This window comes from Mustelus asterias, chromosome 1 (genome assembly GCF_964213995.1).
Source record: "Mustelus asterias chromosome 1, sMusAst1.hap1.1, whole genome shotgun sequence".
Taxonomy (NCBI): Eukaryota; Metazoa; Chordata; class Chondrichthyes; order Carcharhiniformes; family Triakidae; genus Mustelus; species Mustelus asterias.
The window spans coordinates 98,736,928-98,809,016 of NC_135801.1; positions in this window are offsets into that span (position 1 = coordinate 98,736,928).

Here is a 72,089-nt window from a genome sequence, read left to right on the forward strand (position 1 = left end):
TTTGTCCTCAGTACAGCTGGTGAGATCACTTCTCTCTGAGTACCTGATTGCTGTGAAGCTGAGCAGAGATGCCTGCAGTTGTGCCTGGATACCTGGTTGAGTTTATAGACAGGAGTATGTCCACCACTACGCTTCCTGAAGTCGATGACTATCTCGTTCATTTTGTTGACATTGAATGAAAGATAATTGTCATTGCATCAGGGTTGAAGGGCAAGATTTCAACTGGGCTTGGAGGGTTTAAGGTGTGAGGGGCAAGGTTTAAAGGAGATGTACGAGGCAGATTTTTTACACAGGGAGTAGTGGGTGCCTGGAACTCGTTGCCGGTGGAGGTAGTGGAAGCGGATATGGTAGTGACTTTTAAGGGGCGTCTTGACAAATACATGAATAGGATGGGAATAGAGGGATATGGTCCCCGGAAGAGTAGAGGGTTTTAGTTAAGTCAGGCAGCATGGTCGGTGCAGGCTTGGAGGGCTGAAGGGCCTGTTCCTGTGCTGTAATTTTCTTTGTTCTTTGTATAGGCCCAGTTGAAATCTTGCCCTTCAACCCTGATGCAATGACAATTATCTTTCATTCAATGTCAACAAAATGAATGAGATAGTCATCGACTTCAGGAAGCGTAGTGGTGGACATACTCCTGTCTATATCAATGGGGGAAAAGTAGAAATGGTCGAGAGCTTCAAGTTTTTAGGTGTCCAGATCACCAACAACCTTTCCTGGTCCCTCAATGCCAACACTATAGTTAAGAAAGCCCACCAATGTCTCTACTTTCACAGAAACTTGGCATATTTGCTATGACTCTCACCAGTTTTTACAGATGCACCATAGAAAACATTCTTTCTGGTTATATCACAGGTTGGTATGGCTCCTGCTCTGTCCAAGACTGCAAGAAACTATAAAGGGTCATGAACAAAGCCCAGTCCATCACTCAAACCAGCCTCCCACCCACTGACACTGTCTACACTTTCTGCTGCCTCAGAAAAGCAGCCAGCATAATTGAGAACCCCATGCACCCTGGACATACTCTCTTCCACCTTCTTCCGTCAGGAAAAAGACACAAAAGTCTGAGGACACGTACCAACCGACTCAAGAACAGCTTCTTCCCTGCTGCCATCAGACTTTTGAATGGACCTACCTTGCATTAAGTTGATCTTTCCCCACACCCTAGCTATGACTGTAACACTACATTCTGCAATCTCTCATTTCCTTCTCTATGAATGATATGCTTTGTCTGTTAAACGCGCAAGAAACAATACTTTTCACTGTCTGCTAATACATGTGACAATAATAAATCAAATCAAATCAAATCTTCCAGTTCAACTCTGATGTGAATAATTTCCATCTTGTGGTTTATTGGAATATTGTCTCCCTCTCTCTGGAGTCTTTTGTTGCCCTTTCCCTGTTGGCTTGTTCAGGGTTACCAGGCCAAGCTATTGACTTTTTCCAGCTGAGATGAGTGGCCGATGCATCCCATCTATAATCTGGAACTCGATATCTTCCTTCTTGCCATTGGATTGGGCTGTCAGACTAATTTGCCCTCTCAGTATGAGTGTTTGCTAGCATATAGCCTCAATCTTACTTCTGAGGGCTTTATTTTTGGATCATCACATTGAGCCACTTCATACAGATCTGTGATGCACCAGTGTCTATCAGACACTTTTTATTGGCTCAATATTTTCCTCTGCAGTCCCCATTGTAACAGTCACAAACCACTTGTTACCTATAGACTGAACCAATCTGTGGTATCATGTATAATTCTTCATCAGACTCGTCTGCTGATATTTTTCCAGTGGTCATCTATATAAGTTTGTTTTGCTTTTCACTAGCCAAGCACTTGTGTGTGAAATGATTTTGCTTCTTGCAGTTAAAACACTGCTTTCCCCATGCTGCACAGTCTTTCTTTTCTGTCCATACTGTCCTCTGTAGTATTTGAATCCAGCCCTTTGTCAGCAATTGCTCAGCCCTTTTGTCTTGAACTGTCTCTCAGGATAATATATCTCCTGGTCTGACCTGCCATAAATATGTTGTTGTTTCACAACGTCTGCATTTCACCACATATCTGTCAATTTCTTTAGCATCAGTTTCACGTCTTTCAGTAGACTTGCTCTCACCGAGGGATCTCTCACACCTGAGATCAATCCTTCTTTAATCAGATTTTCTTTTAGCTTTCTAAATTTGCATGATTCTACCAGATCTTGTCTTCACGCTACACTCCAGAATTGAAACATATCATTCATGTGTAACATCCTCGCGGGGTTCAAAATGTGCATTGAAGACTTTCAAAATATCATCATTCTTATTTGCTCATCTGTTACTTTTAAAGTGATATATATTTTGCAGCAGTGTTAACAGTGTGGCTACTCTTAACACTTCAGGTTTATTCATTAAGTCTGTTGCAGTTTTGCCATTATAAGTGGACAACATGCTAGTTTTGCCACACATCATTTTTCATTTGGGAAAAGGAATGTTCCACATAACCTCCCCCCCCCCAAAAAAGGTGTAACTAGGATCCATGTGGATATCAATGGCCACATATTTTTTCTGAATGAGGTGATACCAGTTCAAGGAGAAATTATTCAGTGAGAGAACAAGTTCAGCCAGGTAAAGGAGGGCGGTATTCAGTGGAGATTGTCCTGGCCTCCACTCTAATTGTCGTATGTGAGTAGCATCTGGCCCTTTACGTCCAAGGAACCAAAGATTCCTTCCAGGTGAAGCAGCAATTTACTTCTTTCAATTTAATCTACTGCTTTCACTGCTCACAATACAGTCTCTTCTACTCTGAAGAGACCAAATGCAGATTGGGTGACCACTTTGTGGAACAGCTTTGCCAAGTCCAGAAGCATCACCTTCTGGTCAATTCACCAGCTTGCTCTTATGCTCACATTTCTGTTCAACTTGCTTTAATGTTGCAGTGAAGCCCAATGCAAGCTGGACGAACAGCACCTCATCTTCCAATAAGGCATTTTACAGCCCTTAGACTCAATGTTGAGTTCAACAATTTCAGACCATGAGCTCCATTTTGAATTTTCCCCATGATACAAGATACAGGAATTGTTCCAAAATAGCCTCTTCCTGAGTTTTGCACTGAAAGGAGAAATAGTGTGAGCGATACACCCGAAGACAAACTAAGAAATCCAAGAAAATGGAAAGTGAAAGGAGAGGTTAAAAAATCCAAGAGCGACAGCTAAGTAATTCAGGGTTGAAGAGCTGAGATATCGGTTTCAAATAGCATTTACACAAAATAGAAAGGGTAAGAAAAACTAAAAATGATTCCATAACCTTTAAATTGATTTAAATGGTTAATTACTTTACTAACGAAGTTTCAATTATCATTATAACTAATCATTGTACTTCAGAACTGATTTTCTGTAAATCTGAATTACTGTTGCCTGAAAGCCATTAATTTATTTAACTTGCATTTTATAGGAATTGGAAAATCATGTTGCAGCTGTATAAGACTTTGGTTAGGCTGCATTTGGAGGATCCTGTTTCATGTTTTTTTTTCAGATAACTGACCTTTATTCAGCTATTAACACATTCTGTTACTTTGCTTTCAGACAGTGCTGACCTTTAATCTGCTATTGACACCTACTCTGGACAAATACATTGTGTCTTTAATACCACCCTTTAATTTTTATTCTGTGGCATCTTTGTAATTTAACCTCCCCTCCATGTAACCTATCCCTGGCCTTTTCTTTTGCTACAACTGCCCCTGCACCCCTTTCTCAACAGGATAAAATCCTCACATCCCTACCTCTCGTCAATTCTGAAAAGTCATATTGGACTCAAAACATTACCATTTCTCTCTACACCGAAGAACATAGAACAAAAGAAGTACAGCACAGGAACAGGCCCTTTGGTCCACCAAGTCTGTGCTGACACAGATGTCTCTCTAATCTAATATTTTCTTGTCTCTGCATGGTCCTAATCCCTCTATTCCCTGCCTATTTGTGTATCTATCCAGATGTCTCTTGAACGTTGTTATGGAATCTGCTTCCACCACCTTCTCCGGCAGCGCCTTACATCTCTTTTAAACTTTCCCCCTCTCACTTTCAATCTATGTCCCCAAGTAATTGACCCTTCGACCCTGGGAAAAAGACTCTGACTATCCACTTTCTCTAACAGAAATCTTTGTCTCTTCACTGGACACAGGTGAGGTCCCAGAGGATTGGAGGATAGCAAATGTGGTCCCGTTATTTAAGAAGGGTAGCAAGGATAACCCGGGTAATTATAGGCCAGTGAGCTTGACGTCCGTGGTAGGGAAATTGTTGGAGAAGATTCTTAGAGATAGGATATATGCGCATTTAGAACTGAATAATTTCATTAGCGATAGACAGCATGGTCTTGTACGAGGGAGGTCATGCCTCACAAATTTGGTTGAGTTTTTTGAGGAGGTGACAAAAACGATTGACAAAGGAAGGGCCGTGGATGTCGTCTATATGGATTTTAGTAAAGCGTTTGATAAGGTCCCTCATGGCAGGCTGGTGCAAAAGGTTAAATCTCACGGGATAAAAGGTGAGCTAGCTAGATGGAGAACTGGCTTAGCCATAGAAGACAGAGGGTAGCAGTGGAAGGGTCTTTTTCCGGTTGGAGGTCTGTGACTAGTGGTGTTCCGCAGGGCTCAGTACTGGGACCTCTGCTGTTTGTGATATGTATAAATGATTTGGAGGAAGATGTAGCTGGTGTGATCAGTAAGTTTGCGGACGACACGAAGATTCCTGGAGTTGCAGATAGTGGTGAACATTGTCAGAGAATACAGCAGGATATAGATAGGCTGGAACATTGGTCTAGTGGGCACATGGCAGATGGAATTTAATCCAGATAAATGCGAAGTGATGCATTTCGGTAGATCTAATGTAAGGGGCAGCTATACAATAAATGGCAGAACCATCAGGAGTATAGACACACAGAGGGACCTGGGTGTACAAGTTCACAGATCCTTAAAGGTGGCAGCCCAGGTGGAGAGGGTGGTGAAGAAGGCATATGGCATGCTTGCCTTTGTTGGACGGGGCATAGAATATAAAAGTTGGCATATGATGTTGCAGCTGTATAGAACGATGGTTCGGCCACATTTGGAATACTGTGTCCAGTTCTGGTCGCCACACTACCAGAAGGACGTGGAGGCTTTGGAGAGAGTAGAGAGAAGGTTTACCAGGATGTTGCCTGGTATGGAGAGTCTTAGCTATGAGGAGAGATTAGGTAAACTGGGGTTGTTCTACCTGGAAAGATGAAGGATGAGGGGTGACCTAATAGAGGTGTATAAAATTATGAAGGGCAAAGATAGAGTGAACAGTGGGAAGCTTTTTCCCAGGTCGGAGGTGACGAACACAAGGGGTCACAGGTTCAAGGTGAGGGGGGAAAGTTCAACACAGATGTCAGGGGGACGTATTTTACACAGAGAGTGGTGGAGGCCTGGAATGCACTGCCAAGCAAGGTGATTGAGGCAGACACGCTGGGATCGTTTAAGACTTATCTAGATAACCACATGAACAGACTGGGAATAGAGGGATACAAAAGAATGGTCTAGTGGGCACATGAGCGGCGCAGGCTTGGAGGGCCGAAGGGCCTGTTCCTGTGCTGTATTGTTCTTTGTTCTATCCAAGCCTGTCATAATCTTGTAAACCTCTATCAGATCCCCCCTCATCCTCCGACACTCCAATGAAAACAATCCAAGTTTTTTCAACCTTTTTTCATCCTCTAAACCAAGCAACATCCTGGTAAATCTCTTCTGCACTTTTTCCAATGCATCAACATCCTTCCGGTAGTGTGGTGACCAGAACTGTACACAATACTCCAAATGCAGCCTAACCAAAGTCTTATACAGCTGCAACATGATTTTCCAATTCCTATAAAATGCAAGTTAAGTAAGTTAATGGCTATCAGGTAACAGTAATTCAGATGTACAGAAAATCAGTTCTAAAGTACAATGATTAGTTATAATTGATAATTGAAACTTTGTTAGTAATTAACCATTTAAATCAATTTAAAGGATATGGAATCATTTTTAGTTTTTCTTTCCCTTTCTACTTTGTGTAAATGCTATTTGAAACCGATATCTCAGCTCTTCAACCCTGAATTACTTAGTTGTCGCTCTTGGATTTTTTAACATCGCCTTCCATTTTCTTGGATTTCTTAGTTTGTCTTCTGGTGTATCGCTCACACTATTTCTCCTTTCAGTGCAAAACTCAGGAAGAGGTTATTTTGGAAAAACATTGACAGGATTGAATACAACATAAGTGCCAGGATCATTGTCCATGGAATATTTCAATTTCTTGTGGAATTTAAGAAAAATTGTACGGAATAAGACTATTGGAAAACAAGCTAAAAACAGCGCTTCACATACGGCCTTCATCTCCATATGAAGACAAACAACTCATTGGAAATTTATTGCTTAATTGATTCAGTGCTATCTACTATTGCCTTCATGACCTGGTCAATTAGTCAAGCCCAGAAAATCTGGCGTTCAGCCATAAAGATGAAGTTGCGGTCCATCCTGTGCACTTCGCAGATGGCTGAATAGAATTTTTAGACTTTATACCAATTAGTTGGCAATTTATGTGATTGTGAAGTGTGAAATTACTATTATTAATTAGATTGTGGCATTATTTGCTATTAATTATTGTGAAGTCTATGAATGTATTTAATATTCCTCTTGTTTGATATATGGGAGCAAGAAACAAAGTAGAATTATACTAAGGTGAAAAAAATACTTTTTGCAAACTTCATGGGTTTATTGGCATGTTTCTGATGAGTTTATAATTATTATAGCTATCTTATGATTAGTTAATTTTCTGCAGCTTCTATGATTGAGTTCACATTCCATAAATTCTCAGCGTAGAGAAATAGCATGAGAAAATTTCACATAGTAAAACAGCAAATAAATTGTGACAAAGTCTCATAGTTTTTCTATGCGGTAAATGTGACATTTCATGCCAATTTAAGGTTTAATTTAGGGACCCAAAACTTATCTCCAAACTCCGTGGCCTAGGACTCTGCTCCTCCCTCTGCAGCTGGACCTTCGACTTCCTAAGCAATAAATTACAATGAGTAAAGATAGGTAACGATGTCTCTTCTATGATTATCCTCAACACCGTGTCCTCAGCCCCCTTACTATACTTCTTTTACACTTATAATTGCGTGGCCAAATTCCACTCCAACTCCATTTTCAAGTTTGCTGCTGACACCACTGTAGTGAGTCAGATCTCAAACAATTACGAGATGGAGTACTGGAAAGAGATAGAGAATCTAGTGAACTGGTGCGCTGATAATAATTTCTCCCTCAATGTCAATAAAATGAAAGAGCTAGTCATCAACTTCAGGAAACATCATGGAGGACATGTCTACACCCTGATGAAGTAGAGATGGTTGAGAGCTTCAAGTTTCTAGGTTTTCAGATCACCAACAATCTTTCCTGGTCCCTCCACGCCGATGCTATAGTTAAGAAAGCCCGGCAATGCCTCTACTTTCTCAGAAGGCTAAAGAATTTTGGCATGTCCACAATGACTCTCACCAATTTTTACAGATGCAGTTTAGAAAACATCCTTTCCAGATGTATCACAGCTTGGTATGGCTCCTGCTCTGACCAAGACCACAAGAAACTACAAAGGGTTGTGAACGTAGCCCAGTCCATAACACAAACCAGTCTCCCATCCGTTGACTCCGTCTAGACTTCCTGCTACCTTGGGAAAGCAGCCAGTATAATCAAGGACCCCATGCACCCTGGACATTCTCTCCTCCACCTCCTTCTATCGGAAAAAGGATACAAGGGTCTGAAAACACGTACCAACCGACCCAAGAACAGCTTCTTCCCTGCTGCCGTCAAATTTTTGAATGGCCCTATCATATATTAAGCTGATCTTTCTCTTCACTCTGCAACCCTATATCCTGCACCCTATCCTTTCCTTCGACCCTATGTACTCTATGAACGGTATGCTTTGACTGTATAGTGTGCAAGAAACAATACTTTTCACAGTATACTAATACATGTGACAATAATAAATCAAATCAAATAAATCAAATCATATAAATGAGTGTGGCCAGAGGATGGCAACTGTAACATTTGCTGTTTTTCCACTGGACCTGATTCCTATATTGGACCCAATATTGGTTTCGGGGAGGGGATGGGATATTGCAGATATCAGCAACCAATGGAATACATACCTAAAAGTGAAGAGGCTGCAAATAGAGGGTGAACATTGTTACAGCTTTTACAAAAGCCATAAGTATTTATTAAAAATTCCAAAGATTATATGTGGCAAAATGTGGCTGGCTGGAAAACAAATGTATAAATATACAAATAAAATAAATACAAATAAAATAAATATAAATGGAAGTGTAACACATCAGGGCAATGTGGAGGTTCTACTGTAAGTGCTGGACACTGAGTGATTTGTCTTGTTTGTTATTCCAAAGCAGCAGTTTGAAAGGATAGCAGTGCAACATATTTAATAGGCATTTGTGACCATGAGGCTGTAGTAACACTGTATATTGGCTGTGGAGCGCAATCAGAGGATTCATAAGGAGAAAGAATTTATATAATTCCGTTCACATCCTCAGGACATCCTAAAGTGCTTCACATCAAAGATTGTTATTTTCTGAGCTGCCATCTGCCCACAGTATGCTGAATTTCAGGAGTGGGATAGAAGAGGGGGTGAGGGGACTGATTAATTGGCAGGGGACGTAATGGGCTGGAATGCAACATTGTGATCTCAGCTCAGTATTCAACCAGCAGTGGGAAAGCACCAAGGCAGCTTTGTCTCTATAACATGGCAGGAGGACAATTGAGCTGATTGAGTAGGTTCTTATCAGTCATTATCAGCGATAGGAATCATGAATCATGAGGGTTCCGGCATGCTGCAGTGAAAGACTCTCTTCTGTTATTGTAGCTATTGGAAACCCAGGGGTTATTGACAGAGGGGCTGAGGAACCATTGTCGGTACTCAACACACCCTTGCTGAGAGAAGCCATGGATGCAGAAAACAGCTGTTCCTCCTCTCTTGTGAAGTACACTTACATCCCTGCTGACCTAAATAGGATGAGAACTTGGTGGGGACTGCAAGTACATTGCTCTCTCTTGACTTGCCATTGCTGTATTGAGTTAATGGATGAGGCGATGGTATGTAAGTCTGTGCACATTTCTGGCATCCACCAAGTGTTCTGTTCGATCTCAATCACAACCCCTACTACCATCCATGCCTTCACTGGATTCCCATGTGTCCATTGGAGTATACATGAGATCATTGCCTCCTCACTTTCTTGGGGTGACACTCCAGTCTCGATATCTGTAATCGTACAGGTACCCGTAAAAGATCCAGGGCCTATTTGTCTGCCGGTGCCAGTGCTCTGATGTCAAGGACTCCGACACTGTTTTTTAAATTCCTTTTTGGATTTAAAAAATTTATTTCATGAAACGTGAGAATCGCTGGCAAGGCCAACATTTGTTGCCCATCCATATTTGCTACAGGGAAGTGGGAGGTGTGCCTCCTTCATGAACCACTGCAGGTCATCTGGTAGGTACCTCTCTATTGCTGGCCTGTTTCTCCTCCATGTAAGAGGAAGAACACTGAATTTCCACAAAAGGATCAGCATGATACATATGCTGATGCTATCCCATTGTCCCATAATGTGGACTGCCGAAAGCCCCCTCCATATGTCTGCTCTCAAGGGATGTGGTGAGGGTGAGCAAAGAGAGATGTCTGGCTGTTGTTGAGATGCTGCTATGCATTATAAGGCAGGTGGTGTTGCTGTACCTCCTTAGTGACTTCCAACCCATCTGATAGGTGTCTATAAGATTATGAGGGGCATGGACAGAGTGGTTAGTCAGAAGCTTTTTCCCAGGATGGAAGAGTCAATTACTAATAGGCATAGGTTTAAGGTGCGAGGGGCAAGGTTTAAAGGGGACGTATAAGGCAAGTTTTTTACACAGAGGATGGTGGGTGCCTGGAACTCACTGTCGGGGAATGTAGTGGAAGCGGATACGATAGTGAGTTTTAAGGGGCATCTGGACAAATGCATGAATAGGATGGGTGTGGTAAATCACTGTTAGCTTATTACGTGTACATGTGACATGCCTGGACACATCCCTGCTGGCCCTACCCGAGACTCCTCCCCTCCCCCTGGTCCAGGTATAAAGGCGACTGCTCCCCACCCCCCTGCCTCAGTCTGGACCAGTTCATCGGCATGGGTGTGCTCCAAGTCTTTTGCTAATAAAAGCCTATTTGTTCTTGCATACAAACTAGTCTTTGCTTGATTGATGGTTCATCAATGGGAATAGAGGGATACGGTTCCTGGAAGAGTAGGGGGTTTTATTTCAGCCAGGCAGCATGGTCGGTGCAGGTTTGGAGGGCTGAAGGGCCTGTTCCTGTGCTGTAATGTTCTTTGTATGTTCTTTGTGTTTCCACATGCAAGTCCCAATGAAGAGAGTGATATGGAATTCACCCTGGTGGAGTGGAGAAGGTCATCGACCTGTTTGTGGCATTGCATCCAGGGTTTGGGGGTTGATTCCATGGCTGCTGTCCTCTGCAACTATTTCCATCCGGGTTTGCTTGTTCAGATGGGAAGGTGTCCTTCCCCTGTCCCTTAGGAAGATAAGCTCCTGTCTTTCCCTAGCCTTCTCCCTGGAGGAGAACCTGCAGGGAGGTATTGCTAAATCATGCGCCCACCCAGTGTCTTCCCTCTGGCATGTCTCCTGCACCTTGTGGGTGTCACCATGACTCCCCAGTTGAGCTGCAATTTATCGGTTGGTTTCAGCACTGCTGAGCCTTTAGGCTGGAGATGCCCATTCTGGGGCTCTCTGGAAATGCTCTCTCACGGTTTGGTGTTTCAGTGCAAAACTGGCAAACCTTTAAAAAATGTTGTTAGCACAAAGAATATGAGAATTTAGAACAGAAAGAGGCCATTTGACTCTTTGAGCTTTCTCTTCTATTCCATAAGGATCAGACCCCATTCTCCATTTTCCTACCTGCTCTCAATAACCCTTGACTCCTGTGTAGATTAAGAAACTATTAAATCCAATCTTGAATGTATTCAATGATTCAACCTTCACTCTCTGGAGTAGAAAATTCCTGATTAATTATCCCCTTATCACCAAACTCACCAACAGGAGGGGTACAAAATTCTGCACAAGCAGGAGTCTGTTCAAGTACAGGCATGGAGTTAAAGCCCCCAAAAATAGTCTTGGGTTGGGAAACAAACACCATCCTGCCCACTTCTGGGTTTAACCAAGGTGGGTTTGCAGGGAAGTTAGAAACCCCCCGCCCCCCCCCCCACCCGCCCCCTCCACTGCCAGAGCTATCAGGCAGCTCTTTGAAATATTCAAAGAAGTAACTAACCCAGCATTCTGGTGTTAGCAGCCATGGGTTTACCCAGCTGTGTGGAATTCACCAGGGATTCACTAACATATGGGTTCCACCCATTAGTAACTCAGAATTTGCAGCAGTAAGTGACATTGGACAAGAAGCAATTGCTATTGGGTATGAAATGGCATTTTGAACTATCCATCAGTAACTTACTTGCTACACGTATGGGCAACTAACTGTCTTGAACTGCAGATGATCCCTGTGCTATGAGGGAGGTAGAAGTGAAACACTACGGAAGAACATGACCTTGCCTATCACTAGCTGTGCTGGCTCTATAGTACAGTTTGGCTGCAAGTACCGTCGCAACAGATGGTGCAAATCTGTAACTGGCTCCATGCTAACCTCAAGCCTGTGAAGTGATATTTCCACGTTCATTTCCAGTTGGATGTGCCAAAGCTACCGGAAATACAGAGCAGAATAATAACAATTTCAGCTCGTCAGTATCTCATACCTGCTGAGCAAGCTGGCATTTGTTTTTTTGTTGTGCATCACGTCAATGTATTTGTGGTACTTTGAAACCAACCCCATCATGAATTTTTGACCAGACTTACCAGTTATCATGGGACTCTTCATTTAGCTATCTCCTCTTTCTCTCTAAGGTGCTATGAAAGCATCATAAGGACTCCTCTTTCATTTCAATCATTTTCTTTTCTTCTATTATTGGAAATACTTCAAATGCCATTGCCTATCCTGTCAACTGATAGACAATCTGTAGCTATTTTATATTCCAGGTATATAATATTAATTGTGAGAAGAAAGATTAAACTTTCTTTCTAAGCAATGCAGAAAATGATTGTTTTTTCCAGAAAAAATTACAGTCACTGTAAATAGCAGAAGCCACTACTAAAATTTGCCATTACACTGGAAAATAGAATAAAAATGCCTCAGTTTTTTTATAAATTGGAATACCCTGGGGTTGATTCCAGATGGGTAAAAGAAAAAGCTCAATTCTTTCTAAGTGGCTAGAAAGTCATGTGTCTTAATTGCAGTATATTGTATGAATATCTAAATTATTTTTTTTGTGAGACCCAGCCGGAAGGCTAGCTGGGAAATCACACTTGCACTATTGAATGAAATCTGGTGATAGGGGTCTCAGTGAAATTTCTCAAGTTCCTTTGCAACCAGACTTAGCAGCAAGAAAATAAACCCTTTAATGAACACGGTGACCTTGCAATATGCATTGGGAACCAAATTAACATGAATACTGACATGACTGTGAAAACAGGAGTAATTACTGTGTTGTTTCACAAATGTAAATGATTCTCTTATAATTTAAATTGTAATGTACGCGCTCATTTTGAACTGTAATTTGTTGCTTTTCTTTGATAATCTTCTCATCCTTTCAGCCTTTTCCTTTAAGCTTTCATATTCACTGTCTCCTCTATTTTCTGTTTGTCTGTCTGTATACTTGCCTTTAGTTTACAGTAGTCAGCACAGCTGCCTCACAGAGTCAGGGAACTGGGTTCAGTTCCTGGCTTGAGTCACGGTCAGTGCAGAGTCTGCATGTTCTCCCCGTGTCTGCGTGGGTTTCCTCCGGGTGCTGTAGTTTTCTCCCACAGTCCGAAAGATGCGCTGGTTAGCTGCATTGGCCATGCTAAAATTCTCCCTTAGTGTACCTGAACAGGCGCCGGAGTGTGGCGACTAGGGGATTTTCACAGTAACTTCATTGCAGTGTTAATGTAAGCCTACTTGTGACACTAATAAATAAACTTAAACTTCTCTCAATGTTTCTTATTTGATGTCTCTTCAGTCAGTTCCTTTTTCTCTTGCCTATTATTGAGCCCTGAAGCCAGAATTAAAGCTCTGATTGTATCACAGATCCAGAAATGATTTCTCATTGAGTACAAAGAGAGAGAGGGCTGGAGTTTTTTGCTACAGGAAAAGAGAAATTGGGATACCCAGCAACTAACTCAAATACAGACTAACACTCAAAAACACGATCACAGAAATTCATACACACAAACAACTGGGTACCGGTTAGCTCAGATGGATAGAGCATGGTGCTAATAATGCCAAGGTCATGGGTTTGATCCCCATACCAGCCAAATACAATTGCCTATCCCTGTGTCATTCTGATTGATGTTATCGGGTGGCACGGTGGCACGGTTAGCATTGCTACCTCACAGTGCCAGGGACCCAAGTTCAATTCCCAGCTTGGGTCACTGTCTGTGTGTAGTCTGCACGTTCCTCATGTGTCTGTGTGGGTTTCCTCCGGGCGCTCTGGTTTCCTCCCAAGGTCCAAAAGACATGCTGGTTAGGTGCATTGACCATGCTAAATTCTCCCTCAGTGACCCGAACAGGCACTGGAGTGTGGCAATGAGGGAATTTTCACAGTAACTTCATTGCAGTGTTAGTGTAAGCCTACTTCATAGAATCATAGAATCCTACACTGCAGAAAGAGGCCATTCGGCCCATCAAGTCTGCACCAACCACTATCCCACTCAGGCCCTATCCACATATCCCTACATATTTACCCACTAGCCTCTTTAACCTATGCATCACGGGACACTAAGGGGCAATTTAGAATGGCCAATCAACCTAGCCCGCACATCTTTGGACTGTGGGAGGAAACCGAAGCACCCGGAGGAAACCCACGCAGACACAGGGAGAATGTGCAAACTCCACACAGACAGCGACCCGAGCCGGGATTTGAACTTTGTGATGAATAAATAAACTTTAAACAAATTTCCATTGTTCATGCTCACTCACAACTGTAAGTTAAAAACTCACACATGCCTTTGCACACTTACGCTTACATCCTTTCTAAATTTCTTTTCAATAGCAACTCTTCAGTGATTTGAAAGATTAATCCCTATAGTTAAAACTTTATTTTTCATGCTTAATTGACCATGCCCACATGCGTATGAATACAATTGTTTAAGAAAAATCAGTAACAAATCTCTCAATGGCTACCAGGCCTCACGCTTCCTGGCACTAGAAATACGAGCTATATAACTGAAATCAGGCAGAAGGTCATCAGCCAGATAGTGACAGCACGGAATGTGTCAACTGAGAAATGAAATATAGGAAGTTGGCTGCTAGTGGACATCATCTAAGGTGCTGTTGCCAGGAAGGTGTCATTCAGGTTTGGGTGGCCAGGAATGTATCAGATTGGCCCTGATTGGATTGGACAGGAAGATTTGATTAGAGTTGGTTTTGGAACACAAGTGACGGCAGATCAGACATAATAGCTGAACACATATCAGAACTTAATGGTACCAGCGTGATCAGAATGCAGGAGAGACTCAGGTCAAGCAGAACAAAATAATTGAGTGAACCAGGAATTGTAGAATCATGGAATTTTACAGCACAGAAGCATGCCATTCAGCCCATCATGTCTGCACTGGCTCCCGAAAGAGCTACCCAACTTGTCCCATTCTCCAACCCTATCTGCATAGCCTTCTAAATTCATCACTTTCTATTATGTTTCCAGCTCTCTTTTGAAACCTTCTATGCATTTTGCTTCTACCACTCTTAGCTCCCTTGCTAACCATCTTGAAATTGTGACACTGAGTTACTGGCATACCAACTAGTTAAAACTGAATATCCTTCCTTACCCTGTAAAAATTGTTCATAATTTTGAATACCTCAATAAGGAAACCTCTTAATCTTCTCTGTTCCAAGGAGAATAACTCAATTTCTCTAATCTTTTCTTGTATCTAAAATTCCGCATTTCTGGTATCATTCTAGTAAATCTCCTTTGAACTCTCTCTAGCATTTTAATTCTAATCTTCCTTAAATAAGGTGCCCAAAACTGAACACAACACTCCAAATGTGGTCTGAACAATGATTCGTAAAAGTGTAGTATCACTTCCTTGTTTTTACACTCTATGCCTATATTTATAAAGTAAGAAGTCTCACAACACCAGGTTAAAGTCCAACAGGTTTATTTGGTAGCAAATAATCTATAATAATAATTTTGGTAGCAAATAATCTATAATAATCAATAATTTTGGTAGCAACTAATCTATAATAATCAATAATTTTTGCTACCAAATAAACCTGTTGGACTTTAACCTGGTGTTGTGAGACTTCTTACTGTGTTTGCCCCAGTCCAACGCTGGCATCTCCACATTATATTTATAAACACAAGGATCCTATCTATGATCCTTCTTACCAACTGTTTCAACTTGCCTGGCCACCTTCAGAGAATTATACACTTGAACCAAAGAACTAAGAAAATTACAGCACAGGAACAGGCCCTTCGGCCCTCCAAGCCTGCACCAACCATGCTTCCTGACTTAACTAAAACCCTCTACCCTTCTGGGGACCATATCCCTCTATTCCTATCCTATTCATGTACTTGTCAAGATGCCTCTTAAAAATCACTACTGCATCCGCTTCCACTACCACCCCCGGCAACGAGATCCAAGCAACCAATACTCTCTGTGTAAAAACTCTGCCTCGTACATCTCCTTTAAACCTTGCCCCTCACACGTAAACCTATGCCCCGTAGTCATTGACTCTTCCACCCTGGAAAAAAGCTTCTGACTATCCACTCTGTCCATGCCTCTCATAACCTTGTAGACTTCTATCAGGTCTCCCCTCAACCTCCGTCGCTCCCTGAGGTCTCTCTCTCTGCTCCTGTATTCACTCAAAGTTGTACCATTGAGCCTGTATTGTCTCTTCATGTTTCTTCAACCAAAATGCATTACCTCACATTTCAATGCATTGAAATTCGTCTGCCAGGTGTCTGCCCATTTGGCCAACTTGTCAATGTCCCTTTGAAGTCGCTCGGCATCATCCTCACAATTCATTATACTCCTGAGCTTAAGTATCATCTGCAAATTTAGAGATTTTGCCCTCAACACCTAAATCATTTATATAAATCAGAAAAAGCAGGGATTCCAACACTGAACCCTGGGGAACACTATTTGAAACTTGTCTCCAGCCTGAGAAATGCCCATCTATACCTACCCTGTGTTTCCTATCTCTTTGCCAACTTCTAACCCATGCTGCCATGGATCCATCAATCCCAAACACTTTTAATTTGCTAACCAACCTGCCATGTGGCACTGTATTGAATGCTTTCTGAAAATCCAAATATACAACATCCATGGCACTACCCTCATCCACTGCCTGTGTCACCCCGTCAAAGAACTCAATTGAATTAATCACTGATAAGGCCATGTTGACTGTCTAGTATTAACATATTTTTCTCTAAGTGTATATTTAACTTATCCTGTATTATGGCATCCATCAGTTTTCCCACTATTGATGGCAAACTGACAGGTCTGTAGTTTCCTGGGTTATCCTTTGCACTTTTCTTTAAACAACGACATCACATTTGCAACCCTCCAGTCCCCCAGGACTGATCTTGTGTTCAGAGAGGCCTGGAAGGTTTCTGTCAATGGCTCCACAATTTCCTCCCTTCCCTCTATCAGTAATCTAGGATGCATTCCATCTGGGCCTGGCGACTTCTCTACCTGGAGTGCTGCCAGCCTTTTTAACACCTCTTCTTTATCTATCACTAGACTGCTCAGTTGTTCAACACCCACATTTTCAGCTGGGCCATTGTCACAATCTTCTAATTTAGTAAAGACAGAAGCAAAATACTCATTTAGTACCTCTGCCATATTCCCCCACTTCAGTAAGCAATTTACCCTCTTGTCCCTTATGGGCATCACTCAATCCTTCACTAACATTTTACCATTAATATATTTGAAGAACATTTTACTATTTGGTTTAATGTAGCTTGCCATCCTTTCCTCATGCTTCCTCTTAGCCTTCCTTATTCCAGCCTTAGACTCTCTCCTGCATTTGAGATACTCTTCCTGATTTCTATTGCTATTATTATTGTGGTATACATCACATGCCTCCTTTTTCTTCCTTATTTTCTCATCAATATCCTAAGTCATTCAGGGTACTCTAACTTGCACCCTATTCATCTCTCCTTTGAAAGTCTCTCATTTTTTACCCACTGTTTTATCCACTAAAAATGGGTTTCTAATCAACCTGCTCCAGTTCAACCTTTAGACCCCTAACATTTGACTTTTTCCAGTCTGGGAGCTTGATCTGTGGCTGATTTTTATCCTTTTCTAATTTAACATTGAACTTTATTACATTATGATCACTATTTCCCAACTGCTCCCCCACTTGAACGTTCCCCACCAGGCCTGCCCCATTTCCTAGGACCAGATCCCCCACAGCTTCCTCCATGATAGGACGGGAAATGCACTGTTCCAGAAAGTTCTCCTGCACATATTGCAGGAACTTCTCCCCTTCCGTGGCCCATACTTTGCCCTTTTCCTAGTCTATCTTAGAGTAATTGAAATCCCCATCTACCACAACCCTACTTGTCCTGCAGATTTCCACAATATGCCTATGAATGCTTTATTTTACTTCCTCGCTACTATTTGGAGGTCTATAGTAAATACCAAACAAGGTTACTGCTCCCTTCCTGTTTCTCACCTCCAGCCATATAGATTCTAATCCAGAACTGCATCTCATTCAAGGGCTATAATACTATCTTTGACCAAGACTCCTCCTCCCTTTTTATCCACCTTGTTTCTACTAAAAACCTTATAACCTAGGATGTTAAGTATCCAGTCTTCTTCTGCTATATTTCTGTCAATGCTACTATGTCATATCCCACTAGAGCAATTTCTGCTTCCAGTTCCTCAGTGTTGTTCTCTATACTCTGTGCATTTACATACATACAATTTAACCCTGTCCTGATTTCTTTCTTGACATTTGGGAGGCAACCATTTCTTTGTTCACTGTCAAAACTCAAGCCTTCCCTCACTTCCTTTTCCCTCTTCCCCATCTTTTCTCTTTTGCCCTCATTGGTACTTCTAAAACTTGGCCCATTAGTCCACTCACCCCTGTCTTATAAGTTTAAATCCATCCCTACTATACTATTTATTCTCTCAGCCAGGAGATTGGTTCCATTTTGGTTTAGGCAAAGCCCATCTCTTCTGAACAGATTTCTCCTTTCCTAAAAGTGATCCCTATGTCACAAAAATCTAAACCCTTCCCTTCTACACCATCCCTCAAACCACACATTTACCTCCCTGATCTGTCTTTGCCTAAATGGTGAAGCTCATGGCACAGGTAGTATTTCTGAGATTATGACCCTGGAGGTCCTGCATTTCAAGCTTCCTACTCCCAACTCCTGAAACTGGTCCTGCAAGACCTCCAAGCTATCACTCCCTACGTTGTTGGTTCCTACAAGCACCAGAACCTTTGGTTATTCACCCTCCCTTTCCAGAAGTTTGTCCAGGCGATCCATTATGTCCCAAACCCTTGCACCCGGGAGGCAACAGACCATACAGGACTTGCAATCTCGGCTGCAAAGTAGACTGTCTATCCCTCAAACAATTGAGGGCTCCCACTATTACCACCTTTCTAATCTGCCTACTAGCTTCCCTCTCTTTTCCTAGTGTAGCCTTGGGCATCATGGTTTTCCTCGAGTCATCTATCACCGACTCAGTCACGTTGCTCACTTCATAGGCATCTAAAATTTCACACCTGTTAGACAGCTCCCAGGAGTCTTGGGTTTCCTGGATCTGCTGTCTCTTTCCCTTTAAGCAAATGGTCATGCACTCTCCTGCCATCCCTACTTTCCATTTTGCCTGCCTATCACAATGTAGAGTGACCACCCTCTGGTACAACAATTCCAGAAAACCCTTTCCCTCTTCTGCGGTGCACGGTGAAGAGAGCTGCTGGTTGTCGACCATTTGTAAAAAAAAATGATCATTGCAAAAAATGAGAAGCTTTAAATTAAATAAAAAGTAGATAAAAATAAACATTGAAAAATTGGATGTTTTTATGTTCTTTTGGGGAAATGAATTGTTTATGTTGTGATAAGGTTAAAATGCACAAATCTATAATCCTTTTGGTCTATTATGTTAAATATAGACCAATCAACAAGACTGGAGGTTCAGTTCAATATTCCAATATTTTGAACATGCATTCACAATTTTTTCGAACAGGATATTAAATAGGCTGGTAGGAGAGGAAATGCTGAACAATAATGATCTGTTTTTAATTTAACATTTTAAGTAGTGTGGAAACAACAGTTTGGAACAGCAAAAAATACATGATGAGTAGACGCAGGCTAAAATTGGTATCCCACAAATGGACTAATCTAATAAAGTCATGAGATGTAATCAATAATGTAAGATGGATATAGATTGGTTCTGCATTATGCATTCTGTTCATATTACACATCAGCAAGTAATCAAAATGCACTAAATCAAAAATAAGATGACAATTTATAATTTAAATGAGAGCTAAACTGGTCTCAGAATTACAGAGGTTTTGGTGACGTTGCAATGACTGAAATTCACCTGTCTTGACCGCCATGGGCATTATACCAGACAAGACAGAAAATTCGGTGGACCATTTAAAGGTCTGTGAGCTCGGGCGGGAATTTCCGGTCTTGGGGCGCATGCAGTCAGAGAATCCCACCCCTGAGATTGTGTTTTTACCTTAAAGGTCCTACCTCATAGAATCATAGAATCCCTATAGTGCAGAAGGAGGCCATTTGGCCCATCGAGTCTGCACTGACAACAATCCCACCCAGACCCTATCCCCGCAACCCCACATATTTACCCCCATTAATCCCTCTAACCGACGCATCCTGGGATACTAAGGGGCAATTTAGCATGGCCATTGAACCTAACCTGCACATTTTCGGACTGTGGGAGGAAACCGAAGTACCCGGAAGAAACCCACGCAGTCATGGGGAGAAGTGCAAACTCCACACAGACAGTGACCCAAGCCAGGAATTGAACCCAGGTCCCTGGAGCTATGAGGCAGCGGTGCTAACCACTGTGCGACCGTGCCACACTTTCCATACCTGTTCTCTAATTTAAAATTTCTCCATAATATTTCATATAAATTGCATAGCTGGCTTAGTGGTACAACAGATAATCAAACTACATATGACAGATTATTACAAAAAGCAAAACTGATTGATGGGGTGATTTCTAATGGGTTTGTGCCTGCGTAATATACATAACAATACATCCCAAACTTTTTCCTGTAGTGACCCCATTTCCAGAGAGAACGTTTGGGGTACAAGTGCTGTTGAACAGAGGGTGGGTGGGCGAGGGGTGCAGGAGGTTTCAGCTGTTGAGTGGGGACAATGAGCGCTTCAGTCATTAGGCAGGGGAGAAGTGGGAGACCATCTGTTGAGTGCTGGAGGAAACGAAAAGGCAGGGATTTTATTTAAAAAATAAACACCTACCTTTTCTTATCTTTTTTGCAGCAGCAGTAATTGGGCCTCAGGCTGTGTCCATAAATGGGAAAAAACCCAATGAATTAAAGGCCTCACAGCTGTCAGAAATCAGCTCCACTGCAATAATTGCTGCCTTGGAGCTTGCAACCCCAACATTTTATCTCACGACCCCACTCGGAGTCATGACTACAGTTTGGGAAGCCCTGATCTATAATGTAGGGGTTGAGATTGGGATATATTCTAGTGTCTCTGGATTGTGTTGCCATTCTAGCAGGCAACACCTCTTTCTGAAGTAGAAAGTGCCCTTAAAGTGTGGGAGTCCAGAAATGTTTCCTGCCCTTTCCACCCAACACTGCCAATTACAAGCTTGAGAAGCACTGACAGCTTACCATAACTATACCTGAAAATGGTACGAACTTCATGTCAGCAAGCTTGGGAAGGTATAGCAGTTATGCTTTCCACCCACTTCCAAAGTTCCTTGAAAAACACCCCATAAGTTCCAATTAGCTCTCATGGGGGCTTTTATACTTTATAACTGTAATCTATTTCATTCTCTGGATGACTTATTGAAAAGCCTTGCTCGTACATTGCAGAAAGCAACAGTTTCTTTAGGCTATTGATTTCAATTATTTTGCAAGACTATATTAATGAAGTAATCACACCTCAGAGTAGTCCCACTAGCAAAACAAATAACAATGAGGGAGCGCAGTGCGATCACAATGAAAGCCCTTTAAGCATTTACTCAGGGAGAGGAGGAACAGAGATGCATGAAATATAAGCATCCATCCAGAGAAGAAAAGATAATCTATCTGAAAGCCAAAATACAAGGAAACCAGTAACATCAATCCAGAAGCCAACTATATTCAGCTGGGAAATACAAAAGCATTGATCAAGGAGCCAGCAGAACCACTTCAATGAAATCAGGAAAATTGATCTAATGCCCATCAACATCTTATGAGTGACGCCTGGCTACATTGGTCTCAGGAGTTGCATTGTCCATCTGGAAGGAATCATGCAATTCAGGGAGTCAGCAGTGCACCACTGAGTGACTATTAATATCAATTCTGAAATCTGCACCTCCATCTGTTGAAACCAAAGTATCAGTCCACGGTACTGTAGCATCTGTGTGAAGTTCAAGTGTAGATCAGAAAATCTGTTTTCCACATGGCAAAGACAAGAACAATCTGGTTTAACTCCCATCTGTAAAAGTAAGGCACTTTTATTCTGGAATAAACAAAAATCATTGGGGAAACTTGCAGGAAACTAATTGAAAGAGCCAGTGGAATTGTTACAGTATTATTATAAAATCTGGCACATAAATTTCATATAAATATTGGAGTGAATTTAACACACATAAATTGTATCTTATAAGAGATGGGTTGCAAAGAGTAAGAACTCGTGACGTTTAATTAGATAACTCAACATGTTAAATTAGCATTAAAGATTAGTGAGAGAAATTAGGTTCTACTGTTTATTATAGATGGATGTGAGGCTATGGTGGACCTTGTCCAGTTTATCTTGGAACAAATCTCAAACATGAGATGGTTCATTTATTTCTAGATCAGACAAAGCTGCAAAATTGAGGCAGCAATGCCAGGATCTAAAGCATGAGCATTATCTAGTCAGAATATAAAATTACCTTCAGTAAACTTGAGGCCATATAAAACACGACTCCCCCTGTCCTAACTCTGATCAAATTCCTTTTACCCCCTCACTTTTGTGTTTGCTGACCTGCACTGGGCTTCCAGTTAAGCCTAAATTTAAAAATTCTTGATCCTTGTTTTCAAATTCTTCCACAGTCTCGCACCTCTAGCACTTTAACCTCCTTACAACCTTTTGACATACCTGCGATTCTGGCTGGCTGAGCACTTCCAAAAGCATTGCCAATTTTAATCTCTCCATTATGGATGGCGGCATTTTCAGATGCCAAGGCCCTAAAAGCTCTGTCATTTCCTCCCTAGCCCTCTGTGCCTCTTCCTCTCTTTCACTCTTTAAGAACTCCTTAAAATGTATCTCTTTTGTTCATCGGCCCCAATATCTCCTTATGAAGCTTGGCGTCATTTAACGATGTGCAGGTGAAACACATTGGGCCTGATTTTATCATTGCGTGGGGTGGGGTGGGGTGGGGTGGGGGGGGAGGGGGGGGTGGTGGTGGAGGAGAGAGGCGGGTCAGATGTACCTCTGGTGGGGGGGAGGAGGGAGGCCCGATCATTCTCTGGCGGGGGGGGGCGGGGGGAGAGGGAGGCCAGATGGATCTCTGTGGGGGGGTGGGCGGGGGTCAGGAGCAGAGGAGACCGCTGCCACTCTGCAGGCGATCGGTGGGAGGGAAGGGGGGCAGGGGGTTGCGATCGGTCTGGGTAGCGCGGGGGGGGGGGGTGGATAAGGGGGACCGTTATGTTGTGGGGTGAGGCGATATCTGTGGGGGCCATCGCTCCCAGGCCACTTTATCCGCTTTTTGCGGTCTGGGAGCGATGTGACAGGGGTGCGTTTTTCAAATTTCTTTTTCACTGCGCATGCGCAGTTCAAAGCTCCAATCGGAGCTGCAGCGTTTCGGGCACGATAAGACCCGCTCACAGCATGATTCAGACTTGCGACTTTTTTTTCAGGCTAAGTGTGTATGGAGGCACCTGAGAACAGGTTTACAAGCCGGATCTGAATTGCGCCCAGATTCAGCATTTAGAATCATAATGGTAAAATCGAGCCCATTGGGACACTTTTGCTCGCTTAAGTGTTTTTTTTCATTCATGGGAGATGGGTAGCGCTGGCTGGCCAACATTTATTGCCCTTGTTTAGAGGCAGTTGAGAGTCAACCACATTGCTGTGGCTCTGGAATCACATGTAGGCCAGACCAGGTAAGATTTCTTCCCTAAAGGACGTTACTGAACCAGATGTGTTTTTCCAACAATCGACAATGGTTTCATGGTCATCAGTAGATTCTTAATTCCAGATTCTTTTTTTATTGAATTCAAATTCCACCATCTGTCGTGGCAGGATTTGAACCCGGGTCCCAGAACATTAGCTGAGTTTCTGCATTAATAGTCTAGCGATAATATCACTAAGCCATCGACTGGCTGATACAAATTTATATAAATGTGCTATAGAAATGTAAGATATTGTTGTTGATTATGTTTATCATGCCCCAGAATCCATTAAGTTCCGACATCCAGACCAGGTGGGGCTGGATTTTCTGATCCTTTGGCCAGTGATGTGATTGCTGCTACTTCAAATTTTCTTTGTTTCTTAGAGCTAAGATTAAAAGGTAACCAGTCCTCACATTAGCAGCATCTGGAACATCTAAAGGTTGGTTTAATACTGGGGAAGTAACTGGCTGAATGCACTTATATCAGTCTGAACTAGTGAGCCACACGATTGCAGTAACTGTTTTTGTTAAGCTACTTGTCCATCTTTATGGTACAAAAGCACTTCAGAGAGCAGCATTATGAATAGAGCACTGCTGTGATCTGTAATCTTTCCTCTTTGCATATTCCTCCAGAAGATAAGTAAATTGGGTGCAGTGACCCTGAAAATTCCCAAATGTTGCTGACAATACAGGTATTAGCATATCTGAAAAGATAGCAATATGTCATTTGTGTTCAGCTAGTGAACCATTTTAATGCAGAGAAAACATCAGAGCAAAATAGAAAAATTGCTGTTACCCTCTCTATGCAAATTAATATTTTTCACTTGGAAATGCACCAGATGTCACTCCACTGCACAGTGGCAGATAATACTTTAATATATTAGAACTATTTTGAGGGAAATTGCTACATGCACCAAGGTGAAAATGTAAAATGTTCCACACTCAAATTCTGTTCCATTGACAATTATATTTCCTTCTTCACTGTGGTATCATTCATTTTACAGAACACAGAAACAGTTCAAGAAACATGCTCAGATATACATCAAAGGACTAAATCTTTAACTTTAAAAAATGTCCTTGTTCCAAACATACAAAAAGAACCAGAAAGCTGATTTTGTCACCTTTTCCTTTACTTTATCATTCTTGACATTCTTAGCTGTTAATGTTTTCTGTCATTATTATTGATTGCTGCTGGTATATAAAATCACAAATTATATGAGTATGCCTTCTAGATAAGATAATTAACTATAGTCTGCACGGGACCATAAACATCACTCCCTATTCAAGAGAACCAGTTGGTTATAGTGCCTGAAGGACATCATTCCACATCAAGCATGTGGCAAGGCAAAGAGGCAGGCCTCCATGAACTCTCAATCAGTACAAGGATTGAACCTATGCCATTGGCAACATTCTTCACCACATTCTAGCCAACCGGGCTAGGTGACCCCTGGCTTCTGATTCTGATTTTCACAGTAATTTCATTGCAGTGCGAATGTAAGCCTACTTGTGACACTAATAAATAAACTTTTTACAAAAGATTTAGATGTGGAAAAGGAGTTTGTGAAGGGCCAACAAATATAATGAAGGATTTAATGAAGTATTTTTTTCGCACACATCATCATTCTGGGACCTGGACTTATAGAGCTCTCCCACCAGGCTTTGGTATTTGGCACATCTGACATTTTACACTTGACACTTATAGCAAATAAATGATAAAGATGTTTATAAAGGATAATGTCTTTATCACTTCATCCGTGAACAGGAGGCACCACCTAACCAGGACCTACAGCATACTGTGGGTGTCACGGTTCCTTTGTGTTACAAGCATTATCCAAGTAAACATACCTCCTCAAGCCAACCCCTTGCATGGTCAGCAAGCATTGACTACTTTCACCAGTGCAGTTTTCAGTTCCACACAATAGGAAGAATGCTGAGGAAATAAAGAAGGTACATTATACATTCACTAGGATGTTACCTGGTATGAGGAAATACAAATATGAACAATGACAGTAAAAAATTGACGTGTTTTCATTGTAATGCTGGAGATGATGAGAGTGAATTACTAAACATATTTATTACGCATTATTGTACAGTAATTACAACACAGAAACAGGTTCAGTCCAATAGGCCCATGCTGGTATTGATGCTCTGTAAGATCTTCCTCCGACCCTTTTTCACCTAACTCCCTCAATTAATCCTTCTATTCCATAACACATCAAGAGTTTATCTGACTTATCCTTATATGCTAATTGTCTCACTTACTCCATGTGGCAGTGAATTCCACAATCGAACCATTATCTGGGTTTCTCCTGTATTCCTCATTGGATTTATAAGACTGGCATATATTTCTGGCCCCTAATTCTGGCATCTCCCTCAGGTGGGCAACTCTGGTTGTTCGTATTTCTGGCAGTTTCGTAACATTCTGCCTCTAACCACCCTACCCAGTCAAAAGGTCTTTTCTCCCATATCTCCAATTTGTTTATAACTTCAAAATGAGTGCTCAAAGAAAATGAGGCTGTATTTTATGGCCCCCTGCCAGGCATGCTTTCAGTGAGAGAGCAAGTGTTCAATCTGCTTCTATAATACACTGAGCAGCAGCAGGCGGGCAAGAGGCTGCTTTTTAAACACAGTTGTAGAAAAGGTGAGAATAGAGGGTTACATAATTCAGGAGGGGGGTGGGGGTGTTGGCCTGTACTCATCAGGACCACCCACCACAAGATGTTACCGCCCCCCCCATTCCCTACCTGACCTCCAAAACCCACCCTTCTCTACCCCCTCCCTACTGGGTGCTCGATCCCTCCATCCCTGAGAACAGCAATGCTCCTTCTACCTTGGTCAAACAGCCATTCTTCACGTGTAAATCTATACATTGATTGTCAGTGGATCTCCATCGAGGGTAGCAAAGCCAAAACTGACCATGCTCTGAAATCTATATGTGCATGCACAATGTTTTCTTTCCCTTCCCTTACCAGGGTGGACATAGTTCTGGGTGTTTCAACAAATGACTTCCCACCTCTAACAACCACACCCTGTCAAACAGCTTTTCCAATCCCTGTCCAATTCCAATATTCTTCATTCAGAAAATTAACAACTTTATTTATTGCCCCCATGATTTCTATCACAGGGATAGATCTTTAATTTTACTCATTAATCCTTAATTCCTGGAAACTGCGGACAGTCCTGGAGAGTTAATATCAATATCTTTCGTCTGGGACGTTGTGACCCTCTCATGGTATTTACCTTTGGTTCATATGACATGACACAGACCAGGTTTTGAGGACTGAGACAAGGACTTTCATACAATATCAGGCTGTACATTTATCACCAGGCCACCTGGAACATTCTGTGTGGTTTTAAGCCTCATCTGAATGTGTATATTTTCATCATGTGTGGTGGAACCTGTGAGGATTCCTCTTCAACTTTATTCATAATTGTATTTACAACTTGCGAAAAATGTCACTGAAATAAACAAATTCAAAATGATGGAAAATTGACAGAGTACTAGCCAAATTTCAATTTTCCAGTTAGTAGATCATAGATATCTGTAATATATATATATATACATATATAACATTATACATATATATATAAGAAGCTTACCTGAATGATTTTATTTTTGGTGTTGGCTGAAAAAATAAATTGTATTTTCTGTTGGTATCCAGCCACAAATATGCTGCAAATAAAGGGGCCAAAATTTCACTACCTTATTTGGATAAAAGTGGAAGCTGGGATTTAGGATGTAAATCATATACTTCAATAATAACACCAACCTTGTGTATTTTATTACCACCATTAACACAGTAACATGTCCCAAGGCATTTCACAAGAGCATTAGCAACTGCAATTTGACACTGAGCCAGCTATGAAAATATCAGGGATGATCACCAAGAGCTTGCTTAAAGACGTAAAGACATAGGTTTAAGGAGTGTCTCAGAGAAGAAAAGAGATAGAGTGACAGTGAGTTTTAGGGATTCGATTTCAGAGCTGGCACTGGAGGCATGAGTGGAACAACTGGGAATGCTCAAGAATTTGGAATTGAAGTAGTGCAGACATCTGGAAGGGTTGTAGAGCTGGAGGAAATTGTATAGAAAGGGAGGGCGAGTGCTATTTGAAAACAAGGATGAGAATTTTAAAATGGAGGCATTGCTTTACCGGGAGCCAACCATCTGTCATACTAAGTTCTGGCACAATTGGCTCCTGGCAGAAGGTGTTTACATGTTTGCCAATGACAAGGTAATAAGGATAAAACCTGTAGCTCCAGAAATTTACACCAGAATTGAAGCTGACATGAATGAAGCTGTGGAAAAGAGGAAACAATTACCTGTAGAATGTGTCAAATCAGGTAGTGGTTGTGTTCACAGCCTTTTGTTGATTTCACAACCATCTTTGAAACATCAGCTTTAACTGAAGCAGTTTAAGGAATCTTTTTATTGCCACTCAAAGCACGCTAGTATCTTTCTCTGTTGTTTTTCCACTTTACTTGGTGTTGTCCCTAAGATTCACTTGAGGGCCGGTGGGGGGTAATGCTTCTTGGCTGTACTACGTTTTCATGGACATCTTGAGATCAAAGTGACTCACATCTCTTGTCTTCAGAATCTCAGGAAGGCTGCAAGTTATCACATCCTCTGCTCTGACACCGTATTACCAGGCATTTGAGGAGCTGGCTATGAAAGAAACACGAGCTATCTTCAGGAGAGAAAACAGCATCATAAAGTTGGATTTTAACCTCAATAGTTCTGCTATGTCAGAGGTCTGAGTGACCATTGATCAACTGGAGTGCCAACCTGACAATGTGAATTAAATCTTGCCGACAGGTAGCATCCTAAATCACCAGAAACTGGTTACTATTGTACTCTCTAATAGCACAACCCCCTGCCCCCCCACACACCTGACACCCCACCCTCACCCCCTCCCCCACAAAGTCTGCAAGACAATGGTCATATCATCCAGATTGATACGGAGGTTTCTTTCTCAGGGAGGAAAGAGGGAGATGTTCTGCCGTTTTGAAATCTACATTGGTCAACTTTAGCTGCCATCAGTAACTATTGGTAGCCATTATGTTTCACTGCACTCAGAAACTGTTGCAGCACTTGTCGTGATGATCCACCCACAATATTGTAAGGTGTGGCATTCAGAATGTTGATCCAGCACTTTCTTTATTCATCACTGTCAAGTTGTTGTCCATCCCTAAGTTCTCTTGAGAAGGTGGTGGTGAACTACCTTGAACCACTGCAGTCCACATTGAGCAGGTACAACAACAGTGCTGTTCGGGAGGGAGTTCCAGGACTTTGACCCAGTGACAGTGAAAGAATGGCGATATATTTCCAAGTCATGATGGTGAGTGGCCCAGAGGGAATTTGCAGGCGGTGTGTTTGCATGCATCTGCTGCCCTCGTCCTTCTAGGTGGTAGAGATCACAGTGATTTAGAAAATGCTGTTGAAGGAAACACAGTGCATCTTGCATATTGTACACACTGCTGGAGGCGAAAGGAGTGAATGTTTAAATTCATTCTGAGTGCTAGTCAAGCCGGTTGCTTTGTCCTGAATGGTGTCAAGCTCGTTGGAGTCACATTCATCCAGGTAAGTAGAGAGTATTTCATCACACTCCTGACTTGTGCCTTGTAGATGGTGGACAGGTTTTGGAAAGTCAGAAGGTGAGTTAGTCACTGCAGAATTCCCAGCCTCTGACCTGCTCTTGTAGCCACAGAATTTATATAACTGAGAGGAGTAATATGAATTATGAAGGATCAGTATGTCCAAGTCAAGATGGTATGTGATGTATTGGATATTTTGAAGTGATGGTGTTGCTATGTAATTTCTGCTCTTATCCTTGATGGCAGAGGTATCAAGGAACGGAGCTCTCACTGAATTAATGGTTCTGAATGTTGGAGTGCATCTTGAAAATACTACAGCCATTGCACATCAATAAATCTGTTGTCTGGGATGCAAAACCAAAAAAGCTGCTCTATTCCAGATCAGGTTGAATTTGTTAAGTGTTGTCCAGGCAACTGGCAAGTATTCATCACAGTCCTGGTTCGAACCTTGTAGACTGTGAATAGGTTGCGAGTGATAGGGAAGCGAGTAGAATATGCAAAGTACCCAGCCTTTGTCCTGCTCTTGAGGCCAATGGGTGTAATTTTACGACCTCATCGTGCCTGTTTTATGGCTGGAAAATGTTGTAAAATCAGGCATGATGTGGGAATGGCACCTGTTTTCATCCCCATTCCCATTTTACCGAATTTTTTGCAATCGTCACAATGTCATTAGTGAGTTTCACTCACAATCATCCCAGCTCACCCACCTTAACCATCTCTTTCGCTGCAGCTGGATCGGTCAGGAAAACACCTCATGTATAAAAGTCGGATTCAGGTGCCTGAGCAGTGAGGGTGAGCGAGAAGTCTCTGTGTTCAAACTGCTCCATGCTGCTCAGGGGGGGTTGTTTTGTGGTGGCCATGTTGCGTTTTGGGTCGGGAGGGGCTTCAGGTGTGAGGGGGTGGGGGACTGTTGTTGCTCACGGGCTCCAACCTCACACTCTCAGCACGGAGCTGAATTAGAGCGCTGATGAGCCCCCTGATATCATCACGCATTGTGGTGGTGTGCTGTGCCCTACACAACCTGGCGCAGAAGTGAGGAGACCTTCTTGTGGAGGAGGATGTGGAGGCCGACCAGCTGGGTGTCGCTGGGGAGGAGGCCGCCCAGCAGGAGGAGGATGAGGAGAGGAAGAGGAGGAGGAGGAGGAGGAGGATGATGATGAGCAACACCACCCAGCTGCTGGAGGCCTGGTGACAGCAAGGATCAGGCATACGAGGGTGGCAAGGGAGGTCCTGATCGCCACACACTTTGGACCCTAGGAGGCTGTGTTGTCGCACGTGGGTTCCATTCCGCACCCCTCCACCGCACCCACCTTCCTCTTGGAGTCCTATCAGGGCGGCATGATGGCACAGTGGGGGGGCTACCTCTGGAACTCGTGGCTGGGGGAGATAGACTACCTCTCAGTGTCCCTCCAGGATGTACATCGGAGATGGTGGTGGCCAGATGCCTCATGGCCTGTGATGCTCTTGGCGATCGTCCTCTGGAAGGCCTGGGCCTTGAGGGCCCTGGCCGGCTTCCAGGTCACTTCCCCCTGGGTCACTCCATGAGATGGCGGTGCTACTACAGTGAGGTCCAGAAGCTCTGGCGTCACCTGGCCTTGCCAGTCCTGGAGAGCCACCTGCATTCTTGCCATGGTGATGGACCTCTCTGCAATGGCCTTCTGAGTCGGAGGGTCAGCTGTCAATGGAAGTTTCAAGTGTCTCCTGAGACTGGGCCATCCCAGCTCCTGAGACATGACCCTCTGTGACTGGGCCTCGTTCTCAAGGGCTGCTGCCATAGCCCGCTATGTCTCAGCGCTGTCCCGCTGGGTCTCCTGGGTCGCCATGGGCCACAGAATCTTGAGAAGTCTGTTGAGTCCCTCTGCTGTGGCCTGCTGTGACTCAGCCATCCACGCCTCAGGCTTTCCACCGTGGATGCCGCCCTTGCAGTGTTGGCCTGTGAACCACGCAAGACAGGCAATAGCTGGTCCGCCTGAAAGCTTTGGGACTCCTCCCAACAGCCTCACAGTCAAAGAACAAAGAACAAAGAAAATTACAGCACAGGAACAGGCCCTTCGGCCCTCCAAGCCTGCACCAACTATGCTGCTCAATTGAACTAAAACCCCCTACCCTTCTGGGGACTGTGTCCCTCAATTCTCATCCTATTCATGTATTTGTCCAGACGCCCCTTAAAACTCACTATTGTATCTGCTTCCACTACCTCCCCCAGCCATGAGTTCCAGGCACCCACCACCCTCTGTGTAAAGTCAGTCCAATGTTGCTGTCAGCTCCTCCTGCATTCCATGGCTTTCCAGCAGCTGAGAGAGAAGTGATCACAGAGGCATGTAGACTGGAGCCAGCTGAGTCCTCGCCTCTGGTAGGCCCCGTCTGCCAGAGGCCTCGGATGTTCCCTCCTCCACCCAATGTACATCAGCAGATGTGTCGTGCGCACTAAAGAGTGACCCAGATGCCTCGCCACTAACTTGACCCACCGATGTGAGAGTATCTGTGATGATGAGTTGCGAAGTGGAAACTGACACAAAACTGGTGCCGGCCTGGAGGTCCCTTCATCCGCTTCTTCCGAGGAGTCTTCCGAGCTGTCGGGGGCAGGATAGGTGGGAGCAGCAGTGGGGGCCATGATGCCAGATGGCTCAGGCGCGGCGGAGTCCCTTCCTGCAACACAGGACATAAGGTTCAGTGCAAGGGAGGGAGAGGAATCTGGGCTGCATGCAACTTACTTGAGATTTCTCCAACAAGTGGAGGACTGGCAAGTGTTCACATCTATGCTCCAGCCCAACCATGCTGTCGCTAATGGTACAGATCCCCTCCTCTCCTGCAAGCTCCAGTGCCCGCTCCTCAAAGGGAGTGAAAACCTGGATCTCAGGCACAACAACCCCTGTCTTTGCCCTCGCCCAGCGGTTATGGGCATTCTTCTCCTGTGGGGACAGAAGGAGCCATGTAAAATCTGATGGTATGAGTCCTGCAGAGTTTCAGGGGATGGTCCTCAGAGGGCAAGGATTGTGATACTCTTGGGTGGGAGAAGGGAAGTGCTTGGGGGTCAGGAGCTGAAAGCATTCAGGGTGCTGGGGTTGGGGGGATCTGGGGGTCATTTAGGGGAAGATGCTAGATGAAGTAAAAGACCCTTGCTGTCTGGATTAGATCATTCAATTTCTTGTGGCACTGCTTCCCAGTTCTCCCGGCCAGTGCCATGGCACTAACACAGGATGTGAGAGACAAAAGACCAGCGGCTGTTACCCACCCTAAATTTCCCTGAAGAATGTGGTGGTGAGTTGCCTACTTGAATTCCTACAGTCTACCTGGTGTAGAGGAACCTACAGTGCTCCTGAGAAGAAAGTTCCAGGATTTTGCCACAGTGGCAGTGAAAGAACTTTGATATAGTTCAAAGTGTGTGTAGCTTAGTGGAGAACATGCAGGTGGTGATGTTTTCATGGGTCTGCTGCTCTTGTCTTTCTAGATGGTACAGGACGCAGGTTTGAAAGATGCTGTCGAAAAAGACTTGCAGTGCATTTTGTACATGGTAAATATTGCTGCCACTACGCACTGGTGGTGGAGGGTGTGAATATTTATTGTGGAGGGTGTGATGCCAATCAAGCGGGCTACTTTGCCCTGAATGGTGCCAAGGTTCCTGAATGTTTTTGGAGCTGTGCTCATGCAGGCAAGAACAGAATGTTCCATCACAATCCTGACTTGTGCCTTATAGATTGTCAGCAGAGTTTGGAGAGTCAGGAAGTGAGCTATTCACTGCAGAGTTTCCAGCCTCCGAACCGCACTTACAGCCACAGTGGTTTTTATGGTCGGTCAATTGTAATCCCAAGATATTAATTCAACAATGGTAATGCCGCTGAATGTCGGGGAGATAGTTAAATAGCTATTTCCTGGCACTTGTGTGGCACAAGTGTTTTGTCCAAAAGTATAGAGTGAAAGTATAAGAATAAATTAACAACTAAAATAAAAATATTGTATAAATCAGCAAAGCTGGAAGTGCAAACATGTGTTTCCGTAATGGTTAGAAAATAACGAGGGACAATAAAAATCTGCTAATGAATCTGTTTAAGAGCCTCTGTTGGATAATAAGTGAGTTAATTAATTTTTCAGTTCAGGATCTGCATTAATCAAAGCAGCTGCACATACATTAGCTTTATACATTAATGCACTGGCTATAATGAAGGAATATCGCAATTAGGAAAGTAAATTATATTCACTGACTGAAACAATTATAGTAGCAACAAGAAAATACCTTCTTAACAATTTACAAAGTTTTAAGGCTATCACTCGATATGCTATCTGTTATCAGGCATAAAATAGGCCGAACGATGATAGATTTAAACGATAGGATGGCTAATGCCTAATCCATATGCACTTTTGAGTCATTGGTAAATTTGTCTGGCCCATTTTTAGATATAGAAACATAGAAAAACTACAGCACAAACAGGCCCTTCGGCCCACAAGTTGTGCCGAACACATCCCTACCTTCTGGACCTACCTATAACCCTCCATCCTATTAAGCTCCATGTACTCATCCAGGAGTCTCTTAAAATACCCTATTGAGTTCGCCTCCACCACCACTGACGGCAGCCGATTCCACTCGCCCACCACCCTCTGAGTGAAAAGCTTACCCCTAACATCTCCCCTGTACCTACCCCCCAGCACCTTAAACCTGTGTCCTCTCGTAGCAGACATTTCCACCCTGGGAAAAAGCCTCTGAGAGTCCACCCGATCTATGCCTCTCAACATCTTGTACACCTCTATTAGGTCTCCTCTCATCCTTCATCTCTCCAAGGAGAAAAGACCAAGTTCCCTCAGCCTATCCTCATAAGGCATGCCACTCAATCCAGGCAACATCCTTGTAAATCTCATATCCTATATGGTTGCCTGAAACAAATGGTAGACCCCTTGCACATGTTGGGAATCCTGTTGAAAATTGGTTTACATTCTGCAGGATAGATGCTGGGTTTGCTCTGCGAAGGATTTGAAAGTGGCCTAGCCTCCTCTCCCCCACACCACAATCCTTCTATCTCACACTCCTGCCCACGAATCTCCTAACCACCCCTCCAAGGCTCTTGACTTTTTCTTCTCAGGCCTCCGATTCCCCACCCGCCTGACTTCTCCCATAGAGACACCAGATATTCCTCTTCTCACCTGCTGAATCAGCGGGCTACCCAAACAATTGTCTCTCCCCACCCCCCACTAATGGACTTCTTCCTAGCTAACTGCTGGGACTGACCGCCTACACTCCTCAGTTGCCCACCCTCTCAGGATCCATCCCCTTACCCCACCATAGGTCACCCTACTTTTACCTCTGATTGTTACCACACTCTAGGAACCCCCTACCACCCCCTCTGTGGACTTAACCTGGTCATGCAGACAGCAACTTCCACTGACCAGAAACCTGTTTGACTAGAAATTGGCCTATCAATCAGACTGGTTTCCGAGGGAGCCAGCCGATCACTGACTCTGTAGCTTTTGAGTTTTCTGCAACTTTCTAATCATCCTGTTCCCCTTAGTTCAAATACATTCAGCATCAGTGAGTTATTTCCTCAATGTTAATTATCATGGAAATTTGAGTATTATCGCAATTATTAATATACACTCTTATGAGGCAATTGCAACAACATTTTTTTAAAGTAAAGTTTATTTATTAGTCACATGTAGGCTTACATTAACACTGCAATTAAGTTACTGTGAAATTCCCCTAGTCGCCACATTCTGGCACCTGTTTGGGTCAATGCACCTAACCAGCACGTCTTTCAGTCTGTGGGAGGAAACCGGAGCATCCAGAGGAAACCCATGCAGACACGGGGAGAATGTGCAAACTCCACAAAGACAGTGACCCAAGCCAGGAATTGAACCCAGATCCCTGGTGCTGTGAGGTAGCAGTGCTAAGCACTGTGCCACCGTGCCGCCCTCATTTTTGAAATTATGCAATCAGATGTCATGGTATCGAGCATCACATGACCAGATGTCATGTGGTCAGACAGACAATCACACATTCAAACTTCCAGGAATATTTTGAATCGGAGTTGGTAATTCCACAAAGCTGCAGCCAAAAGGCAAGCAGCCCAATCTTCATTTAGTTAAATGCTCCAGCTGCCTGTGGAGGAGAGGCAGACGCAGCAGCTCATGCAAATAATTCTAATCAGACCAGAGGACTAATCTGGAATGGTTTCGGGTGTTGTGGTTGGATTGTACAAGTGGACATGAATACTTGCCATTTCCAACTAAAGTCTCTTTAATCCCATATCAATCCCGTGTTCGTCATGAAGATTAAGTGTTGTTCATTTAGAGCTTTAGGTTATTTCAATTATTACCCAGGCATATGTGCAATCATATTTCTGATGCTGTGGAAACTAACAACAGTAGAGTTGAATAGAAAATCATTTAATAGCAATTCAGTAATCTCATTGATTAAAAACTGAAATGTTAAATTTTGAATAATTTTACAAGTCTGCTTTGATGGCTGGATAACTAAGAAGATTGTTTGCCCAAAACGCCAATCTTTCACTGAGGCTCCTTTAGGCAGCACTTATTAACTTCCTCCTAAGGTCTGAGCATTGCCTCTAATATATGGCAATTATTTTTTTACTGCCTAGCTCTCAGGGAGTGATTTCCAGTGAGAGTTCTCTTGCTCAAGCCCTTAACAACAGCAGAAGAACTTCAAAAACACTGAAAAACAAACGCTCAGTATCCCAAATCACATTTAGACTTATTTAAAATGTACCATTTCAGTTGATTTGGCACGATAGCACAGTGGCTATCCCTGCTGCCTCACAGCGCTAGGGACCCGGGTTCGATTCTGGCTTTGTCCGTTGAACGTTCGCCCTGTGTCTGTGTGGGTTTCCTCCAGGTGCTCCAGTTTCCTCCCACAGTCCAAAGATGTGCAGATTAGGTGAATTGGCCATGCCAAATTGTCCCTTAGTGTCCCAAGATATATAGGTTAGTGGGATTAGTGGGTTAATACGTAGGGTTATGTGATAAGCCTGGGTAAGTCAGTGCAGACTTGATGGCCTGAATGGACTGCTTCTGTACTGTAGGGATTCTATGATTTCATAGGATTACATAGGATATATAGCACAGAAACAAGTAATTCAGCCCAAACGTCAACAGCTCTATTAAAACCCCTCCCATCTTTCCTCACCTAATCTATCATTGTGATCCTCTACTCCCTTCTCCTCAGATGTTTATCCCCCTAGACACATCGATATTTTTTACTTTAACCACTCCCTGTGCAGCAGGTCTACATTCCCACCATGTTGTGGGCAAGTTCCTTCTGAACTTCCAATTGGATTTATTGGTGATTATATTCTATTAATGACCTCTAGTAATGCACTTCCCCACAAGTGAAAACATTTTCTCTGTTCAGGGGATGCTGAGCACGCAAGTGGCCAGGAATGTGACATTGTAATCATGTAAATGGGGTGAATCATAGAATCCCAACAGTACAGAAGGAAGCCATTCGGCCCATCGAGTTTGCACAAACCACAATCCTACACAGGTCCTAACGCCGTAACCCCACGTATTTACCCTACTAATCCCCCTGACTCTAAGGGAGAATTTAGCATTGCCAATCCACCTAACCAGCAAGTCTTCTGGACTGGTAACACCAAATTTGCCTGCTGCCTATCTTCACCAGAACCAGCACAGGAAAGTTGCAAATTATGCGCAGCATGTTCAAATAACGGTACAATCCAAAATTTTGCCAACCCTGTATGACTATGAATTTAACCAATCCTTAAGTTGTGACATTTTGATTTTTGTTTAGTTTACAGTATAAAACTTTGTGCAGGATCCGAACATATCATATTCAACATTCTACAGAATAGGGAGCTATTAGAACATACACATTGAGCATGCCTAGAAGTAACAATGGCAATGTGCAAATAATCAAGTAAAATAACCAAAAGCATGCATAGGATAATAAATATTATGAAAGTGTTGCTTTAATAAATTGAATTGATGTGTATAGGGAAAATATTTTTCTGGATGATATGACAAGGTTCTTGATCTGAATTTATTTTTAAAACTTAAATCAAAATAAAGGCATTTTTATCTCTGGTAAATGGAATGGCCTAAGGAAAAATATTTTCTGACTGTCCTTTGATAAGTATCTTGATATTCGAATTTAAATTGTAAATCTCTTTGCACTGTGGTGACACTGTATAATAACCTGCAAAAAAACACCCTCTTCCCTTATTTCAAAAAAATTAAATCAAATGTTTTAGTGTGGCATATTTACTTTAGGCTGATGAAACTGATGTGCACCGATTTATCTGTTTTCTTGATGTCCTCTAAATAAATATTTTACATGGCATAAACTGTTGTCAAAAAAGATGAAGAGCATTACTGGTGCAAACTGCAGATGTTGATTAATTCTTTGGTGTGTGCTGTGTACTCATGGCTAGTGACATCTCTGTTCAACTCGCAGTACTTCAACTCTGCACAGGTAAAATGCAGCAGACACTGGGACCAATATGCTCATTGTGCAAGATGTAAAGGTGCTCATGCAGCACTAGCAACGTTTGTAATGCATGGAAGTTGGAGGAGACTTGAAAAACTTCCCTATGGAAAATGATTGCAGGGTTCTGCACATTGTCCACTGTGACAGGACTTGGAATGGAGGGGAATAAGAAGCAGCGGAAAGAGATGGAGCAGCAAGAGGAAGAAGATACCAAGAAAATCACTGATACTAAATGATTGCCTTGCAGCAATGTTTAAGAGGCATGACTGACTCACTTGTGGGAAATCTTTCTAATATTTGAGAAGATTGATTTTTGTTCTATTTGTATCTGAAAGAAAAATATTTGTTTATCTTTTTTCCTTTTATAAATAGTGATGTTTGACTCAATTCATTTTTCAATAAAATGACACAATGCAGTTAATACTGTGTTTTATTGACTTTCTCTGTGTGACAATGTGGAAATTTATGGGACCCCCGAAGTGCCAATGTGTTATCGCTTCAATGCATTATCCCAGTGTGTCTACTAACATCCATAAACAATGCACTCTTAGCTATTCACTGATCTGAGAGCTGCGTAGTCTCCTGGGTAAGCAGCCAAAGGGCAGTTTCAGCTGTTGAGAGTCAAAGTGTTTCCTTTTTCTTTAGTGATGACTGCCCCAATGTATCTTCATCATATCATCAAGCTCCTGTACATGTATTGCTGGGCAGCCCCTGCTTTCAGACATCCTTATAAGAACTAGGAGCAGGAGTAGGCCATCTGGCCCCTCGAGCCTGCTCCGCCATTCAATAAGATCATGGCTGATCTTTTTGTGGACTCAGCTCCACTTACTCGCCTGCTCACCATAACCCTTAATTCCTTTACTGTTCAAAAATTTATCTATCCTTGCCTTAAAAACATTCAATGAGGTAGCCTCAACTGCTTCACTGGGCAGGGAATTCCACAGATTCACAACCCTTTGTGTGAAGAAGTTCCTCCTCAACTCAGTAAACAATTATAAGCACATTATAGGACTATGTGTTATTATTAAGTTCAAACAGTCTTTGAATGCATGCATTGCTAAAAGGCATTTGCCAGAGGATAGAAAAGTATGTATCTTTGAAGCTAAAAAATCCCCCATTGACAGATGTCTGCAATTCTTTAATGGATTCTTGCTGCTCCTTGCTCTGATGGCCCTCTGTGACTTCAGTTGGATTTTGGTACCGAGGCAGTTCCAGACTCAAATAGACAATTAATGATCCATCCTTTAATTGTAAGATCAAAGATCTGTTAACATTCAAACTATGAAAGACTTCCCAATGGAAAATTATTCCAGGGTTCTGCACATTGTCCACTGTGACAGTACTTGGAATGGAGGAGAATAAGAAACAGCAGAAGGAGATGGAGCAGCAAGAGGAGGAACTTGCCAAAAAAATCACTGATACTAAGAGGATCTGTGAAGAGGATCAAGCCTCGCATATTAAATTATCCCAGGCAACAACTAGAATCTATCTCTTCTGAAAATGGATGCCATGGTCAAGCTTAAGATCTATCTGTCATTTTCCATCCGTCAGACAACAAGAATTACTCACTAAGGCGAAAGCAATTCATTTCTCAGATTTAGCTATTTAACAAATTGCTTCCACCAGTGTACAAATCATAAAATTGACATTGTTGATCATGAGCATCACCTCAAAAGATGGAAGAACAATATCCTGAGTTGAAGGCTAGCACTGAGAAGGAGCCTGGTTCATCTTTTGACATAGTTATAGCTGTTATCTTATAAACCTAGAAATCCGATTACATTCACAGACAGGGCATAGGTCTGTTTATGTGGTTACAGAGATCATGTTACATTGGTACTGGCAGCTCATTATCATGACTCAGGTGTGCGGCCAAGGTTATTCATTGCCTGCACATCTGTTTATGATTTGGAAAATGGGCTTCACTGATGGTAACAATTCTTAAAGGGGAGGTGTACTCTGGTTTCAGGTAATGGGGAAACTTCACAAGTGAGGAAATAGCTGCAAGAGCAGGGAGGGGGCACCGAAAAGGAAGATACAGTATTAGAGACTTGGATCAGCCAGTGGGAAGGAGGAGATTCATGAATAGGACATCAGTCAGGATGTGTAACAGATGGATGCATTACTGTTTGTTTTGCACCCCTGCCAAGTCAAATTTCACTGCCCTCATATATTGCATATTACATACAAACCTTGACAGGAACATTTTCTCAATACCTCATAAGTCTGTCAGTTGCACTCTAACTCCTTTATTGCAGGAGGTTGGGCTAAACTTGCAACAGGAGGCTGTCACTGGAGGAAGTCAATCCCAGCTGCACACCCAGAATTACAGAATCATTACTGCACAGGAGGATATTTGGCCCATTGTGTCTGCACCAGCTCTCCAAATGAGTATCATGACTTAGTGCCATTGGGGAAGCAAGATGGCACAGTGATTAGCACTGCTGCCTCACAGCACCAGGGATCAGAATACAATTCCGGCCTTGGTTGACTGCCTGTGTGGAGTTTGCATGTTCTCCACGTGTCTGTGTGGGCATCCTCTGGGTGCTCCGGTTTCCTTCCACATTCCAAAGATTGTGGAGTAGGTGGATTGATCATGGTAAATTGCCCTTAGAGTTCCAAGATGTGTGGGTTAGGGGGATTAGTGGCATAAATATTTGGGGTTATGGGGATAGAGCTTGGATAAAATGCTCTTTCAGAGATTGGCTGCAGACGCAATGGGCCGAATGGCCTCCTTTTGCACTGTAGGGGTTCCATGATTCTAGATTCCCCTGCCTTTTCCCCATGCACCTCCACAATTGTTCAAATAATCATCCACTGTCCTCTTGAATGCCTTGATTGAATCTGCCTCCACCACACTTCCATGGAGTGCATTCAAGACCAAAATACTCATTATATAAAATAAATTGCAAATCATCTTAAATCTGTGCCCTCTCAAACTTGATCCTTTTATGAGCGGCAACAGCTTCTCCCTATCTACTCTGTCCAGCCCCATCATGATTTTGAACACCTCTATCAAATCTCCTCTTAGCCTTCTTCCCTCAACTTTCTCATCCCTGGAACCATTCTTATAACCTCTTCTGCACTCTCTCCAATGCATTCACATCCTTCCTATAGTGTGGTCAAGATTGCGGGTTTGGAAAATGCTGTCAAAGGAGCCTTGGTAAATTGCTGAAGTGCATCTTGTAGATGATATACGTTGTATTTTGGTGGTGGAGGCAGTGAATGTTTGTTGACAGGGTGCCAATTAAGGGGATTGCTTTGTCCTGGATGGTGTCAAGTTTCTTGTCTTTGTTGGAGCTGCACTTATCCACGCAAGTGGAGAATATTTTCACCTGAAAGAGATCAGAACAAGATCAGGGAAATTGGTCAAGGTATCTCAGTGACTAACCCTGTGAAGTCTATGAGTGGAATTTTCCACTACGGAGATTAAAGTGTGGTGACAGGTGGGAAAAGCAGCATGTCTCCCACTGGCCAGAACGGTAGGTTTGTGCTCCCGATCACCCACTTTTCAGCTTATTATGTATGCATGAACGTGATCCGCATCAGATTTCATGGCAGGGTTCGCTGCTCTTTCTCCGCCCCACTGGGAACTCATCAGATTATCTTTCTGGGTGTCATATTTAAACTGCACCCATGCAAATCATTCACTGTCTGCAGCCCAGGACTGGTTATGATGAGTGATGGCTCCCAAAAGAAAGCACCCGACTGCCCTAGGGTGAGTCAGAAAGCACTGGGGTACTTTTGGACATGGTGGAGACACATCGGGAGATTCTGTACCCAGAGACGGAAGTCCACCAACTTCACCACTCCAGCTTGGGACAAGGTTGACATTGTATTCAATGTCAACATGGCCGACAGGAGAACTATCACCTAGTCTGGAAAAGGATGAATGATCTCCTCCACTCAACTGAGGCTCCCATAAGCCCACCAGACATTCACAGGGCTAATTTCCACAGGGATCTTACACACTGTCAGCCAAAGGGACACCATCACTTATTATCCCCATTGCATTTTGACATTTTCATCTCTTCTGACAACCTGTGCAGCTGGTGTCCCCAGCCCTTACGCAGGACCATTCAGCACACACAAAAGACACTCATCCTTATCAGCTGCCTTGGCATCCATCCTGCTCACAGTCTGTCCATCTGTCTTTCAGCAGGAGAAGATTGCCTACAACAGCAGGGAGAGTTTCTGGACTGAAAGGGGAATGCCTGAGTTCAGGACTTCACAGAGATGGAGGAGCATGTGGCAAAGCTGAATGGTGAGTACAGGATCGTGCCTGCACCAAGGGTAAAATCAATGTCTCCCAACCCAGTAATGATCTATCACCATCTTGCCTTTCAGAGCAGTGAGTGCTTTGTTATGTTGATCATTATGCACACAATTACTAATAATCTCACTGCTCTTTGACAGGCATGAAGAGGAGAAGGGGCACAGGTAACCAGTCCATTGGCCCCAGCCGCCACACCACCTTGGGTGAGGATCCAAAGGACCACAAGATGAAGACCCGTTACCTGCACCCTCCAGTAATGCAGAGACACTCAGCTGTGTGGGACCTAGTTCTAGAGCAGGCTTCAGGTTGTAACCGAGTGAGCACGGCACAAATTTATGTCCACATCAGGCGGAGGCAGTGACATCCAAAGTCACCAGCACACAGGAGACTGCTGGAGGCCAAGCTCCTGCAGAGTCCGCATTGGATGGTGAACCTCTGGACTCGAGCCTCACACAGATGTTGGAGCTTCAAAGTCAGGCACAGAAACATTAGGCAGCATTGTCAGATGACATCACCAGTTTGAAATGCACAATGGAGGAGTCCGTCCACATTCTGTCTAATGTCATTGCGCCAATGTACCAGCGCACTGAGGTCAACACTGGTAGGATGGTGACTTGCATGGAGACCTTGGCTCAGGCCACATTCTTACTATGGTTGGTGACTCTTTCAGAGGCTAGTGACTGGGACATAAATCATTACACAAAGATCAGACCCAGACACCAGATAAACATCCTTTTTGAAATCATTTTGGAGGAATATTACATAACTTGAGTAACTATTTTGAAATCTCTATAGTCAGTTGAGAACTGAGAAACAAGCGATCGGCTGATTGTTTCCAACCTGAAAAGAACAACAGCAGGTCCCCCAGCTGACAAAGCAGCTGGTCACAATCTCTCAACACCTCGAAGCCTGGTATATTTTAAACGTATCCTCATTCGCTTTCAAGGATTTTCATGCTGCTGTCACCAACCAGGAATTCAACTGAACTGAACTCTGCCATGAAGGAAACATCCTCTGGACTTTGACTCTCTGGACCCTGGAAATCATGCAAAATAATATTCATTTCTGTGGTGCTTTTACAGTTGTCATTCGTAGTGTAGTGTGGTTGCAAACATCTCCCCACACATTCTCTCACACTGGGTTTGAATGTGAACTAAACTAATCTCCTAATTTAATCATGACCACCATCCTATATTTTGCCCTTCATAAACTCTGAGTCAACTAAGACTCTGATGTCCTTTTCCTTACTTGCAACAGATCATGAACACTCATCATCCTGTGCTCACTGACCTACATTTGCTTCCAGTCAAACATTACCATGATTCTGAAATTCCTATCCATGCTCTCAAGTCTCTCCATGGCCTTGACCTTCTCTGTAACCTCCTCCAGTCTCATGACCTTCTGAAAATGCTGTGCTGATCTTATTTTACACCTCTTGAGCATCCCAATTTTAATTGCTTCACTATTGGTCGCTGTGTGATCAGCTGCCTCAGGCCTGAGCTTTCGAATGTCCTCCCTAAAATTGGCTGCCTTTTGACCTCTGTTTCCTCCTTCAAGATGGTGCATAAAACCTGTCTTTTTGAACACAATCGTTGCTGAAAACCAGTATCTCAGCCTCAAGACATCACTGCAGGAGTTCCTCAGTGTAGTGTTCTGGGCCCAACCATCTTCAACTGCTTCATTAATAACCTTCCCTCCATCATAAGGTAAGAAATGTGAATCTTTACTGATGTTTGCACAATATCCAATTCCATTCAGAACTCCTCTCAGTTACTGAAGCAAATCCATGTCTGCAAAACAAGACCTGAGTAATAGTCAGTTATTAGCCTATTCCTGAATGATGGTCAGGATTGGGCTAATAAGTGATAAGAAACATTTACATCACCCAAGTGCCAGGTAATAAACATTTCCAACAAGAGAATCTAAGCAGCTTTACTTGAAATTCAGCAGGATTATCAGCTCTGAATTCTTCATCACCAATATCAAAGGCATTACCATTGGCCAGAAAATTAACAGGGCCGGCCATATAAATACTGCCACAACAAGGACAAGTCAGAAACTGGAAAATCTGCGGTGAATAATTGAATCTTGATTCCACAAAAGCTTTACACAATCTACAAGGCACAAGCCAGGTGTGTGAAGGAATAGTCTCCCCTTGCCTAAATGAACGTAACTCCATGTTTGGCATCATTCTGGACAAAGCAGCCCACTTTGCACAGAAATTCTGAAAAAGATTGGATTCTAAACACCGACTCTGATTCTCTCTCCACAGATGCTGCTAGACCTGCTGAGTTTTTTTTTTAGCACTTTCTGTTTTTTAATTAAAGCAGTCCCCTTGATTGAGAACACATCCATGACTTCAAAATTTACTCCCTCCATCTCAAGTATACCACGGCAACAGGGTGTGCCATCAGCAACTGACCAGAGCTCCTTCTACATCACTTTCCAAACCTATGATCTCTACCATATAGAAGACCAAGGGCAGCAGTTGTGTGGTAATACCACAGCCTGCAAGATGCCCCCTGCCCTCAAGTCACGCATCGCCCTGATTTGTAAATATATTGCTGTTCCTTCACCTTTGCTCAAAATCCTCAGACTACTATTACTGTGCACATACCTACACCACACAAACTGTTACCAGCTTCTCAAGGGCAATTAGGAAGGGCAATAAATGCTGGCCTTGCCAGAAATGTCCACATCCTGTGAAAAAAAATCTCTGCCCATTATTTAACTGCCTTTTGGGCATAGAAAGCAGAGAGCAGCAGTGGAAGGGTACTTTTCTAACTGGTTGTCTGTGACAAGCGGTGTTCCACAAGGATCAGTGCTGGGGCCTCTGTTGTTTATAATATATCTTAATGATTTGGAGAAAAATGCAGGTGGTCTGATTAGTAAATTTGCAGATAATATAAAAATTGGGGGAGTAGTGGATAGTGAGGAGGATTGTCAGAGGGTACAGCAGGAATAAATCGGCTGGAGACCTGGGCTCAAGGATGGCAGATGGAATTTAACCCAGACAAATGTGAGGTGATGCGATTTGGAAGGTCTACTGCAGATGGAAAGTATACAGTAAACGGTAGACGCCTTAGAAACATTAGCATAGAGAGGGATCAAGGTGTGCAGATCCACAGTTCCCTGAGGGTGGCAACTCAGGTGGATAAGCTGGTCAAGAAGGCATATGATGTGCTGGCCTTCATCGGTTGGGACATTGAGTATAGGAATTGGAAAATCAGGTTGCAGCTGTATAAGACTTTAGTTAGGCCACATTTGGAGTATTGTGTACAATTCTGGTCGCCACACTACCAGAAGGATGTTGCTTTATTGGAAAGTGTGCAGAAGGGATTTACCAGAACGTTGCCTGGTTTGGAGGATATGGACTATGAAGAAATGTTGAACAAACTTGGATTGTTTTCATTGGAGCGTAGGAGGATGAGGGGGGACCTGATAGAGGTTTACAAGATTATGACAGGCTTGGATAGAGTGGATAGTCAGAGCTTTTTTCTAAGAGTCGAAGGGTCAATTACTCGGGGGCATAGGTTGAAAATGAGAGGGGGAAAGTTTAAAAGAGATGTAAGGGGCACGTTTTTCACAAGGAGTGTGGTGAATGCCTGGAACGTGCTGCGGGAGGAGGTGGTAGAAGCAGATTCTATAGCAACGTTCAAGAGGCATCTGGATAGACACATGAATGGGCAGGGGAGAGAGGGATAGGGACCATGTAGAGGCAAGAAAATATTAGATTAGAGAGGCATTTGTGTTGGCACAGACTTGATGAGCCGAAGGGCCTGTTCCTGTGCTGTGCTGTTCTTTGTTCTCTTCAAAGAATTCAATCTGTTTCCTCAGTCCAGAAGATGGTGAGTAAAACTGGTGCAGATGAATGCTTCCTGTTTTAGATTCTGTTGTAGGAGGTGGCAATTCAGTGTCCATCTCCTTGGTGAAATGTAACCAGTTCAGACGTTGCTCCTGGCTAGAGGGTTAGAATAGAATTGCCCCTATAGGTGGGCTGTCAAATTAATATTTGAGATGATTCTATGGGTTTCCTATCAGGCAGGTTAGGTTAAAATTGCCCACCTTCTCTGTTGTTCAGCCAATATCCTAGTCAGGTAAAACATTTGCCTTTAATTTTGTGAGCTTTATCAAACTTGCCTCTTATGAGGGACTTTATCAAATGCCTTCTGAAAGTCTATTTTAGTTACATCCATAGACATTCTCCTGTGCACTACTTTAATTATCTCTTCAAAAAAATGCAGTAAGGTTCCTCAGGCATAACCTAACCTTTACAGATCCTTGCTGGCTGTAGCTGAAAAAGATCCAAGGTGTTCAGTCACCCTCTCCTGAATGATAGACTCTAGTAATTTTCCAACAACAGTTGCAGACTAACTGATCTATAATTCTTTGGTTTCCTTCCTCATTGGTTTTAAATGGTGGAGCAACATCTAAAGCAACAGTCCTTGAATCAAGAGAAATTTAGAAGATTATAGTAAAGACCTCTGCAATGCCCTCACCTGCTACTTTCAACCCCTTGGAGGGAAGCCACTTTCTCCTGGGACTTGTCACGCTAGTGCTATTATTTTCTTCCTCACAGTTACATTGCTTACGTTAATTTTGTTGAGTTCCTAGCCCTGATTCAATATTACGTTCCTCGAGATTTTTTGCATGGTGACTCTTCTACTAAAAATACTGATGCAACATATTTAAGGGTGGCACGGTGGCACAGTGGTTCGCACTGCTGCTTCACAGTACCAGGGACACAGTTTCAATTCCGACCTCGGGTCACTGTCTGTGTGGGTTTCCTCTGGGTGCTCCAGTTTCCTTCCACAGTCCAAAGATGTGCAAGTTAGGTTGCTTGGCCATGCTCAATTGCCCCTTAGTGTCAGGGGATTAGAAGGATAAATACATGGGGTTACAGGGATAGGGCCTGGGTGGTCAGTGTAGACTCGATGGGCTGAATGGCCTTCTTCTGCACTGTAGTGATTCTATGATTCTATGAACATAATTACCATTTCCTAATTTTCATTTGAAGTGTTACCATTATCACCTTTCAAAGTGCCCACATTAGACGGATATCAGATTGTCCCCCCATAATGCTGGATGGGAGAGGCCTCCAAGCAGTTACCTCATTATCAGGGCCTCCATTATCTCACTGGCACCCACTCTCTGATGGCCCTCATGTGGCTCGACATGCTTCTCTCAAGCCTAATGTTCTTCTTCTGAGTCACCGATCTAGTCATCATGACAATATCCTCATCTTTGACTCTGCAATGCCAAGTTGTGCAATGTACAGCAAATAACAACAATCAAAGAGACATGAGCTGGTGTGAGCTGCAAGGTACCAGCTGATTAGCTGAGGCAGGGGAATCACATTTTGAACAGACTGGTGGTCTTCTCTATGATCATCATGGTGGAGGCATGGTCACATTGTATGTCTCCTCTGCCTCAGAAAGTGGATGCCTTATCAGCATCATAAGCTATTTCTTTAACGATAGCTGAAGATAGCGGCATGATGCCTATTCCCAGGGTAGCCCGCTCATACCTGCAGGATGCACTGAAGATAGTGATCACATATTGCATATTCAGGGAATGAAATTCTTTCCAATTCACAAGTGCCCCTGGCTGGCCTGAGGGTGCCTTGAATTCCAAGTGAGTGCAGTCAATATCCCCTTGTACTTTAGAGAATCTAATAATGGTCCCAAATCCTCTTGTTCTCTCAGCCTGCCTGTCGCCATCAGTGGTAAACTTTATGAAGGTTCCCATTCTCCTGAACAATACATCCTTTCCAATGATGGGCTGGTGATTGTGAGATGCCACACAGATCTCCTGCTGATCCAAGAAGGATCCGAAGACTTAAAGGTTTAGGGCTACACACGTTTCCTCCTTCCTTTCCACAGCCTTGTGCTCCAAGGTGCCAAGGTCCATGTTCTACTTACCCATCCAACCATCTTTTCTCTTATTCTCAAATATATTAAGTAACTGTTGAATAGGATCGATTTCTGTGGATCCTCATTCCTTATCTTATTTGGATTCCTTAATTTACAATCTGTGATTGAAAACTGGAGTAACTGAGCAGATACTGCTTCCCTTCCTGTATGTGGACAAGTATCTCCAACTTACACTCCAGCCCAATAACTCTTAATTGGAGAGATTTGAAATAAAGACATGCACTGAAATTGTGTTCATTCGAGATAGTCTCAATCTTCGCAAACCTCCACATATTGTGAACGAGACCATATGCTCTTCCATATCTTGGCCTAGATTATTGATCAATATCCTTTAGTTTGTTGCAAGTTTTGTTTTCTTTTTCTACTCACCAAGTTGCGCTAAGCAATAAAATACTGAACATAACTGTTAAATGCTTACTGCCTCAAGCTAACCATTACAAGCACTGGAGGCAAAACGTAGCACTTCCTTTTCTCCTCTGCACCAAAAACCTACTTGCAAAATATTCCCAATATTTGCACTTCCTTTATGAATTTGCATTCTGCAACCATCTGCGCCAAACACTCAACTTTCTTTTAATTCCCAACATTCATACAAACATCCAAGAGCACTGATTACAGGTGGTGGTAAATCTTTCGGTTAATGAGAGGTCCTATGCCATTGTCAGTCTTCAGTTGTGGTAATATAATTCCAAATCCACAAACAGAATCAAAAATTGCTATGTCCTACAATATTCTAAGAAAATAAGGTTTTGAAATTTTCAAGTTACTGAAATCCTGTGAAATTCTTCAAACACCTAAACTTCTCCAGACACCAAGGGCCCTATTTTACCATTTTGATTCTAAGTTCTGGGATGTCTTGAAACTGGGAGTATTTCAGATCTGACTTTTAGATCTGTTCTCAGACGCGCCCATACACACTCTGCCTGCAAAAATATCAGCGATTCTGAATCACACTGCACAACCCTGCAGCTCCGATCGGCGCCTCCAACTGCACATGCGCAGAAAAAAAATGATAGAATGCTGCTCCCCTGCCACATTCCTCCCGGGCCGGATAATGCCTCACCCTGGCCCCCACGGACATTGCCCCACTGCACAACATTACTGACCCCCTTATCTATCCACCCCCTCCTCCACCCAGACTGATCGTGGCCCCGTCCCCACCTTCTCCCCACTGATATCAGGCAGAGTGGCAGCAGATCCTCGCCTTCCCCCTCCACGAATCTCAGGCAGAATGGCAGCAGACCCCCCCTTCCCTCCCACCCACTGATCTCAGGCAGAGAGATCCACCCTCCCCCCTCCACCCTACTGATATCAGGCAGAATGATCCTCCCTCCCCCACACTGCGAACCCTCCCGCACAAGGCCCCCATCTCCTCTGGACTCCGATGGTTGTAGGACACCTCCCTCTCTCTCCCCTGTCCCCAATCATTGAGGCACTGATCCTCCACCACCTCTTCCCAATCAGGACAACTGTAAGTGCTCACTTGCCTTCCCCTCAATGCTAACAAGTAAACTGCATGGAACTTGCTGGAATGCTCTGCCAAACTGCCTGCAGCTGATCTGCCCTAACGAGGGGCAGCTCCATTAAAAACCCAAGGATGGACAGGCAGGCAGGCATTCCTGGACAAAATGAGCACATGATCAGCTCCCAGATTTTCTGAGGGTGACCTGGGGAGGCTACTGGATACAGCAGAGGCGAGGTGGGACACCCTCTTCACCCAGGGGGGCTGATAGCAATGTGGCCTGAGAGGGAGTCGCCGCCTCGGTTAGTGCCAGGGCAGTGGCCCCCCGAACCGGGTAGCAATGCTGGAAAAAAGTCAGTGACATCATCCGTGCAGCACGGGTGAGTGCTGAACCCATCTAGCATCTTCCCCCAAATCTCCCCCAGATCCTCCTATCCCCAGTGCAAGGGGAAAAACATAAGGAAAGCACGCTTTAAAATAACTGCCTGGCACACAAAGAGTTAAGGGAAAGGAACCATAAAACAGACACCGGCTTCCACTTAGACAAAGATCACTTGAAATCAAACCCAACAGACAAGCCATTTAGAATCACAGACAGTGATTTAAAGTTAACAAACACCTCAGGAAGCCAGCCAAGGATCGAGACATCTTTTAGATAAGGGAAAACCCAAGACAAAAGGAGTAGATTAGTCATAGAAAGAGTGGGAAAATATGAATGCAGGAAAACCGATTAGCACCTGAATGACCTGAAACCAACCATTGATAGCCACAGACATAGGAAATGTACCCATTCATAAGAACAATACTATGTTAAATGTTTGTATCTGCCTATAACGATGTGATAATGTTCAAATCTCCGGTCCATCTATTGTGTAAAAAGTATAAAGATGGACCGTTCCGTCATTTTACTGAGAGAAGGTTTGCTACTGACTTGTGCCTTGTCTCCACGGAGCTCCGTTGAATAAACTGTATTTTTGGAACCTTGAGATCTGACTACTAGTGGATTTTTCCCACAACACCAGCACCCTGCATGTTTCCAGCCCCTGACCCCCAAACACCTCATTCCTATTCGTCACAAGGTGCTTGCCCTCTAAGGGCCACCACCTGATACTATGCAGGAGTCATGCCATCATTTCTTTCATGGCTCCTTCTGTCTCCACAGGTGAAGACCGACCATAACACCAGAGAGAGGGTGAAGACAGGGGGTGGTGAGCCAGACCTCCGGGTCCTCACTCACTGTGAGGAGCGGGCGCTGGAGCTGTCAAGGGATGGGGAGATGCAGGCTGTCAGCGACAGCATGGTCAGGCTGCCGTGAAGACGTGAGCACCTGTCAATTCTCCACTCACTTCGAGGCAACTTCTCGGAGGAACAAGTTTTGGGTGCGAGGGGCAAGGTTTAAAGGAGATGTACGAGGCATGTTTATTTGCACAGAGAAGGTAGTGGATGCCTGGAAGTCGTTGCCGGGAGAGGTTGTGGATGCAGATACGATAGTGACATTGAAGGGGCGTCTTTACAGCGATGTCAATGGGATGGGAAGAGAGGCATATGGCCCCCTGGAAGGGTAGGGGGTTACAAATCAGATGGGCAGCCTGGTTGCTGCAGGCTTGGAGGGCCGAAGGGCCTGTTCCTGTGATGTAATTTTCTTGATGCTTTGATCTATGTTTAGTGGAGAAATGTGAATCACGTGTTTTGCATCCCAGATTCCTCTCCCTCCCTTGCACTTAACCTTGTGTCCTGTGAAGCAGAGACAGAATCGGATACTTGGGGCCATCTGGATGCCAGGCCCTGACTGCAGATTCCGCCCATTCTGCTTCAGACAGCTCAGACGAGTCCTCAGAGGATATGGCTGAAGGGACCTCAGATGGTGGCACCATTTTGGCGTCAGCTTCCACCTCACAACTCACCATCCCAGATACTGACACGTCGGTGGGTTTAGTTAGTGGTGAGGCTTCTGGGTCACTCTCTGGTGAGCACGACACATTTCCTGATGTACATCGGGTGGAGAAGGGAACGTCCGAGGCCTCTTGCATGTGGGGGCCTGCCGGAGGCGAGGAATCAGCTGGCCCCAGGCTACATGCTGGGCCTCTGAGATCACTTCTCCTTCAGCTGCTGGAGATGCAGCAACAGAGCCAGCGAATGCAGGAGGGGCTGATGGCCACACTGGACCAACTGCGAGGCTGCTGGAAGGAGTCCCACAGCCCACCTATTGCTTGTCTTGCATGCTTCCCAGGCCAACACTGCAAGGGTGATGTCTGCAGTGGAAAGCCTGGGGCAGGGGATCCTCACCATGAGTGGCAGGCTCCAAGCGATGGCTGAGTCACAGCAGGCCACAGCAGAGTCCCAGAGGGCTGCAGCCGAGTCACAGCGGGCCACAGCTGAGGGATTGAACAGGCTTCTCGAGATTCTGTGGCCCATGGCTGAGAGAACTATAGAACATTACAGCTCAGAAACAGGCCTTTTGGCCCTTCTTGGCTGTGCCGAACCATTTTTTGCCTAGTCCCACTGACCTGCACTTGGACCATATCCCTCCACACCCCTCTCATCCATGAACCCATCCAAGTTTTTCTTAAATGTTAAAAGTGACCCCGCATTTACCACTTTATCCGGCAGCTCATTCCATACTCCCACCACTCTCTGCGTGAAGAAGCCCCCCTAATATTCCCTTTAAACTTTTCTCCTTTCACCCTTAACCCATACCCTCTGGTTTTTTTCTCCCCTAGCCTCAGCGGAAAAAGCCTGCTTGCATTCACTCTATCTATACCCATCAAAATCGAGAGATTGCAGGAGACCCAGCGGGACAGTGCTGAGACACAGCGGGCTATGGCAGCAGCCTTTGAGAACGTGGCCCAGTCGCAGAGGGTCATGGCTGAGGGGTTGCAGAGCGTGACCCAGTCTCAGAGGGCTGCGGCCACTGACAGGTGGCCCCTGGCTCAGGTGGCCATCACAGAGGGCTCGACCACCATGGGTAGGATGCAGGTGGTCCTCCAGGACTTCAAGGGCCAGGTGACACTGGAACTCTTGGAGCTCACTGCAGAAGCACCGCCATTCCATGGAGTGACCCAGGGGCCCACAGGAACCCTGAGGGAGGAGGAAGGGCGCGAGCCCATGCCGGGGCCTTCCAGCCATGAGACTGTGGCTGTGGCCACATCTTCTGACTCCCCCCTTCCTGACACCGGGGCATCTCAGGGGCAGCAGGATGAAGAGGGTGTCATGGAAACATCCCAGACACCTGGAAGCCGGCCAGGGCCCTCAAGGTCCAGGGCCTCCAGAGGATATCCGCCATGTACATCACAGGTAACAGGGCGAGGTAGGCAGCTGACCCCCTCCACCTCTGATGTACATTCTGGGGAGTCATTGAGACGTAGTGGTAGGCCACGTAAGGTTAGGAAGTCGTAGTTGCACAAAGATGGCACGGGTGAAGGGCCGCACTAGTTAGATCTTTAAGCACCTTAATGTTTTCCGTTCACAAGTTTTTATGTTAGAACTTGTTATTTAAATACCTTTAATGCAATCATTAAATGTTTTTTCACTACCCGCCTGTGACTAATTTGTCTCAGATTTGTCTCGAATAGGAATCCTCTTCCATTGATGATCGCCGGGGGGATGCTTCATGTTGATGTCAGTTGCGGAGGCCCCTCAATGCTGAGAAAAGGAAGCCATTAGTTCCCCAGAACACATGAGCGATTCTCTCCCCACCCCTACCCCACCCGCCCTAGGGCCTTGTATGGGGGTTTCAGATCCCTTACCCACTACACAGACATGGGCCCAAGTGCCAGCATGCATGCAGAGCTCAGGTAGGAGTCAGACTTGTTTGCACCAGGGCATCATCATAATGGTGCTTAGTGAGTTGTCATCACCCTCCCGCCTGCCAAAAAACTCGCTAACACAGCGTACCCAGGCCCACCACTCTGGTGTGGCAATGTTGCAAAAGATAGAAGGACTTTGGGGGGTTGGAGGGGGTGGGGGCAGATGGAGGTCACAGACACAAGTCCCTAGCGAGTGAACTGCCTGGTGATCAGGGCCTCCCTCGCCGCCTTTCCATGTCTCATTTGAGCTGCCAGCCCTCCAGTGCCTGGGTGGTGTCCCAAGGCATGCTCTTCCTCTTCTTTCTCCTCCTCCTCCTCCTCCTCAGCGACACCCGGCCGATCAGCCTCCATGTCCTCCTCCTCCTCGAATAGGTCACCTCTCTGCAGAACCAGATTTTGGAAAGCACAGTACACGACCACTATGCAGGAAGAGATACCTGGATTGTATTGTAGGGCCCCACCAGAGCAGTCCAGGCACCGGAATCTCATTTTAAGGAGCCCAATGCACCTCTCCACCTTTGCACGGGTGGCTACATGGTCCTCATTATAGTGGGTTTCCGCCTCAGACACAGGCCTCCGCACAGGCATCATCAGCCATGTCCGAAGTGAGTAACCCATGTCACCCACGAGCCACCCCGCAGCCTGGGCTCATCCAAATGCCTCTGGGATGTCAGATCTCCTGACAATGAAGCTGTCATGCACGCTGCCTGGGTGTCTTGCATAATGTACATATTATGCTCACACACCAGTTGCAAATTCAGGGAGTGAAACCCGTTTCTGTTGATGAATCTTCGTGGATTCTGTAGGGGGGCCTTGAGGGCAACATGGGTGCAGTCGATGGCCCCCCGTACATTAGGCATCCCCGCAGTGGCTGCAAACCCTGCAGCCCAGGCTTCCTGATGGGCCTGGGCCAGGTTAAATTTGATGTCCTGCCCAGCCCGGGTATACAGGGTTGCTTGACACAGCTGTGCACAGCTGACTGGGAGATGCCACAGACATCTCCGCTAGGAGTCTGGAAGAAGCCAGTCGCATAAAAGTTCAGAGCAGCCATCGATTTCACAGCCACCGAGAGTGGGTGCCCCCCCTCCACCGCGTCCATTTTTGGACCTTGGTAAAGGGGGAACTGGTGCGGAGGCGGGCGCAGACCGCGCTAATCACCTCACGCCCGACACTACCAAGTTTTCATGCCTGAAAACGGGCGCAACGCGATGGTAAAATCGGACCCAGGAAATCAGGAAAATGTTAGGAAACGTATATTAAGATTGGCATAACAATCATAAGTATATTATGGCATTGAAGTGATCAGAATTTTCCTTGTTTGGCAGCAATTTATATCTTTCAAGTTAGGTCGTAATGTTTATTTTTTAATTAAACTTATTTTCACATGTAAATTTGGTTTAATTGTTAATATTTATTCATGCTTTTCTTAATAACATCACTATTTTAAAAGGTATGATCAATAGCTTTCACATGATACGAGAATATCTATAGACATAAATTAGTTAAATTTCTTATATTTAATACTGCTCCCTAAAGTCATGGCAAATATGTTTTCCAAGCTTTGTGATTTTTGTGTTAAGTGAGAATGTCTTCCATCGAATTTGATTTGCGCAGACGAATAATTTTAAGGTTAAGTTATGGATTTCTTAAAAAGAAGAAAATTATGTTCACTTAATTCTCTGAAAATAAAATTTGTGCTTTTGGAAATAAAGCAGAAAGTCTATTTACTAAATTAACCTCATTCACATATGCAAATTAATATGTTCTTATCGTAATTGTTTTTCTATTACAAGGTACTTACACACGTTGCTTTCAGCAATCACACATTACTCTTATGTAGCTTCCTTAACTTAGAGACCAGTGTTGACAAGTTCTCAAGTGGAAACTGGAACCAGGTAGGAGTTGAAAGAAGATTTAGAGGTGGTTGAAGAATTCAATTTTCAGGAAACCTTTGAAGTTGGGAAGAGATACAGGAAGGCAAAAGGGTTATTAGAAGAGAATTACAAAGTGCAGGAATGAGGTGGCTAAAGGCTTTTCCGCTAATGATAAAATTCATTGTAGTGCTGACTCAAAAGTGGAATATATTGAACAAGCCACAGAAGATGTGATTAATACAATATTTGCCAACAGTTCTTCACAGGCACCAATGGGATAGTGCTACAGCTCCTAAAGAAATAGTGGAATCACCCATTTTCAATATTTATGCTATTTCTCTTGAAGGTTTAAATTCTGCCAACATTACAGCGAAAGGTCAATACAACTTCATGATAATCCAAGGTCCTTTTCCTTTCCACAGTCATTAATGGTGATCTGCAGTTATCATGGAGGTGATTTAACTCCTGGGCAGGAAGCCAACAGAACAATTGGTGATCCAACACAAACATCTCTGGAGGATGCCTGGGCAGTATCAGCTGGTAGACTTCATTTACATCCCACTATCTACCTGAGGCAGATTGGAGAAACGGCTGGCTGACTGATTGCCATGGCTGAAGAGGGCTAGTAGCCATACTAATAATCATACTCAGTGAAAGGGTTAAAAGATGCAACTTAGTTGAACTGCAAAACTGTACACATAAAGCTGTACACATAGCCAGGAACATTGCAGGTGCCATTCCTCCGAAATTGTAAAACAATGTGAAGCTGTTTAAAGAACCAACTGCTCTAAGATAACATGAGGAGGCGATGAAGTTTACGGCTAGATCACAGGATCTGCTAATCTATCGGACCTCCCTAGTCTGAGAGTATTCATTAACTCCAAAAAGTTGGACATGGGGGAGATAATTGATACGTACAAACTAGGCCCCAGCCATGATGTTAAAGACAACTTGTAGCCGGTGACAGATTAGATCAGTTAACACATTCAAACCTTTACATTGATTGGATATTATAATTATGTAGACATGCTGTTGTGATTGGTTAATCACACCTGTATCCCATGCATGTTGCAATCCTAATCAATAGTTGAGTAGACATAGGTAACTCCTATAAAAATGTACAACTCTGATTGGTATATGTTAATTACTTGTAATCGAAGTTTATCTGCTGCTGTAACCCTCTGTCGTGACTCTGGCGCACCACTAGCTAGCGTACCAGGACCCTGGCTATAGCTAAGTAAATAAAATAGCCGATTTAAAACTCCAAAATGTGGTCTGGATACTTGAAGGGAACAAAGTCTGCAACAAGCTAGAAGGCTGAACACCAACAGCCCTCAATGCCTGCAAATGTTTTAGGGCACCTACTTCTTATCTGATAGGTTTTATTGAATGAAGTGCCAGTGATGGGCACCCCTCTTATTAAGCTCTTAAAATGTCTTCACATTACTCAGATCCTGCACGGATCAGCTGGCAGGGGTATTCACAGACATCTTCAACCTCTCTTTACAACAATCTGAGGTCCCTATCTGCTTCAAGAAGACGACCATCATCCCAGTACCTAAGAAAAACCAAGCAGCGTGCCTTAATGACTATCGGCCGGTGGTTCTGACATCCATCATTATGAAGTGCTTCAAAAGGTTAGTCATGGCACGAATCAATTCCAACCTCCCGGACTACTTGGATCCACTACAGTTTGCCTACCGCTGCAACAGGTCCACAGCAGACGCCATTTCCCAGGCCCTGAACTCAACCCTGGAACACCTAGATAACAAGGGCACCTATGCCAGACTCCTATTTATTGACTACAGCTCAGCCTTCAACACCAATATTCCCACAAAACTCATCTCCAAACTCCGTGGCCTGGGCCTCGGCACCTCCCTTTGCGACTGGATCCTGAACTTCCTAACTCACAGACCACAATCAGTAAGGATAGACAACAACACCTCCTCCATGATCATCCTCAACACCGTTGCTCCACAAGGCTGTGTTCTCAGCCCCTACTATACTCCTTATACACTATGACTGTGTGGCCAAATTCCCCTCCAATTCGGTTTTCAGGTTTGCTGACGACACCACCGTAGTGGGTCGCATCTCAAACAATGACGAGACAGAGTACAGGAATGAGATAGAGAATCTGGTGAACTGGTACGGCAACAATAATCTCTCCCTCAATGTCAACAAAACGAAGGAGATTGTCATCGACTTCAGGAAGCATAAAGGAGAACATGCCCCTGTCTACATCAATGGGAACGAAGTAGAAAGGGTCGAGAGTTTCAAGTTTTTAGGTGTCCAGATCACCAACAACCTGTCCTGGTCCCCCCATGCCGACACTATAGTTAAGAAAGCTCACCAGCGCCTCTACTTTCTCAGAAGACTAAGGAAATTTGGCATGTCAACTACGACTCTCAGCAACCTTTACAGATGCACCATAGAAAGCATTCTTTCTGGCTGTATCATAGCTAATATGGCTCCTGCTCTGCCCAAGACCGTGAGGAACTACAAAAATTCGTGAATGTAGCTCAATCCATCATGCAAACCAGCCTCCCATCCACTGGCTCTGTCTACACTTCCCGCTGCCTCGGCAAAGCAGCTAGCATAATTAAGGACCCTACGCACCCCAGACATTCTCTCTTCCAACTTCTTCCTTCGGGAAAAAGATACAGAAGTCTGAGGTCACGTACCAACCAACTCAAGAACAGCTTCTTCCCTGCTGCCATCAGACTTTTGAATGGACTTACCTTGCATTAAGTTGATCTTTCTCTACACCCTAGCTATGACTGTAACACTACATTCTGCACTCTCTTATTTCCTCCTCTATGAACGTTATGGTTTGTCTGTATAGCGCACAAGAAACAATACTTTTCACTGTATACTAATACATGTGACAATAATAAATCAAATCAAAAAAATCAAATCAATGCATGTTTCAACCATCAACAGGTTAAATCTGCTGTGGAGCAGCGGTGGCAAATAGAGCTAACTGACATTAATTCCCATTCTCCCTGGTATATGTATGCAGAGGAAGTTAAAATTCCTTCTCATATGGTCTTTTCTGTACCCATTTGTTTTTTTGTGCAAATCGTGCACCAAAACAAAAATGTATTGAAAGAGAGTGACATGACTTTTTAGAATACAATCTCTTTACCTACACGACAGGTATAATATAATTTAAATAACACTATTATGTACACCTGCATTATTTGACCTGTCACATTCTTAGAAGCATTCTTCTATGTTGTAATAATTTGCTTTGCATATCAGTCATGCTCTCAGCTAGAAATCACTGCGTCAATTATATCAGATAAATATTCTTGGGGCCATCACTAATTTCTGGCCTTGTTGCTTTAAGGTTATTTCCATATAGAGTCACAAGGAGTGATCTTACTAGAATTTGGCAATGTGTTGGTTCCAGTGAGAAAATTGAAGTGAATCCAGCCAACGGCTCTAGTGCAATTCCTGACCGGATCTTGAGCCTCATTAACAAAGTTTTTTATGGCCGTGAGAATCACACCACGTCCACGATAGGCTCCCTGTGATTCATCCGTCCCGGCTCAACTTAATCATGCCAATCACCATATAAATAACTTCCCAGCACTTGTTCCACAGCAACTGCAGGGGATGGCGGTCAGGAAGGCTGCACTGTGATTCTCTGAGGGAGCCCTGACCAGACTTCTTGGCTGCAGCAGGAACAGGGTACATTCTACCCCCGCTCCAAAATGCATTACCTCACATTTGTCCGGATTAAACTCCATCTCTCATCCCTCCGCCCAAGTTTCCAATCGATCGATATCCTGCTGTATCCTCTGATGGTCCTCATCACTATCCGCAAATCCACCAACCTTTGTGTCGTCCACAAACTTACTAATCAAACCCGTTACATTTTCCTCCAAATCAGTTATACATATTACAAACAGCAAAGGTCCCAGCACTGATCCCTGAGGAACACCACTTGTCACAGCCCTCCATTCAGAAACGCACCCTTCCACTGCTACCCTCTGTCTTCTTTGACCGAGCCAGTTTTGTATCCACCTTGCTAGCTCATCTCTGATCCCATGTGACTTCACCTTCTGCACCAGTCTGCCATGAGGGACCTTGTCAAAGATTTTACTGAAGTCCATGTAGACAACATCCACTGCCCTACCCTCATCAATAATCTTCATCACTTCCTCGAAAAACTCGATCAAGTTTGTGAGACATGACCTCCCATTAACAAAACCATGTTGCCTCTCACTAATCGTCTACTTATTTCCAAATGGGAATAAATTCTGTCTCGAAGAATCCTCTCCAATAATTTCCCTGCCACTGATGTAAGGCTCACCGGCCTGTAATTACCTGGATTATTCTTGCTACCCTTCTTAAACAAAGGAACAACATTGCCTATTCTCCAATCCCTTATAACCAGCGAGGATACAAAGATTTCTCTCAAGACCCCAGCAATTTCCTCCCTTGCCTCCCTCAGTATTCTGGGGTACATCCCATCAGGCCCTGGGAACTTGTCTACCTTAATGTTTCTCAAGAACCCCAATACCTCCTCCTTTTTGATCTCAACATGACTCAAACTATCTACACATCCTTTCCCAGACTCATCATCCACCAAGTCCTTCTCTTTGGTCAATGCTGATGCAAAGTACTCATTTAATACCTCGCCCATTTCCTCTGGCTCTATGCATAGATTCCCTCCCTTGTCCTTGAGAGGGCCAACCCTCTCTCTGGCTACCCTCTTGCTCTTTATATATGTATAAAAAGCCTTGGGATTTTCCTTAATCCAGCTGGCCAATGCATTTTCATGACTCCTTTTAACAAAGAACAAAGAACAAAGAACAGTACAGCACAGGAAACAGACCCTTCAGCCCTCCAAGCCTGTTCCGCTCATTGGTCCAACTAGACCATTCGTTTGTATCCCTCCATTCCCAGACTGCTCATGTGACTATCCAGGTAAGTCTTAAACGATGCCAGCGTGTCTGCCTCCATCACCCTACTTGGCAGCGCATTCCAGGCCCCCACCACTCTCTGTGTAAAAAACGTCCCTCTGATATCTGAGTTATACCTCGTCCCTCTCACCTTGAGCCCGTGACCCCTCGTGATCGTCACCTCCGACCTGGGAAAAAGCTTCCCACTGTTCACCCTATCTATACCCTTAATAATTTTGTACACCTCTATTAGGTCTCCCCTCATTCTCCGTCTTTCCAGGGAGAACAAGCCCAGTTTACCCAATCTCTCCTCATAGCTAAGACCCTCCATACCAGGCAACATCCTGGTAAACCTTCTCTGCACTCTCTCTAACGCCTCCACGTCCTTCTGGTAGTGCGGCGACCAGAACTGGACGCAGTACTCCAAATGTGGCCTAACCAGCGTTCTATACAGCTGCAACATCAGACTCCAGCTTTTATATTCTATACCCCATCCTATAAAGGCAAGCATACCATATGCCTTCTTCACCACCTACTCCACCTGTGCTGCCACCTTCAAGGATTTGTGGACTTGCACGCCTAGGTCCCTCTGTGTTTCTATACTCTTGATGGCTCTGCCATTTATTGTATAACTCCCCCCTACATTATTTCTTCCAAAATGCATCACTTCACATTTATCTGGATTAAATTCCATCTGCCATTTCTCCGCCCAATTTTCCAGCCTATCTATATCCTGCTGTATTGTCCGACAATGTTCATCGCTGTCTGCAAGTCCAGCTATCTTCGTGTCATCCGCAAACTTGCTGATAACACCAGTTACACCTTCTTCCAAATCATTTATATATATCACAAATAGCAGAGGTCCCAGTACAGAGCCCTGCGGAACACCACTGGTCACAGACCTCCAGCCAGAAAAAGACCCTTCCACTGTTACCCTCTGTCTCCTTTGGCCAAGCCAGTTTTCTACCCATCTAGCCACCTCTCCTTGTATCCCATGAGCCTTAACCTTCTTAACCAACCTGCCATGAGGGACTTTGTCAAACGCCTTACTGAAATCCATATAGACGACATCCACGGCCCTTCCTTCGTCAACCGTTTTTGTCACTTCCTCAAATAACCCCACCAAATTTGTAAGGCACGACCTCCCTCTTACAAAACCATGCTGTCTGTCACTAATGAGACTGTTCCGTTCTAAATGCACACACATCCTGTCTCTAAGAATCCTCTCCAACAACTTCCCTACCACGGACATCAAGCTCACTGACCTATAATTACCCGAGTTATCACTGCTACCCTTCTTAAATAACGGTACCACATTCGCTATCCTCCAATCCTCAGGGACCTCATCTGTGTCCAATGAAGAGACAAAGATTTGCGTCAGAGGCCCAGCAATTACATCTCTTGTCTCCCTGAGCAGTCTAGGATAGATGCTATCAGGCCCTGGGGATTTGTCAGTTTTAATGTTACCTAAAAAACCTAACACTTCCTCCCTTGTAATGGAGATTCTCTCTCATGGATCAACACCTCCCTCTGAGACACTCCCAGTCAACAAGTCCCCCTCCTTTGTGAATACCGATGCAAAGTATTCCCTTGGGTTCTAAGCATAATTCCCCTCCTTTGTCCCTGAGAGGTCCGACCTTTCCCCTGACAACTCTTTTGTTCCTAACATATGAATAAAACGCCTTAGGATTCTCCTTAATCCTATCTGCCAAGAACATTTCGTGACCTCTTTTTGCCTTCTAACTCCCGGTTTGAGTTCTTTCCTACTCTCTCTGTATTCCTCCAGAGCTCCATCTGTTTTCAGTTGCCTGGACCTAACGTACGCCTCTCTTTTCTTTTTGATCAGATCCTCAATTTCCCTGGTTATCCACGGCTCTCGAATCCTACCTTTCCTATCCTTCCTTTTTACAGGCACATGCCTGTCCTGCAGCCTTATCAATTGTTCCTTAAAATACTCCCACCTTAACCCTCCTTACTCCTTGCTTAAGTTTATTTCTACTTTCCTTGTATTCCACACTTGCTTCGTGTGTTCCCAGCCTCCTAGCTTTGACAAATGCTTCCTTTTTCTCTTTGACTAGGCTCACAATATCTCTCATTATCCAAGATTCCCAAAGCTTGCCATACTTATTCTTCATCCTCACAGGAATGTGCCAGTCCTGAATCCCTATCAATTTACATTTGAAAGCCTCCCACATACCAGATGTTGATTTGCCCTTAAACATCTGCCCCCAATCTACATTCTTCAGTTCCTGCCTAATATTGTTGTAATTAGTCTTCCCCCAGTTTAGCACCTTAACTTGAGGACTACACTTATCTTTATCCATCAGTACCTTAAAACTTATTGAATTGTGGTCACTGTTCCCGAACTGCTCCCCAACTGAAACATTGACCACCTGGCTGGGCTCATTCCCCAATATCAGGTCCAGTATAGCTCCTTCCCTCGTTGTACTATCTACATACTGTTTCAAGAAGCCCTCCTGGGTGCTCCTCACAAACTCTGCCCCATCCACGCCCCTAGCACTAAATGAGTCCCAGTCAATATAGGGGAAGTTAAAATCTCCCACCACAACAACCCTGTTACTTTTACACCTTGCCAAAATCTGCCTACATATCTGTTCCTCTATCTTCCGCTGGCAGTTGGGTGGCCATTCGTAAACTCCCAACATTGTGACTACACCTTTCCTATTCCTGAGCTCTACCCATATTGCCTCGCTGTATGAGCCCTCCGAGGTGTCCTCCTGGAGTACAGCTGTGATAGTCTCCTTAACCAGTTGTGCAACTCCCCCACCCCTTTTACATCCCCCTCTGTCCCGCCTGAAACATCTGTATCCTGGAATGTTAAGCTGCCAATCCTGTCCTTCCCTTAACCAAGTCTCTGTAATGGCAACAACATCGTAATCCCTAGTACTAATCCAAGCTCTAAATTCATCTGCCTTACCTGTTACCCTTCTCGCATTGAAACAAATGCACTTCAGTCCACCAGACCCTCTTTGATTAGTAACCCCACCCTGCCTGCTGTTTCTCTGAGTCTGACTGGCCCTACTCTCTGGTTCCCCTTCAGCTAATTCACCTTTGCTTTGGTTCCCACTCCCCTGCCAAACTAGTTTAAATCCTCCCTTGTGACACTAGCAAACCTCCCAGCCAGAATATTTATGCCCTTCCAGTTTAGATGCAACCCGTCCTTCTTGTACAGGTCCCATCTGCCCTGGAAGAGACCCCAATGGTCCAGATATCTGAAACCCTCCCTCCGACACCAACTGTTTAGCCACGTGTTGAGCTGCACTATCTTCCTGTTCCTAGCCTCACTGGCACGTGACACAGGGAATAATCCTGAGATTACAACCCTATAGGTCCTGCTTTTTAACTTTCTACCTAACTCCCTAAACTGCTGCTGCAGGACCTCATCACTCTTCCTACCAATGTTGTTAGTAACAATATGTACCACAACCTCTGGCTGTTCACTCTCTCCCTTCAGAATGCTTTCTGTCCGTTCAGAGACATCCTGGACCCTGGCACCAGGGAGGCAACATATCATCCTGGAGTCTCTTTCACATCCATAGAAGCGCCTATCTGCACACCTAACTATAGAGTCCCCTATAATATTGCTCTAGTGCTCTTTGTTCCTCCCTGCTTAACAACAGAACCAGCCGTGTTACCACTGCTTTGGCTGCTGCTGCTGTTATCCCCTGATAGCCCATCTCCCCCAACAGTATCCAAAACGGTATACTTGTTAGAGAGGGGGATGACCACAGGGGATTCCTGCACTGACTGCTGCCCCTTCTGGCGGTCACCCATCTATCTGCCTGCACCTTTGGTGTGACCATGTCTCTAAAGCTCCTATCTATGACGCTTTCTGCCTCCTTCATGCTCCTAAGTGCATCCAACTGCTGCTCCAACCTATCCATGCAGTCTGAAAGGAGCTGCAATTGGGTGCACTTCCTGCAGACAAAGTCGTCCGAGATGCTGGAAGCGTCACGGATCTCCCACATCTCACACATGCAGCACTTAACCCCACTGACCGACATTTCGAGCACCAATTAAATTATTTGAGAAAATTTATAAAACTCTTACCTTCACTTGTCGACTTGTGCTGATGACGTGCTCCTCCTATTCACACACCCGGCTGACCTGTGGAGGATGTGCGAATGCCAGGCCATTTACTCTGCCATGTCCTCTGCCAGGATCAACTGGGTAAGAGTTTTAACAACACCAGGTTAAAGCCCAACAGGTTTATTTGGTAGCAAATACCATAAGCTTTCAGAGCGCTGCTCCTTCGTCAGATGGTTCCACTCCAACTGACGAAGGAGCAGCGCTCTGAAAGCTTTTGTTATCTGCTACCAAATAAACCTGTTGGGCTTTAACCTGGTGTTGTTAAAACTCTTACTGTGTTCACCCCAGTCCAACGCCGGCATCTCCACATCAGGATCAACTGGACCAAGTGCTCTGGGCTCCTGGTCGGTCTGTGGCAGACGGACCCCCTACCAAAGGAGCTCAGGCCTTTCACCAGGAGCAGGACCAGCCTTCTCTACTTGTGAGTCCATCTTTGCCCGGCTGAGGAGCCCTGGCTGGCGAATTGGCAGGAGCTGGAGGCCAAAGTCACCGCTTGCCTGAATCGCTGGATTGGATTGCTCCGAGTACTGTCTTACAGGGCATGAGATCTTGTCATAAACCATCTGATTGCCTCCATGTTGTGGTACCGGCTGGTTTCTTTGACCCCTCCTCCTGACTTTATCATAAACATCCAGAGAACCACATGTGTGTCCACAATTGCAGCTTATATACAGCTCTGCATGCAGTCTATATGGGAGTCCAGGTGCACATTTGTGTGAAGTGGGGGGAGGGATGGGGAAACCAGCGATGTCTGGGTCACTGGGCGATGGGGAGACCAGCGGTCTCAATGCTGGGAGGACTTGTTTAGCAATCTAGCTCAGTGCGCTGCGGTGGATGTCCGGCTCACGGCCAGTGCCATCCAAGACCTTAGAACGGTCTTGCTCGGACCCGATGGCACACGTGGTCTCAGAGGGACAACTGCAGTGGGATCCCGCCTGAGTGTACCCCTGCTCGGACAGAATTTCACATTGGCCCCAAGCCTAGACCTCCCTTCCCACCTTGTGGAATTGCCCTGCGTGCCCTATGCACTGCACGGAGAGGTTTCCTGTATAGACTGCTGCTGCTGCACACCTTCCACTATCGTGTCCTTGCCCATCGCATGGATACACCTTAGTGGGCCTTGTTGCCATCAGTGGCGGAGATTCCCATTGGAGGTCCCTCTATGAAGGGATCCTCCCTCATTATCACTAGGACCTGGGGTGGAGGATGGTGCATGCAGCAGTGCTTTACAACCGTAGATTGCACCGGTTCATGGGCGCCAAAGAACCTGCCCTTTTTGCGATCTTGTGGAGTCTGTGAGCCATGTCTATGTTGATTGTTATAAGCTGCACTCCCTTGTTTAGCAATCTCCCAGAGATCGGCACATGGACGGGGGCCGGCTCAGCGCGCTGATTTCAGCCTCTTCAGCAGGAATAGGCCTGGCTCCTGGATTTCTCACTCGTGCCCTCTGCAGTGCACAGAGTGTGGGAGATTCATTTTGAAAGTCCTGCTGAAAAAAACCAATGTGATCTACTCCAGTTTTTACACAAATTCAACACTTAGAATATTTTTTGGAGAACCCCCCACATTATCTCCTTTTTATTAAGCTTAATGTGCTCTCGAACTTCACTGTCCCAACTGGAATCTCCTTGGTGAATACAGATTAAAAATATTCATTTAAGACCTCACCTACATCCTCTGGCTCCATGCACAGATTGCCCCTTTGGTCTCTCATGGATCCCATGCTTTCCCTCGTCATTCTCTTGCTCTTAATATACTTATAAAATGCCTTGGGGTTGTCCTTAATCTTATCTGCCATTGATATTTTGTGGCCCCTCTTTGCCTCTTAATTTATTTTTTAAGACTTGCCTACACTCTCTGTACACCTGAAGGGCCTGCCCTGTTTTTTGTGCTTCAAACCTACCATATACCTCCTTTATTCTTTATCAAACCCTTGATATTCATTGACATCCAGAGTTTCCTGGACTTGCTGCCCTTGCCCTTCACTCTTAAATGAACCCGTTGACCCCGAACTCTCACTATTTCACTTTTAAAAGACTCTCACTTTCCAAATGTAAATTTACCTGCAAGTAGCTACTCCCAGTCTACGTTTGCCAAATCCTGTCTAATGATATTGGAATCAGCCTTCCCTCGATTTAGACTTGGGGTGGGATTTTCTGTCCGCGCTTATCTCAGAACTAGAAAATCCCACCCGAGGTCAATGGACCTTTGCATGGTCTTCCCTCCCCCTAACCAGCCAGCACTGCCCAGCCCCCTCCCTCCCACCTCCCCCGGCCCACTACAATTCCTGTGGCGGGCAGGACGGGAACATTCCTCCCTTGATTTCTGGACTTCCCTTATCCTTTCCCATAATAACTTTGAGACTTCCAGAGTTATGGTCACAATCCCCAAAATGCTCGTCCACTGATACTTCGACAACTTGCCCAGCTTCGTTCCTAAGGATTAGGTCTAGCACTGTCCCATCCTATACTAATAGCATACTGGCACAAAAAGCCCTCCTTGATGCACTTTAAAATTCCACCCTGTTTAATCCTTTTACACTAAGGCCATTCCATTAACATTGGCAAAGTTGAAATCCCCTCCTACTATAACAAAGAACAAAGAAAATTACAGCACAGGAACAGGGCCTTCGGCCCTCCAAGCCTGCACTGACCATGCTGCCCAACTGAACTAAAACCCTTACCCTTCCGGGGACCATATCCCTCTATTCCCATCCTGTTCATGTATTTGTCCAGACGCCCCTTAAAAGTCAGTATCGTACCTGCTTCCCCTACCTTCCCCGGCAGCGAATTCCAGGCACCCACCACCCTCTGTGTAAAAAACTTGCCTTGTACATCTCCTTTAAACCTTGCCCCGCGCACCTAATATCTATGCCCCCTAGTAATTGACGCTTCCACCCTGGGAAAAAGCTTCTGACTATTCATCTGTCCATGCCTCTCATAATCTTGTAGACTTCTATCAGGTCGCCTCTCAACCTCCGTCATTCCAGTGAGAACAAACCAAGTTTTTCCAACCTCTCCTCAGAGCTAATGCCCTCCATACCTGGTAAATCTTTTCTGTTCCAACTCCAAAGCCTCCGCATCTTTCTGGACGACCAGAATTGAACACTATATTCCAAATGTGGCCTAACTAAGGTTCTATAAAGCTGCAACATGACTTGTCAATTTTTAGACTCAGTGCCCCGGCCGATGAAGGCAAGCATGCCATATGCCTTCATGACTATCTTCTCCACCTGCGTTGCCACTTTCACTGCCCTGTGTACCTGTATCCCCAGATCCCTCTGCATATCAATACTCTTAAAGGTTCTGCCATTTACTGTATATTTCCTATCTTTATTAGACCTTCAAGATGCATTACCTCACATTTGTCCAGATTAAACTCCATCTGCCATCTTTCCGCCCAAGTCTCCGACTGATCTATATCCTGCCGTATCCTCTGATGGTCCTCATCAATATCCGCAAATCCACCAATCTTTGTGTCATCTGCAAGCTTACTGTTCAAACCAGTTACATTTTCCTCCAAATCATTTATATATATATATTACAAGCAGCAAAGGTGCCAGCACTGATCCCTGAGGAACGCCACTTGTCACAGTAATCCATTCAGAAATGCACCCTTCCACTGCTACCCTCTGCCTTCTATGACCGCGCCAGTTCTGTATCTGTCTTGCCAGCTCACCTCTGATCCAGTGCGACTTCACCTTCTGTACCAGTCTGCCTTATTCCTCTCTCACTTCTCTGTGATTTTTCAACATATCGACTCCTCTGCCTCCCTTTGACTGTTAGGAGGCATGTAGTATAATCCCAGCAAAGTGATCGCATCTTATTTATTTCTAAGCTCCACCCACATGGACTCATTTGAAGAGCATTCTAAGACACCGTATCTTTACTGCAGTGATGGTCTTTTTTATCAATAATGCAATGCCCTCTCCTCTTTTACATCCCCTCCCATCACACCTGAAACTTCTATCCCCTGGAATGTTGAGTTGCCAGTCCTGCCTTTATTTCAACCATGTCTCAGTGATTGCAACATTGTCATATTTCCACGTTCTGATCAACGTTCTAAATTCATAAGTCTTACCGGACATGGTCTTTGCATTAAAATAAATGTAACTTAGCTTTCCAATCCTCCCATGTGCCTTATCATGTCTTCTCTACCAAGTGGACTGCATGTTCTCCCTGTATCTGTGTGGGTTTCCTCTGGGTGCTCCGGTTTCCTCCCACAGTCCAAAAGATGTGCTGGTTACATGCATTGGCCATGCTAAATTCTCCCTCAGTGTACCTGAACAGGCGCCAGAGTATGGCGACTGGGGGATTTTCACAGTAACTTCATTGCAGTGTTAATGTAAGCCTACTTGTGACACTAATAAATAAACTTAAATTTAATCTGGACCTATTTTCTATATCTGACTGAACCTCACTCCCAACAGTACAACGACAGTGTCCCATCCCCCTGCCAAATTAGTTATGTCCAATGGTGATAGTTTGCAATGATAATGGGCTGTTTTGTGCTTCTGCTCCTCCTGACAGGTATTTAAGCTAATAGAGACTAGTATTCTTCAACCTGCTTCAGTAGCATGTATGGGAGCTCTCAGTGGTACTGGAAAGATGGCTCCATAATGAAATTCATAAATATTGACACAGCTCAGAGACAGGTTTTCTGAGTGTTGCAAAGGCAAGATTTTTACGCTTCAGTGCTAAAGGTGAGATTTTACGGCCCTGTTCACCACCATGATCATCGGTCCCTTTGAAAGTCAATGGACCTTTGGCTGAGCTGCTGAATGTCCCACAGCAGCCATGATGGGACTGGAAAATCTTACCCTATGGCCTCACTCATCCCGAAACCTTAAAATTCTGCCTGAGGTCAATGGACATTTCCATGGTAAAATTCCAGCCTATGACTTTAATATAGGATAAAATGGAGGAATGGAGTGGGCCATGTAGTCTATTTTGCATTCTGTAAACAGCAGGCCTAGATGTTTTGGGTGTTAAAGATTAAAGAGGGCCTCGGGTTGTTTTACTTGTGTTAGGACGAGTGAGAACACATGTCAGGACTTGCCCTTTTTCTTTCCACTCTTTAATCGATTATAACATGTCCTTTTGTAATTCAATCGAATGAAGGTATCAATTCAGTCTCTTCACATTTATGTCCTGATAGCAAAGAAACTAGTCTGACAGGCTTCTTTGAATTTAAACACAAAGGAGTTAGTTCTTATTGTGTGTATAAATCATCCAGGTAAAGATGTAAAGATATTTTAACAAAGGCAAACAAACCCATATTCTGGCCTTCGGAACCCAGACACACACAAAGGCATGCAAAATTATCAGTTACATAGTAGGAGGTTAACTTTTGGCCACTTTTGATTAAAAAGCAAAATCATTGAGAGTTCATGTTTATGAACCCTTCACTGATGTTTGTGGCTGAGGCAGAATTTTTCAGGGACGGCACAGTGGCACAATGGTTAGCACTGTTGCCTCACAGCGCCAGGGACCCAGGTTCAAAGAACAAAGAACAAAGAACAATACAGCACAGGAACAGGCCCTTCGGCCCTCCAAGCCCGCGCCGCTCCCCGGTCCAGGATTGAATCCTGAATCCAGGATCCCCACCCAATTTTCCAGCCTATCTACATACTAATATCCTATCCACCGAGCTGTCCCTCACAGCTACGATGCTTTGTTCATCACAACCTATTAACTCACCCCCACCCCCCCATTCCAGACCATGTGATCTCCAGGGAGAGGCGAAAACCCAGAGTGAAAACCCCAGGGCCAATATGGGGAAAAAAAAAATCTGGGAAATTCCTCTCCGACCCCCTGAGGTGATCGAAACGAGTCCAGGAGATCACACTGGCCCTGATCGGAAAATGCTTCCCAACCCTATTCATTTCCACTTCCACGAACACCATATGAATTCCCTGCCCCCGAGACAGGTTCCCAACTATCCGCAGTCTCGCTCTGTACTGGCACCAGCAAGATGATCATAGAATGAAGCCTTGAAACGAGAAACAAAGAACAATTAGCCCGCGCCGCTCCCTGGTCCAAACTAGACCACTCTTTTGTATCCCTCCATTCCCACTCCGTTCATATAGCTGTCTAGATAAGTCTTAAACGTTCCCAGTGTGTCCGCCTCCACCACCTTGCCCGGCAACACATTCCAGGCCCCCACGACCCTCTGTGTAAAATATGTCCTTCTGATATCTGTGTTAAACCTCCCCCCCTTCACCTTGAACCTATGACCCCTCGTGAACGTCACCACCGACCCGGGGAAAAGCTTCCCACCGTTCACCCTATCTATGCCTTTCATAATTTTATACACCTCTATTAAGTCTCCCCTCATCCTCCGTCTTTCCAAGGAGAACAACCCCAGTTTCCCCATTCTCTCCTCATAAACAAGCCCCTCCATACCAGGCAACATCCTGGTAAACCTCCTCTGTACTCTCTCCAAAGCCTATTCAATTCCTGGCTTGGGTCACTGTCAGTGCGCAGTCTGCACGTTCTCCCCGTGTCTGCATGGTGTTTTATCTGGGTGTTCTGGTTCCCTCCCACAGTCCAAAGATGTGCGGGTTAGGTTGATTGGCCATGTTAAATTGTCCCTTAGTGTCAGGAGATTAGCAGGGTAAATAAGTGAGGTTATGGGGATATGGCCTGGGTGGGATTGTGATTGGTGCAGACTCGATGGGCCGAATGGCCTGTCTCTGCACTGTAGGGATTCTATGATTCTAAGCTATAGGGCAGAATCTTACCCAAAAATGGCAAAGTGTCAGGGTCTGACCGAAAAGCAATGTCTTTCACCCCAGAGAAAAAAGCCGGGGGGGGGGTCCCTTACCCCACCATTGAGGTCTCGGGAACCTCCTCCTCCCACTGCGATCAAAGCTGGCATTACTCCCTCTCTTTCCACCCCCCCCCCCCCACCCCCCACCGTGATTAACACTGGCATTGTCTTTTTTTCCCACGCTGCGCCTCCCCCACACCCTCCCCCCAAACCCGGATTGCAGAATGTGGGAGTTTGTATATGGTGAGGCTGTCACAAATAAACATGTCTGCATCTCAAATTTCTCTAGCTCAGAGTGCTTGAACTTGTGTGCAGGTTGAAGACACTCCAAAATAGAAGGGAGGGGTGGAATCTCTGGGCAGTTTTTTTCTACTATCGAGTCAGTGGAAAACAACGGGGGCAATCTTACCAGAATTTGGCCAAGTGTCAGTTCTGGCAAGAAAAATAAAGTGAATTCCGCCAAATCTTGAGCCTCAGTGACAAAGATTTTGATGACTATAGGAATAATGCCATGCCCGCAGTGGCCTCCTCTGATTCGCCTGCCACTTGTGACATTAATTGCACCAATCACTGGGGAACTGCTTATAAATGGCTCCCCAGTTACTGCAGGAGATGGCAGCCAGGAACCCCACAATGTGATTGTCAGAGGGAACCCTGACCAGACTTCTCGATGGATGCAGCAGAAACTGGATACACTCTACCCCTGCTCCAGGCAAAGGCCTCCCACTAAAGCCATCACCCCCATCTGGGATGCACTGGCATCACTGGTGAGTGCAATTACCAAGTTCCTCCCTATTCGCTGCCATACTCCCACTCCAGCCACCACTCAAGACCCATGCCCGCCACACCTCTTCACCCAATGTCAATACTGCTGCCTACACTCTCCCTCTCTGTGTCAATGCAGGATAAACTTGACCACAACAAGTCTGAGCAAGCACACCCAGCCAGAGTATGTCAGAGCTCAGAACTCTCATGTCATTTGAGGAGCGTCCTCATTGTTGAAGAGATGGCACAGCTGTCACCCACTCCTGACACCAACGCAGATACTCACACCTAGGGGAGGGGAGGGAGGATTCACTAGGTAGGCAGGCTTCTGAGTCACTCACCAGTGAGCACCTCACAGCTGAAGATCCACAGCAGGTAGAGGCAGGGATGTCCCAGGGATCCGGTACTTGAGGGATGTCGGAGGCCAGGACTCTGCTGGGCCTCTGCCCAATGATGTGCCACTGGGCCTGATCATCCTGAAGCCGCTGGAGCTGCAAAGGCAGAGTCGCAAGCATCAGGAGGGGATTACAGTAGCCCTCCTCGGGCTGGAAGAAGCTCTCATGTCCGAGGAGATGGTGCCATCACTACAGTGCAACGATGTCAACACTGCAAGAGTGGTGTCCACAGTGGACACCTTCATGCAGGATGTGCAAGAGATGCCTGCACCATCTTTCACCCTGAGCTGAAAAAGAGGCAGATTGGATCTTAAACGCTGTCTATGTTTTTCTCTCCACAGATG